This window comes from Nicotiana tomentosiformis, chromosome 6 (genome assembly GCF_000390325.3).
Source record: "Nicotiana tomentosiformis chromosome 6, ASM39032v3, whole genome shotgun sequence".
NCBI classification, from domain to species: domain Eukaryota; kingdom Viridiplantae; phylum Streptophyta; class Magnoliopsida; order Solanales; family Solanaceae; genus Nicotiana; species Nicotiana tomentosiformis.
In genome coordinates this window covers 4,725,486-4,797,574 of record NC_090817.1, presented here as the reverse complement: position 1 = coordinate 4,797,574, position 72,089 = coordinate 4,725,486, and positions in this window count along the sequence as shown.

Here is a 72,089-nt window from a genome sequence, read left to right as displayed (position 1 = left end):
ATAATAATAATAATAATAATAATAATAATAATAATAATAATAATAGCAGGAATGGAGGTAAAACATATAACTCATATCAACAATCGAGGCCTATTCGTCAGTCACAATCAATTAATCCTTTTATTATTCCGTTGCGGCGTGAAACCCATTCCCACAATATAATCTTTCAGTTAAATTTTGTTGTGGCGTGCAACCCGATCCCACAATATAAACTTTCAATTAATTGTGTTGCGGCGTGCAACCCGCTCCTCAATAATATTAATTAACAACACTTATACGTAAGACTACTTCAATAAATGCCACAATTAATATGAAACTATAAGGCAACAAGGTATACAACAATTAAGTTTTATGCAGGAAACAATTAGGGACAAGTAACAAATAAATGTATAATCAGGGAGAAGATAGGCAATTTAATATATGAAATGCTAAATGTCAAGTAGCAACTATGACACAAAAGTCAAATAAGCAGGTAGCAATTAAGGCATGAAATCAAAGTATAATAGTAGGAAATGAAAATAAGAGAATCAATTAATATAATAATAAATTCATGAAATAAGGCAATTAGTGAAATACATAAAAATATGGAAACAAGCAATTTTACGACGTATAGACACCCGTCACCTCGTCTATACGCCACTACACATGAAATTCATGAAACACATAGTTCAAGGGTTCTATTCCCTCAAGGCAAGGTTAACCACGATACTTACCTTGTTCGCAATTCAAGTGATCACTCGACCACGGCCTTTTCTTTCGAGTTAGTCTCCAAATCAATCAAACCTAGCAATGTATTGACCAACACTTCAATTGGAGCTTTAGAAATTATTCACAATTTGAAAGAGACTTAATTTAAGTCATTTTCGGAAAAGTCAACCGAAAGTCAATGTGGGCCCACTTTTTGGAACTCGACAAAAATTCACGGAATCTGAACACCCGTTCTGATACGAGTTCAACCATACAAAAATTATTAAATTCCGACATTGGATCGCCTTTCAAATCTTCATTTTTTATTTTTGAAAGATTTTACAAAAATAATATTTTCTTCCGTTCAATTCACTAATTAATAATATGGAATCATGAAATATAATCAATTTAGGGTAAAGAACAGTTGCCCAATTCAAACTTGTGAAATATCCCTTTGAAATTGCCCAAATCCGAGACTTAAAAGTCAAAAATGAGCAAAAGCGCTGAACTCCCGAATTTTAAGCAATCTACCCAGGCAAGTCACATCTCCAAATGCGACTTGTCTCATTATTTACAGGGAAAAACTACAGTACCAGTCTTCAGTATATCGATCATAACTTTCTGTACAAATGTTCAAATGATGCATGGGTTAATTTTATGGAAACTAGATTCAAAGGGATACAACTTTCATGTTTTGATCATCTCCAAATTCAGTATAGACTACGAGCTATAAGCTTCCTAAGTCAGCCCTGTGTAGCAGAAATTTCTGCGATGCACACTGCTGTAGCCAAAAAACACCAGGAGTTAAAAATTGTCATAGAAATGGTCTGAAACTACTACGAAACACACCGAATCCCCTCAGGACCCCATCTGGACATACCAACATATCTCAAAACATATTACGGACATACTTGAGGTCTCAAATCACACATAACAACGACGAAACTACAAATCGCGCGTCGATTTAGACTTATGAGTTTATGAAATTTTTAATTCTATAACTCGGGCCGAAACATGTCAAATCAATACTGAATGAACTCAAATTTTGCATACAAGTCCCAAATAACATAACAAAGCTACTGAAATTTCCGGAACTATAATCCGAACCCGATATCATCAAAGTCAACTCTCGGTCGAACTTATAAATTCAAGCTTTATAAAATCAAGCCTTTTATTTTTATCAAAAACTAACGGAAAACGTGCCTACGCACCTCGGAATAACTTCAAATTTTTGTAAACAAGTCATAAATATTGTTACAAAGATGATCGAACTCTCAGAATCCAAATCGGGACCCGGTATCAACAAAAATCCAATTATGGCCAATTTAGGAATTCTTTAAACCTTTAAGTTTCTAGTTTCCGTCAAATGGCTATAATTCGAGCTAGGGACATCCGAATCCGATTCCGGGCATACACCTATGTCCCAAATCACGATACAAACCCATCGGGCCCGTCAGAATACTGATCCAAGTCCGTTTGCTCAAATCGTTGACTGAAGTCAACTTAAATGAGTTTTGAAGCACTATTTCACATTTTTATTAATATTTCACATAAACGTTTTCCGGAAAAATATACGGACTGCGCACGCAAGTCGAGAAATTCTGAATGGTGCTATTCGAGTTTTTGGAGCACATAATTGAATGTTAAATTTAAAGATGACCTATCGGGTCATCACAATAGTAGTGCATTTAATAAGAGAAGTATTTTTATCATTAGATTAAAACGCACTTTGTGGAAATCACATGATAGAATTAAAAAGAAATCTTAGCTAGCAGAAATGAATATGTTTATCAACTAAATAAAAGATTGATTGCAAAATTTTAAAGTAAAAACAAAATGTTTTTCAGTTTTTGACTCAGCAGAAAAGGATACCAATAATTACTACCAAGAAGAATACATAAATACTTTAATACCAAATGACCTTTTACCATACATGTTTGTTGTGAAGTTTATTATTTCTTACGTATGTTAGTGTCACCATATATATATATATATATATATATATATATATATATATATATATATATATAAAATAGACTAAGTTAAAATTGATCTTCCATTGTATATAGATTGATATTGAAGAAATGTATGCACGTCATGCTTCTAAAAAACTTAGATACGCCGAATAGCTTGTGTAATAGCACACAAATGGCATATATAAGTTTTGACAATAACGTCATACATGCAAATATTATGATGCTGGTCAATGTGCTTCTAATTATATTCTTATCCCTGATCTTTTAGCGCTCATTTCATAATTAAAGTACTTTAAGAGGTAAAAGGATCAATACAATGTCAATTAAGAACAAAAGGGTGTAGTTTCGTAATGTGGGTGTCAAATAAAAGTCTATAGGCTCAAAAGGGATAACTAGGGATAAATTTTATTTATGGTAGGAAATAAGCACAAAAAGATCAAAGAAAGTCTGTAATGACCCGACTTGTCATTTTAAGAATTAACGCAGAAAATTTTGGAAAGTTCGCCCGAAGGTTGAATTTTTGATAACGATGTCTGAATTCGATTCTGGAAATTGGAATAGCTTCTTCATATCATTTATGACTTGTGTGAAAAAATTTAAAGTCATTCATTCATGATTTGATACGTTTCGGCACAAAATATAGAAGTTGGAAGATTTGAAAACTCATAATTCGATTCGATGTGCGATTCATAATTTCGGCATTGTTTGACGTGGTTTGAAGCCTCGACTAAGTTCGTATTGTATTTGGGGGAATGTTGGTATATTTGGTTAAAGTCTCGAGGGCCTCGAGTGGATTTCGGAAGATTAACGGAGCAATTTGGACTTGAAGGAAGCTGCTGAAAAATAGCAGCAGCTATTGGAATTGCACCTGCGGAATTATGGGCGAAGGTGCAACCATCACAGAAGCGAGATGAAGCTCGCAGAAACAAAATTTAGAAAACGAAGGTTGGGATGGACTGAGGTCACAGGTATGAAGAATTTTCCGCACCTGCGTGATCGCAGAAGCAGGCAGAGGAGGCGCAGAAGCGGAACCCATCGCAGGTGCGCACTGGCCATCGCAGAAGCGATGTGCACAGATGCGGCTTTCTGTCCGCAGGTGAGATGTTGTCCTGGACAGTGTTGATCGCAGAAGTGACGCTTGTGTTGTAGAAGCGACTCCGCATGAGCGCGAATTGTCCACAGAAGAGGAATCTGGGCAGAACATTTAGGACCAAAAATAGACATTTTGCCATTTCGTTTTGGAAAATTTGGAGCTCGGTTCTTGGGCGATTTTGAGAATTTCTTCACGATTTCAACTCAAGTAAATGTTCTATATCCTAAAGTGATTATATTTCAAGAATCTATGGTTATATTCATTGTTTAATTAGGATTCTAAATGGAATAAATTCAAGATTTTTGCAAACTCTTCCAAAAATAAAAATTCAAGATTTGGAGGACGATTTGTTATTGGAATTCGATAAAATTGGTATGGTTGAACTCGTATCAGAATGGGTGTTTGGATTTCATGAAAATTATGTCGGGTTCCGAGAGGCGAGCCCCGAGTTGACTTTTGTTGAAGTTTTAGAATAAATTTTCAAGTCGACGTTTTATTATCCGGAATTATTTCCGATGAATTTTAATGAAGTTATACAATTAATTTGGATAGATTTGAGTTGTCCGGAGGTCAATTAAAGCAAGAAGGAAATTTTGAAATATCAGCATGACTTCAAAAGGTAAGTATTTTGCCTAACCTTGAGTGGGGGAAATACCCATTAGGCATTGAGTCTTATGTGTAAATTGTGTAATTAAAAACCATGTACGCAAGGTGACGAGTACGTACTTGGTTTATATGTGCAAATTACATTGGTTAATATCCTTAGACGCCCTCTAATTGTCATGCCTAGATCCTTGTTTGTTGAAATTAGTTTTATTCAATGATTTGGTGTGATTGCCACCTTGATTTTATGTGAAATATTATTTTGTTGAGTTGTTCACTCCCGGATATTTTTTAACGATTTTTTGTGCACATTATGGTCGAGCCATTGGCTCCTTATTGTGGAAAATAATGTATTGTTGATGTTTTTGTGGCAATTTATAATATTTGAGCACTTGATGTGCAATCTGTGATAAGTTGTAATATTTGAGTACTTGATGTGCAATCTGTGATATGTTATAATATTTTAGCACTTGAGGTTAAATTTATGAGATGTGATATTGGCATGTTATATTTTTGGGTGGTTTGTTCGGGTGTTTGCACGAGGTTTCTGCCTTGCTATTGCTACTATTGATTTATGCACATGCGGCGTGAGAAGGAGGGCTATATATATATATTTGAGTTTGCGCATGTGGCGAGACAAGGTGAGAATATTATTATGCGCGTGTGGCGAGACAAGGCGGGTATTTATTTATTAATGCGCACGTTGCGAGACAAGGTGAGCTGTGTGAGGAATTGAATTGTGATGACTTGTGATGGCCTGGGTGCATTGTTGTTCTTGCATATTTATTTTGGGACTACGAGGCGGTACCTTGGGAGATCCCCCCTATCTTGCATATTTACTTTTGGGACTACGAGGCGGTACCTTGGGAGATCCCTTATTGAGAATTTACTTTTGGGATTACGAGATGGTATCTCGGGAGTGCCGTTTGTTGACATCTCTCTATGGTTGTACTTGCCTTTGATTATTTTATTTTTCCGTAATATGTAAATTACCGTGTTCTCCGTGATTTATTATTTGAATTAATATTAAGTGTCTTGTATTTCTCGTAGTATTATGTTGGCATTGGCTTTTTCGTACGAGAGTGAGGATTTGTATTTCCGGTTTGTACATGTTCTTAATGATGGAGTTGTTTTAAATTAAAGAAATTACTATTATGTTTTAATTTAATAAGTTTTGCATCCAAATCAGTAGATTATCTGATGTTTTAATTAAATTGAAATGTCATTTTTCTTCACTCCAACTATTTCTAAAATAAACTCATTTCTTTGTTGAATTCTTACTCGGTTTAAAAATGGTAACCTTATGTTATTGAAAAAAATTAATCGTGCGAATTTTATGTATAGACATATTTGGCATGAGAGTTATCCGTGTGGTTGTGATAGAGATATGGGCACGAGGTGCCGTGAGAATATGAAAGGGGGTCGAGAATCGTATTTTATGATTATGATATGAGATATTTATTAGAAAGAGTTTTATATTCAAAGGATACTTATTTGAAGAAATATATTTGGAGGGTATTTATTTGAAGAAATTATATGTGAAAGACTTGTTTAATTAGTTGTACTTGTGTTTCTTGTTCGTTTGAGTAATAATTATGGTGTTCTTGCTGCCTTACTGTTTATATTACTAGTGGATTATTGTTTCTATCACTGCTATTTGTTTTCGATTATTTTGTATGGCACGTGTAATTTGACTAGTGAGTGTCTTGACTGTACCTCGTCACTAGCTTACTAAGGTTAGTCTTGATACTTACTGGGTACCGACTGTTATGTACTCATAGTACACTTCTGTACATTTCTGTTCAGAGCTAGATAAATTGGAGTCAGTTGATTGCTAGCTAGCTGTACAGATCTTGCCGTGGAGACTCAAGGTAAATCTATTGTTGCGTTTGCAGGCTTCGGAGTCACCTTCCGATGTTGTTCGTGCACTGGTTTATCTGTACTTCAAAACAGTTGTATTCATAGGTTTTCTAGTAACTCAATAGAGGTTATGACTTGTACAACAAGTTTTGGGATTGTAAGTATCGTGTAGAGATTCCTAGTTCGTATTTGTCAGTAGTTAATTAATATTATTATTATTTCAGTAAATGTTAGGCTTACCTAGTCCGTATGACTAGGTGCCATTACGACATCCTATGGAGGGAGATTTGGCTCGTGACAAAGCCTAAAATCATTTCTCAAACCGAGCATCACCTAAAATTTCGCTTCAATTCACATACCGGGCAAGTTCTAGACACAAGTACAATACATAGACTACATAAAAACCTTACCATACATGACTCACTAAGGGATGGTCCCATTCCGACTCTCAACTAATGCAAGTATTCACAAAGCCACGAGATATTAAGCATTAAGCACAAAGTGAACATAAGTCAAGTAAACGAGAAATAAGCACCACAAAATATGGTATCCAATTTATAAAGGCATCATGATCAATTTTAAAATATAGGGAAGGTACTCAACTGTCACGACCCAAAATCTCACCCGTCGTAATGGTGCCTATCTCAATACTAGGCAAGCTGACAACATCAATAACCCACAATTTCTTTTAAATACTGAAAACATAATAATTAAGTTTAAGAGAAAATCTCACAAATACTGGATAAAAATACACTCCCACAACCTGGTGTCACTGAGTACATGAGCATCTATACATTACAAGTCTGGACAATACGGTCTATAATAGTCTGAGACTAAATACAGTAAACAAGGAGATAAGGAAGGAGAGACAAGGTATGCGAAATACGGCAACTACCTCTGAATGTCCGGAAAATCAACTATGTAAAAGAATCAACACCCACTGTGTCCAGTATAACCTGGATCTGCACACGAAGTGCAGGGTGTAGTATGAGTACAACCAACTCAGTAAGTAACAATAATATATAAGAACTGAAGGTAGTGACGAGCTTCACAACTAAGTCCAAATATAGTAATTTTCAACATAAAAGGGTAGGCATGCTCTCAAGTTCAACATTTAAAATTCCACAGTAATTTCATATCAACTTCGACTGAAACAGAAGATAATGTCTTTTAGAAATTTTCCAAACCAATGATATATATATATATATATATATATATATATATATATATATATATATGTGATAGCTGAAATACAGTAATAATGAAATCAATGCATCCTCTCAGTGTAACAGTTACTCAGTCCTCCTATTCACTCCTACCTCACAATCACTCTTTCCTCACAGTCACTTATTTCGCATAGTCACTCATTCCTCACAATCACTCACCACTCAGCACTCGCACTCAGAAGGTACCTGCACTCACTAAAGGTATGTACAGACTCCGGAGGGGCTCCTTCAGCCTAAGCGCTATAACAAGTCAATCATGGCATAAATCAATAAAATATGCTGTGGCATGCAGCCCGATCCCATAAATATCCTCACAATTAGGCCCTCAGACTCACTCAGTCATTAACCTCTCCAGTTTCTCGGGCTCTCAAAAATCATGATAAGCAGCACAACAACAGTGATAGGATGCATCAATAATGAACAAGAGAGACTGAGATGTAATATGCAAGTAAAACCGTGACTGAGTATAAAATAATAATTTAATAGATAATTCAACATGTACACGACCTCTGTGGGTCCCAACAATGTCAATACATGGTTTAAACATGATTTATAGTTCAATTTTGCTAATACGTGGAAAAATGTATGGGTAACAACAATTTATTCAACTACACGATCCATGGAATTGACCAAGTCACAGTTCATACAGTGCACGCCCACACGCCCGTCACCTAGCATGTGCGTCACCTCAAAACCAATAATATAAAACATAATTCGGAGTTTCATACCCTCAAGACAAAATTTAGAACTGTTACTTACCTCAAACCATGTAATTTCTTACTCCGCTATGCCCTTGCCTCATGAATTGGTCTCCAAACGTCCCGAATCTATCCACAAGAAGTACAATACAATCAATATAGGATAAAGGAATCAATTCCACAAGAAAATACGAAATTATAGCCAAACATCCGAAATCGGCTCAAACCCGGCCCCCAGGCCCACGTCTCGAAATCTGACAAAAGTCACAAAACCTGAAAGCCCATTCACTCACGAGTCTAACCATACCAAATTTACTCAAATCCAATAACAAAATCCCATTCAAAACCTCAACATTCTTGTCCAAGAACTCTTCCTCATTTTCCCCAAGTTTCCATCTAAAAACACTAATTAAATGATAAAAATAATTATATATTCATGTATATTGACCAAATCCGAGTTAGAGTCACTTACCCCGATGTTGTTTCTTGAAAATCTCTCAAAACTCGCCTCTCCCCAAGCTCCAATTTGTCAAAAATAGAAAATTGGACGAAGCACCTATTTTATAACTTAAAGTTTTTGTCCAGGCGCTGACCTCGATTTACATTTCTTGCACTAATATCCGCACTCGCTTGAACTTAGTAGGTACTTGCGCTCACTGGGGGGAGGTGTACAGACTCCGGAGGGGCTCCTTCAGCCCAAGCACTATAACAAGACAATCATGGCATAAATCAATAATACGTGTTGCGGCGTGCAGCCCGATCCCATTAATATCCTCACAATTAGGCCCTCGGCCTCAATTAGTCATCAACCTCTCCAGTTTCTCGGGCTCTCAAAAATCATGATAAGCACCCCAATAATAGTGATATGATGCATCAATAATGAACAAGAGAGACTAAGATGTAATCTGCAAGTACAATCGTGATTGAGTACAAAATAGTAATTTATCAGATAACTCAATATGTACACGACCTCAGTGGGTCCCAACAGTAACAACACATGGTTTAAACATTATTTATAGTTCAATTTCCATGAGACGTGGAAAAATGTATGGATAACAACAATTTATTCAACTACACAGATCCATGGAATTGACCAAGTCACAATTCTTACGGTGCACACCAACCCGCCCGCCACCTAGCATGTGCGTCACCTCAAAACCAATCACATAACACATAATTCGGGGTTTCATACCCTCATAACCAACTTTTGAACTGTTACTTACCTCAAACCGTGTAATTTCTTACTCAGCTATGCATTTGCCTCATGAATTGGTCTCCAAACGTCTCGAATCTAGCCAGAAGCAGTGCAGTACAATCAATATAGGTTAAAGGAATCAATTCCACAAGAAAATATGAAATTATAGCCAACAATCCGAAATCGACTCAAACCTAGCCCCCGGGCCCACGTTTTGAAATCCGACAAAAGTCACAAAAACCAAAAGCCCATTCACTCACGAGTCTAAACATACCAATTTTACTCAAATCTAATAACAAAATCCCATTCAAAACCTCAAAATTCTAGTCCAAGAACTCTTCCTCATTTTCCCCAAGTTTCCATCTTAAAACACTAATTAAATGATGAAAACAATGATATATTCCTGTATATTGACCAAATCCGAGTTAGAATCACTTACCCCGATGTTTTTCCTTGAAAATCTCTCAAACTTCGCCTCTCCCCAAGCTCCAATTTGTGAAAAATAGAAAATGGGATGAAGCCCCCATTTTATAACTTAAAGTTTCTGTACAGGCGCTGCTCTCGATTTCTAGCCTCGATTCTTCCAGCCTCGATTTTTCCAGCTCGATTCTTTTCCAGCCTCGATTTTTTTTTTCAGCCTCGAATTTTTTCCAGCCTCGATTTTCCAGCAGAAATTTCCTACAAAAAAATTCCAGCAGCTGTTTACGTCCAAATTTTGATCCGTTAACCATCAGAAACTCACACGAAGCCCTCAGGACCTCAACCAAATACACCAACAAGTCCTAAGACATCATACGAACTTACTTGAAATCTCAAATCCCATAAAACAACATTAAAATCACAAATCATACCCCAATTCAAGCTTAAAGAACTTAAGAATTTCCAACTTCTACATTCGATGCCGAAACATATCAAATCAATTCTGATTGACCTCAAATTTTGCACACAAGTCATAAATGACATAACAGATCTATAAAAATTTTCAGAACTGGATTCCGACCCCGATATCAAAAAGTTAACTCCCCGGTCAAACTTCCCAAAAATTTAACTTTCGCCATTTCAAGCCAAATTTGCCTACCGACTTTAAAATAATTTTTCGGAGACGCTCCTAAGTCCAAATTCACCATACGGAGCTATTGGAATCATCAAAACTCCATTCCGGGGCCGTTTACATATAAGTCGATAACCGTTCACTATTTAAACTTAAGTTTTAAACCTTGGAACTAAATGTTCCAATACATTCCAAAACCTCCCCGGACCCGAACCAATTACCCCTGCAATTCACACAACAACTGTAAAGCACAAATTGAGCAGTAAATGAGGGAACGAGGCTGAAATACTGAAAACGATCGGCCGGGTTGTTACATACACATGCCAAAGCCTAAATATGCTACTATCAAACAAGTCAAGAGTGCCTATGAATCTCATATTTCTTCTTCCATTTATTTCCTATATTCCAGTCTACTCTAAAAATTGAAAAACTACTACCCGATTCAAACTACATCCCATTGATAAGAAACGAGGCACAAATAAAAATCACGGGGGATTATTACTATGTAAAAAACAAAAAGACATACTTTTGTATTATTTTTTTTAATTTTTCAATTTTTTTGCTAGACTTTAATCACTCAAAAAACTCTCTAGGAGATCCATCGTCAGGAAAAGTCCAATATTTTTCAATGTTTTTGTTTTTTTTTTAATTTTAAAATTAATCACCTAAAATACTACACTACTATAAAAACACAAGAATACAAAACTGAAAAAAATAAGAAATTAACATACTAATATAATACTACCAATGATCTAAAGGAATTCTCCCACCCCACACTTAAAAGAGTGCAGTGTCTCCAATGTACAAATAAAGCAAAAAATAACGAGGGTGGACAAGAAACTCCCTGAAAGGCCAAAGGCCTAAACACTAGCAGCTCACGGGGTACTCAGACTTCTCCCAAGGATGGTCCTTTATGCGGGTACCTCACACTAGTTCCAACCATCTGGCTCGCTTTTGCACACTTCATGTGGCTTTTCTTCCTATGCTCATAATCCTAAAAAATAAAAAAAAATACTACAAATATAATATAATGAAAACAAAATCAACAAAAATAAAAGAAAGCAGTAAAGTGGGTTGCCTCCCAACAAGCGGCTAATTTAACATCGCGGCACGACGTTAACCACTTTTTCCTCCACCTTGAACATATGAATTGTACCCCTAACATGTCATCTAGTCTACCGCTATGCTCCACTGGTAAGGCTACAAAGATAACCAGGCCAAGTAATTAATGTTTCACTATGCACTTCTTGGCCTTTAAATGAGGAATGTATTTTTTGCTTTTTTCCATGACAAATTCAGTAATGTAGGCACTCTCACACTCACTCTTTGACTCACCAATAGGCTCAGATGGCTCGATTACTATCTTACTATCTAAACAGAATGTGGAAAAATAATTGGAATGAGGTCTAATGCTCCTTAACTCATGAATTGTACTACTATTTACATCCCCGTATATACATGTAACTACCTGGCCGGTCGTTTTGAGAGTATTAGCCCTAATTACCTATTAATTTCTCCCTTTATCTCATTTTATGGCTAATTGACTTGTCAGGGTGCTTGGTGTCGGGTTCGGGAGAGTTTCAGAGTGGAAATGGGACACATAGTCCCTAAAGAAAATGGAAGTTAAAGTAATAGGAGTTGATCGTTGTCGGACTTATGTGAAGACGACTACGGAGTAGAGTTTCATCAGCTCCAATAACTCCATATGGTGATTTGGTCTTAGAAGCATGTCTGGATGTTGATTTGGAGGTCCGTAGTTCATTTCAGTGTTAATTGGCGAAAGTTGAAAAGTTGGAAGATTTGACCCGGCGTGGACTTTCAGATATCGGGGTCAGATTTCGATTTCGAAAGTTGGAGTAGGTCCGTAATGTCATTTATGACTTGTGTGCAAAATTTGAGGTCAATCAGATGTGATTTGATAGGTTTCGGCATCGAATGTAGAAGTTACCAGTTCTAAAGTTCATTAGACTTGAATCGGTGCATAATTCTTGGTTTTACCATTTTTTGATGTGAATTGACTGCTCAACTAAGTTCGTATGATGTTTTAGGACTTGTTGGTATATTCGAAGGGGCCCTGGGTGTGACTCAGATTGAATCCAGAACAAATTTTGGACTTGTGCAATTGCTAAAGTTCCAGCCTTCTGTGTCCTCGCACCTGCGGAGGAGTTAGCCGTAGGTGCGGACTCGCGAATGCGGAGAGTTGATCACATAAGCGAATTGTGGCCTACGCTGCTGGGACCGCAGATGCGGTCAGAGTTATGCAGAAGAGGACTCGCACGTGCGATTGAGGAAGCGCAGAAGCGGAAAGGTTAGCCAAGCCTGGGGTCGTAGAAGCGGAGCCCCTTCCACAGGAGCGGCAGTGCAGATGCTTATTTTGGACCGCAGAAGCGGAGTTTGCTGGGCTAAGTGAGAGATGCACCTGCGATGGAATTTCCACAGGTGCGACAGTAAGGTCCGCAGATGCGGATTCACTGGGCAGAAAAAGGGGATCTTCGAGGGTTTGATTTCATAATTCATTTTGGGACCTAGAGAGGTCGGATTTAGGCAAATGTCTGAGGGATTTTCAGATAAAACATTTGGATAAGGATTCTTGACTCGTTTTTGATTAATTCCCATGAATATATTGTTGTCTTCATCATTTAATTAGTAATTTTAGTTGGAAATTTGGGGGGAAATTGAGAAGTACTTCCTAGGCTAAAAATTAGGGATTTGAAAGGCGATTTGGGGTCAGATTTGAGAAATTCTTGTATGGTTGGACTAGATATTGAATGGGTGTTCGGATTTTATGATTTTAGTCGGGTTCTGAGACGTGAGCCTGTGTCGACTTTTTGGAGTGAATTTTTTAATTCTTTGCTAAAGTCATAATTTTGTTATTTAAATTAGTTTCCTATAGTCATATTTATAGTATGAAATTTCTTTAGCTAGATTCGAGCCGATCAGAGTTGGAAAATCGAGGGAAAGGCCTTCTTATAGATAGATTGAGCGAGGTTTGAGGTAAGTGACTTGTCTAACCTTGTGTGGGGAAAATCCCCTTAGGATTTGGTATTGTTGTGACAATTAGTGATATGTGAGGGCCATGTACGCGAGGTGACGAGTGCGTACACATGCTAGAAGTTGAAATTCTAGTTTTATTTAAGTAGTTTCCATTCTATGCCTTAACTGAGTTACTTTAGCATGTATAGTCATCATGTTTAGCCTAATTTCACCTGCCTACTTGTCTTATCTCTTATTTGCAACATGTACTATACATTTAGTTGAATTGACTGCTTTCTTGATTCCATGTTCCTTGTTTAACTGTGGGATTCTTTACTTGAAATTGCTATTCTTGGAATATCATTCTTTCAGTTGTTATGTTCAGTTTTCGTGATTTATTGTTGAGATAATTGTTTGGTTGTTGCACGAGGTTTCTACCGTGCGGTTGTTATTGTTTGCACGAGGTTTCTGTCGTGCCGTTGTGATTATTGATACGCATGCAGTGGTATAAGGTCTGGTATTGAAACACATGCAGTGAGATAAGTTGGGCTTGATACGCGTGGCAAGTAGGGGAACTACTAGAAGTCATGCGGTGTGATAAGGTTGGCTAAAACGCGGGATGCTATTTCAGGAAAATGATTTTTAAAACAAAATATAAAGGCTCCCGCGGTGATATAAGGTAATATTGTGAGATATTTACTTTTGGGACAACGAGGCGGTACCTCGGGAGTGCCACTTGTTGATTTCCTCTATTTTTTGTATTGTTGTTGTTGTTGTTGTTCCTTAACTTGTATGATTTTTTGCTTTCCTTTCATGTTGTATTTTTCTTCCTTTGATTCCGTATTATTACCTTCCGTAAATTTTCATTGTTTCATTTCTCTGTCATTTCATTATATTATTATATCTTCTGCCTTGTTACTTATTATTTCCAGTAGGGCCTGACCTGACCTCGTCACTACTCTACCCATGTTAGGCTTGGCACTTACTGGGTACCGTTGTGGTGTGCTCGTACTACGCTTCTGCATATCTTTTTGTACAGATCCAGGTACTACCTACCTGACTAGGTATCAGTGAGCTAGTCCATACATGGGGACTACAAGGTACATCTGCCAGCATCCACAGACCTCGAAGTCCCCCTCTACCTTTATTATGTTATTTCCTTATCCTCATTAGAATCTGATGTATAGGGATATTTAGCATTTCTCTTTAGAGCTTGTAACATATATCTACCAGGTTTTGGGAGTTGTTCATACTTGAGGTGCAGTTTAATTTATTACAATTGTTGACGTTTTGAGTTTTAACTTAATATTTTAGTTATTTCGCATGCTTGTTAGGCTTACCTAGTCTTAGAGACTAGGTGCTGTCACGACATCCTACAGAGGGAAAATTGAGGTCGTGACAAGTTGGTATCAGAGCACTAGGTTCATATGTGTTATAAGTCACAAGCAGGTTTAGTAGAGTCTCGTGGATCGGTACAGAGACATTTGTGCTTATGTTCGGGAGGCTATGGAACTATTAGGAAAAACTTCACTTCTTTGATTCCTTATCGTGCAAAATTTTTGACTTCGAATTCTAAATTTCTATCTTTGTATTCTCTCACAGATGGTGAGGACACATATAGTTGGATCAGATGACTAGACACCCGCCCCCTGCTAGATTGAGGCCTAGGATGTCAATGTGGTACAGCAATAGCACCTGCACGAGCAGCTACAGAGGAGCCACCAGTAGCTCCAGTTGGAGGGCAGGCACCTGAGACGCCTGTTACTGCACCTGTCGTCCAGGATACTCTCACCCAGTTTTTGAGCATGTTCAACACATTAGCTCAGACATGGTTGATACCACTTGCTCCTGCCACATCTTAGACTGGGGGAGGAGAACAGACTCCCGCTACCCGAACCCCATAGCAGTGGGTCCAGGTCAACCAGGTTCCTGAGTTGATACTAATGTAACCGATAGCCCCAGTTCATCCCGAGATTAGAGTAGCAGTTTCTGAGGAGGAGCAGCTCAGGCTCGAGAGGTACAAGAAGTACCACCCTCTTACTTTCAGTGGCTTGGCATCAGAGGATGCGGAGGGTTTTCATGAGGAGTTCCACCGTATCCTCCGTACTATCGGTGTTGCGGAGTCTAGTGGGGTTTCTTTCACTATGTTCTAGTTTAGAGGAGCGGCGTATCAGTGGTGGCGAGCATATGAGTTGGGTAGTACGACCGAGGCAACTTCACTCACTTGGACTCACTAATAAGATATGTTCTTGTAGGAGTATGTTCCCTAGAGTCTCAAAGATGCATGGCGCACAAAGTTTGAGTAGTTGCACCAGGGTTGTATGACCGTGTCAGAGTATGCAGTTCGATTCAGTGATTTTCCTAGGCATGCACCAGCCTTGGTTGTTACTGTTTGAGAGAGGGTTTGTCGATTTATCGAGGGGCTCAACCTCAGTATCAGACTTAGAATGGCTCGAGTGTTGGAGATGGGCATCGCATACTAGCTGGTAGTGGGGACTGTTGGGAGATTGGAGGGTATGCTGACTCGAGATAGAGAGGAGAGGGAGGCCAAACGGTCTAGAGAGTCTGGCATATACAATAGTACTCGTGCCCCAGTTGCAGCTCGTCATGGTAGGGGCTATGTGAGTCGCCCTGTTCATTCAGCACTTCTAGCTTCCAGCGGTGTTCCGGCCACTCCTAGGCTCCAGGCTCCCTATTATGCACCTCCATTGTCTAGTGCATCTCCTACATGGGGTACTTTCAGTGGTCAGTCAAGCCGATCAGGCCCGAGCCAGCCACATAAGCCACGTCCTTCGAGAGCTTGTTTTGAGTTTGGGACACTCATCATGTGGTGAGGGATTGCCCCAGACTCAAGAGGTGCACCTCTATAGGTTACTCAGGCACCGCGTACCCCACCGAGTCCTCATACCATGGTTACAGCACCAGCTACTATCCCACATGCACAGCCAGCTAGAGGTGGAGATCGAGCAGGTAGAGGTCGCCCTAGGCGCAGGCCAGGCCAGATACTATGCTATTCCTGCTATGACGAAGGCAATTGCATCCAACTCTATCATCATAGGTATTGTTCCAGTCTGTCATAGAGATACATCGGTCTTATTTGATCTGGGATCTAGTTATTCCTATGTGTCATCTTATTTTGCTCCGTATTTGGGTGTATCCCGTGATGAACCGAGTTCTCCTGTCTATGTGTCTACAGCCGTTGGGGATTCTATTGTTGTTGACCGTGTGGATCGGTCGTGTTTCGTTGTTCTTAGTGGTTTTAAGACCAGAGCTTATTTATTATTGCTCAGTTTGGTGGATTTCGATCTTATTTTGGTTATAGACTAGTTGTCGCCCTATCATGCTATCCTTGATTATCACACCAATATTGTGATATTGGCTATGCCCGGTGCACCGTGGTTAGAGTGGAGAGGTACTTTAGACTATGTTCGTGGCAGGGTTGTCTCATTTCTAAAGGCTCATCGGATGGTTGAGAAGGGGTGTGATGCGTATCTCGCATATGTAAGGGATATTAGTGTTGATACTCCTACCATCGAGTCAGTTCCGGTAGTGAGAAATTATCCATATGTATTCCTAGAAGATCTTCCGTGCATGCCGCCTAACAGAGATATCGACTTTGGTATTGATTTGTTACCGGGCACTCTATCCATTTCTATTTCACCCTATCATATGGCCCCAGCCGAGTTGAAATAGTTAAAGGAAAAATTGAAAGATTTGACCGATAAGGGCTTCATTCGGTCCAGTGTGTCGCCTTGGGATGCTCCAGTCTTATTTGTAAAGAATAAGGATGATTCTATGCAAATATGTATTCATTATCGCTAGTTGAACAAGGTTACAGTGATGAACAAGTGTACATTGCCACGTATTGATGAATGTTGCTGGAGTATTCTCTAAGATCGACTTGTGTTAAGGCTATCATCAGTTGAAGATTCGGGAGCCAGATATCCCGAAGACTACTTTCAGGACTCGGTGTGGTCATTACGAGTTCCTTGTGAAGTCTTTTAGGCTGACCAACGCCCCATCAACATTCATGCACTTTATGAAAAGTTTATTTCAGACCTATCTTGAATCTTTCATCATTGTATTTATTGACGACATTTTGGTGTACTCCCGGAGTCGGGAGGGTCATGAGCAGCACCTGAAGACTGTGCTTCAGACCTTGAGAGAAAAGAAGTTATAAGCAAAGTTTTTGAAGTGTGAATTTTGGCTAGATTTAGTGGCATTCTTGGGTCATATAGTATAGAGTGAGTGGATGAAGGTAGATTCGAAGAAGATTGAACCAGTGCAGGGTTGGCCCATACCGTGCTCAGTTACGGAGATCCAGAGTTTTCTTGTTTTGCCGGGGTATTACCGTTGATTTATAGAGGGATTCTAATCAATTGCAGCACCTATGACCAGGCTGACCCAGAAGGGTGCTCCGTTCAGGTGGACCGAGGAGTGTGAGGAGACATTCAAAAGCTCAAGACAACATTGACGACATCCCCAGTGTTGTTATTGTTTACTGGTTCGGGGTCCTATACGGTGTATTGTGATGCGTCGCGTATTGGTCTCAGTGCGGTGTTGATGCAGGACGGTAGGGTGATTGCCTACGCGTCTAGACAACTGAAGGTGCATGAGAAGAACTATCATGTCGACGACCTCGAGTTAGTAGCTATTGTTCATGCCTTGAAGATCTCGCGGCACTATATGTATGGTGTCCCATGTGAGGCCTACATCGATCACTGGAGTCTACAACATCTGTTTAAATAGAAGGATCTTAATTTGCGGCAGCGGAGATTGTTCGAGTTGCTTAAGGATTATGACATCATCATACTCTATCATGCCGGGAAGGCCAATGTGGTGGCCGATACCTTGAGTCGTAAGGCGGAAAGTTTGGAAAGTTTAGCATATCTACCAGTAGTAGAGAGGCCTTTACCCTTGGATGTTCATGCCTTGGCCAACCAGTTTGTTAGATTGGATGTTTTCGAGCCGAGCCGAGTTTTAGATTGTGTGGTTTCTCAGTCTTCTCTTTATGATCGTTTAAGAGAGCATCAGTATGATGACCCCCATCTGCTTGTCCTCAAAGACACGGTTCAGCATGGTGATGACAAGGAGGCCACTATTAGGGATGACGGTGTATTACGGATGCAGGGAAGGCTATGTGTGCCCAATGTAGATGGTTTGCGTGAGTTGATTCTCCAGGAGGCTCACAGTTCGCGGTACTCCATTCATCTAAGTGCCGCCAAGATGTATCACGACTTGAGGCAGCATTATTCGTGAAGGCGAATGAAGAAGGACATAGTGGAGTATGTAGCTCGATGACTAAATAGTCAGCAGGTGAAGTATGAGAATCAACGGCCAGGTGGAGTACTTCGGAAGCTAGAGATTCCGTAGTGGAAATGGGAGCGGATCACTATGGATTTCGTTGTTGGGCTCCCACTGACTCTGAGGAAGTTCGATGCAGTTTGGGTGATTGTGGATAGATTGACCAAGTCAACACACTTCATTCATGTACGTACTATTTACTCTTCGGAGCAGCTGGCTCAGGTTTACATTCGCGAGATTGTCAGGCTTCACAGTGTGTCAGTATCTATCATCTCTGACCGGGGCATGCAATTTACATCGCAGTCCTGGAAAGTCGTAAATCATGATTTGGGTACTCGGGTGGAATTGAATACAACATTTCACCCTTAGACGGACAGACAGTCCAAGCGCACTATTCAGATGTTGGAGGATATGCTTCATGCGTGTGTGATGGATTTTGGGGGTTCGTGTGATCAATTCTTGCCGCTTTCAGAGTTTGCCTATAACAACAGTTATTAGTCGAGCATTTAAATGGCCCCGTATGAGGCTTTGTATTTTAGGTGGTGCAGGTCCCCGATGGGTTGGTTTCGGGTGAGGCTAGGCTATTGGGTACAGACTTGGTTCAGGATGCCTTGGAAAAGGTTAAATTGATTCAGGATCGACTTCGTACCGCCCATTCTAGATTGAAGAGTTATGCGCATCGTAATGTTTGCGACGCTGCATTCATGGTTGGGGACCGGGTTTTGCTTTGGGTTTTGCCTATGAATGGCGCTATGAGGTTCAGAAAGAAGGGCAAGTTGAGCCCTAGGTATATCCGACCTTTTGCGATTCTTGAGAGAGTTTGAGAGGTGGCTTACAAACTTGCACTACCACCTAGTCTCTCTGCAGTTCACCCAGTGTTCTATGTTTCCATGCTCCGGAAGTATCACGGCGATCCGTCTCATGTGTTAGACTTCAGCCTAGTCTAGTTGGACAAGGATCTAACTTATGTTGAGGAGCCGGTGGCCATATTGGACAAGCAGGTGCATAAGTTGAGGTAAAAGAACATCGCTTCAGTGAAGGTTCAGTGTTATCCAGTCGAGGAGGCAACTTGGGAGACCGAGCATGATACGCGCAGCCGTTATCCTCATCTTTTCACCACTTCGGGTACGTCTATATACTCGTTCGAGTACGAACGTTTATTTTAAGAGGGGGAGGTTGTAATGACCCGACCGGTCATTTTGAAAGTATTAGCCCTGATCCCCTATTTATTTCTCCTTCTATCTCATTTTATGGCTACTTGACTTGCCTAGGTACTTGGTGTCAGGTTCGGGAGAGTTTCAGGGTTGAAATGGGACACATAGTCCCTACACAAATAGAAGTTAAACTCATAGGAGTTGACCATAGTCGGATTTGTGTGAAGACGACTCTGTAACGGAGATTCGTCAGTTCCAATAGCTCTGTATGGTGATTTTGGTCTTAAGAGCGTGTCCGAATGTTGATTTGGAGGTCCCTAGTTTATTTTGGCATTAATTGGCGAAACTTAAAAAGTTAGAAGATTTTGGAATGTTTGACAGGGAGTGGACTCTTTGATATAGGGGTCGGATTACGATTCCTGAAGTTAGAGTAGGTCCGTAATGTCATTTATGACTTGTGTGCAAAATGTGAGGTCAAACAGACGTGATTTGATAGGTTTCGGCTTCAAATGTAGAAGTTAGGAGTTCTAAAGTTCATTAGGCTTGAATTGGTGCGCAATTCCTGGATTTAGAATTGTTTGATGTGAACTGAAAGCTCGACTAAGTTCGTATAATATTTGAGGACTTGTTGGTATATTCGATCGGGGTCCCGGGGGCCCCCAACTATGATTCAGATTGAATCCGGAACAAATTTTGGACTTGTGCAATTGTTGAAGTTCCAACCTTTTGGTGTCATCGCACCTGCGGAGGAATTGGCTGCATGTGAGGACTCGCAAATGCGGAGTTCATCGTAGAAGCGAATTGTGGCCTGTCCAACTAGGACCACAGATACAGTCAGAGTTCAGCAGAAGCGGACTCGCACGTGCGATTGAGGAAGCGCAAAAGCGAAAAGGCCAGCGAATCCTGGGGTCATAGAAGCGGAGCCCCTACAGCACGAGCGAGAGTGCAGATGAGCATTTTGGTCCACAGAAGCGGAGTTTGCTAGGCTAAGTAAGAACCGCACCTGCGATGCAATTTTCGCAGATGCGGATTCACTAGGCAGAAAAGGGGATCTTCGAGGATTTGATTACATAATTCATTTTTGGACCTAGAGAGCTTGGATTGAGGCGAAAGTTTGAGGAATTTTTAGAGGAATCATTTAGGTAAGGATTCATGACTCGTTTTTGATTAATTCCCACGCATCTATAGTTGTTTTCATCATTTATTTAGTGTATTTGGGGGGAAAATGAGAAAAAACTTCCTAGGCTAAAAATTGGGGATTTGAAAGGCGATTTGAGGTCGGGCTTGAGTAATTCTTGCTTGGTTGGACTCGATATCGAATGGGTGTTCGAATTTTATGATTTTTGTTTGGTTCCGAGACGTGGGTCAAGGTTGACTATTTGGAGTGATTTTTAAATTCTTTGCTAAAGTTGTAATTTGGTTATTTAAATTAGTTTCCTATAGTTATATTTATTGTATAAAATTGTTTTGGCTAGATTCGAGCCTATCAGAGTTGGAAAATCGAGGAAAGGCCTTCTTATCGATTGATTTAGCGAGGTTTGAGGTAAGTGACTTGTCTAACCTTGGGGGGGGGGGGAGGGGAATCCCCTTAGGATTTGGTATTGTTGTGATTATTTGTGATATGTGAGGGCCGTGTACGCGAGGTGACGAGTGTGTACACAAGCTAAAGGTTGAAATTCTGGTTTTATTTAAGTAGTTTCCATTATATGCCTTAATTGAGTTACTTTAGCATGTATAGTCATCATGTTTAGCCTAATTTCACCTATCTAATTGTCTAATCTCTTATTTGCAACATGTACTATACATTTAGTTGAATTACTTTCTTTCTTGATTCCATGATCCTTGTTTAACTGTGGGATTATTTACTTGAAATTGCTATTCTTGGAATATCGTTGTTCCAGTTGTTATGTTCGGTTACCCTGATTTATTGTTGAAATGACTGTTTGGTTGTTACACGAGGTTTCTGTTGTACGGTTGTTATTATTTGAACGTTATTTCTGCCATGCCATTATGATTATTGATACTCATATGGTGGTATAAGGTCTGGATGTTGAAACACATGCGGTGAGATAAAGTGGGCTTAATACGCGTGGCTAGAAGGGGAACAACTAGAAGTCATGCGGTGTGATAAAGTTGGCTACAACACGGGATGCTATTTTGAGAAAATGATTTTTAAAACAAAATGTAAAGGCTCCCATAGTGATATAAGGAAAGATTGTGAGATATTTACTTTTAGGACTACGAGACGGTATCTCGGGAGTTTCCCCTGTTGATTTCCTTTATGTGTTGTATTGTTGTTGTTGTTCTTGTTCCTTAACTTGTAAGATTTTTGCTTTCCTTTCATGTTATATCTGTCTTCCTTTGATTCCGTGTTATTACCTTCCGTAAATTTTCATTGTTTCATTTCTCTATTATTTCAATATATTATTATATCTTCTGCCTTATTTCTTATTATTTCCAGTAGGGTCTGACCTGACCTAGTCACTACTCTACTGAGGTTAGGCTTGGCACTTACTGAGTACTGTTGTAGTGTGCTTATACTATGCTTCTGCTCATCTTTTTCTGCAGATCTGGGTCCTGCCTACTAGACCAGGTATCAGTGAGCTAGTCTATACGTGGAGACTTCAAGGTATATCTGCCAGCGTCCGCAGACCTCGGAGTCCCCCTCTACCTTTATTATGTTGTTTCCTTATCCTCATTAGGCTCTGATGTTTAGGGATATTTAGCATTTTTCTTTAGAGCTTGTGACTTATATCTACCAGATTTTGGGAATTTTTCATACTTGAGTTGCAGTTTTATTTATTACAGTTGTTGACGTTTTGAGTTTTAACTTAATATTTCAGTTATTCTGCATGCTTGGTAGGCTTACCTAGTCTTAGAGATTTGGTGTCGTCACGACATCCTACGGAGGAAAAATTGGGGTCGTGACAATGCACACACTTAATTCTCCAAAAGTAATGTTATTTACTCTCTCATATGACTCTCGAGCACTCTTCTCAATATTGGCATCATCAAGAAAAACATGGTCTAATGATTGGTATTCTTGTTTTAGCTCCTCAATTTGGTCTAGAAGATTTTTTTAGCTTCACACAACTCATCAATAAATTGTTGGGCGCTACACGCATCAACCTTTGCACTCAAATCTGCATCCAAGTTATGCACAACCAAGCCAAAATTGTCAATTTTATGTGCAAGCTCAACTCTCTCCTTAGACCAATCATTCACAAATGTTGTTAGAAGACAACGTCATTTCGTATATTCCCTTAATCGAGAATATTCGTCTCAATACCAAACCTTACTCCCATATTCAAATTCAGACCTCTCAGAGTTCAGGTCATGACAAGCCCAAAAATACGGGTCATAAAAGTCTTCCGTCAACCAAGCGTCTTCATCAATAATTTTACCTCCGGATATTTCATCCCCATATGTCATGTTGAGAGAACTAGAAATGTACTAAAAGAAATATCAAATTGTTATAAAAATAAAAATATTTACAAAAAGGAAAAAAAAACTTGTAAAGATAAAAGTAAAAGTCTAATCTAGAAAATAAGCTAATTCTAAGTCCCCGGCAACGACGTCAAAAACTTGTTGCGGCCAAGCGCGCCCGCAAATATACGTGGTCGTCAAGTAATAAAGTGATAAGATAGAGTGTTGAACCCGCGAGGACTTGTTAACATTTATTAACTAAATTACGCTATTCTAATTATCTAAACAAGAATTGAACCCAAAAGTAGTGATGCTAAAGTAATTAAACTAAAAAGAAAATAAATAATGAACTCTGAACAAAAGAAGAACAAATTTTTATGTTATCAGTGTAATGAAAACGATCTAGGGTTATGGACTGTCTAACATTCCTATTGTATTCTTCAATTGAATTGTCTAACTAATTCATCTAGTTTATTGGTTAACATGGTTAATATTGGTCATAAGAATCTGTCAAGTTCTTACTCGCCTATTCAAGCTAACCTAACGCCTATATATGTCTATGGAGTTAGAACTAACAAGAACTCATTTATAATTCCTGTACATCAACCAAGCAAGGTAATTAGGTATATATCTATCTTAACCGCGAATTCGTTCTCTGATGCCCGGGTTCAAGAACTTGCTTTACTCAATCCTATATGCAACCTAGAATTCTCACTTTCACGTTCAACTCTAGATTCGTAGATAGTACTTAATTGGAGATCAAACAATCAAATAATTCTGCGCAATATTGAATAAATAAACTAATATGATAAATAATAAATCAAAATCAATATCCGAATAATAACACTCATGAAAGAACCACAACCCTAGAACGTGAAGTTCAGCTCCACATAGATATGGTAGCCAAACGATAAATCATACAAAGAAACATAAAAATTACTAAGTTCGCGCTGGCCCTCGCGCACAAACCAGAAATGTTTGCCTTCAAATTCCTTTAATTCAAATTCCAAAAATAGCACAATCCATGGTTTTGGTACCATTCTCAAACTTTCCCCTATTACGAACTATATAACATAATCCCTTAATTCATGTCTTCCTTTTCTTTCTTATGTTTGGAAGATTTCAAAGCTAAACAATGCCAAAGTAATGAGCTCCAAAACAAAATTGTTAAAATATTTGTTTTTGCTTAAAAAGAAATATTTTAGTTATTACTATTATGATGACCCAAAAAGTCATCTTATATTTTAGAACTCGAATATGCTCTCTTAAGGATTAAAATCTCATTTTTACCCTCCTCGATTTGCGTGCACAGTCCGGACATGTTCCAGGAAAGCTTTTATGTTGAAAATACGAATTTTTGCCTTAAAAGTTGATTTTAGTTGCCTTCGATCAACAATTTTGGTAAACGGGCCCGGATCCGTGTTTTGACGGTCTCGGTTGGTCCGTATCGAATTATGGGACTTGGGCGTATGCTACGAATCGAATTCGGAGGTCCCTAGCTTGAGTTATGAACTTTTAATAAAAATTAAAAGTCTGAAAATTAATTATTTTTAAGAATTAATTGATGTTGGGCATTGTTGGTACCGGGTCTGTATCTTGGTTTCGGAGTCCTGTAGAGGTTCATTATGGTATTTAAGCCTTGTCTGTGAAATTTGGTGAGAAACAGAGTTGATTTGACCTGAGTTGGACGTCTAGTTGAGAAGATTGGAATCTAAATTCGTAGTTCTAGGTGTTATTTTGGCGATTTGATCGTGCGAGCAAGTTCGTATGGTATTTTTAGACTTGTGTGCATATTTGGTTTGGAGTCTCGAGGGCTCGGGTGAGTTTCGGATAGGCCACGGGATGTTTTGGACTTAGAAAATCTGGTGTTTTGCTGCAGCAGGTGTTCTGGGATGTCCTTATTCGCGTTCGCTAAGGTACTCTCGCGAACGCGAAGAGTAAACTAGTGAGGCCAAAATTTCTTCTTCGCGAACGCGAAGGCCTGGTCATGAACGCGAAGTGATGGGGGAATTACCCTTCGGGAATGCGAAGTGATGGGGGAATTACCCTTCGCGAACCAGCTCATCCTGAACGCGAAGCACTTGGGGACCTGGAGGGGGAGGGGTTGGTCGTTCCTTCACCACGAACGCGAACGATGTCTCACGAACGCGAAGTCCGAGGGGTAACCATCGCGAACGCGAAGGCTTGGCAGCCAATGCTCTTCGCGAACGCGATGCACACTGTCGCCCAACACTTAACAGAATCCAAACACGTGATTTAGCCAAGAAATTCATTTTTCTCAAAAACCAACCGGTGAGAGCCGATTTTTCAAGAGCCATTTCTTACCCAAAGTGTTGGTAAGTGATTCTAAACCATTTTCTTTCAATTACCCATTACATTTCATGAATTATCAACATATATTCTAGACTTTACATGGTAGAATTAGGGGTTAGGGTATAAATTAGGGATTTCGGAAATTTGGGGATTTAGGCCTCAATTTGAGGTCGGATTCCAAAACGAATTACATATTCGGGCTCGGGGGTGAATAGGTAAATGGATTTTGGTCAGAACCTCTGGTTTTTACCAAGCGGGCCTGGGTCAATTTTTTGACTTTTTGAAGGAAAATTTGAAAAATTTAATTTATGCAATATAATTGATTCCTTTAGTAATATTTGATATTATTGAGTCATTTTTGAGTAGATACGAGTGGTTTGGAGGTGTATTCTAAAGGAAAAGTTGTGATTGAGAATTAAGTAGCCTTCGGAGCGAGGTAAGTATTGTGTCTAACCCTTACTTGAGGGAATTAGGAACCTTAGACTATTTGTTATGTGAAATGCATGTGAGCGGCGTATATGTGAGGTGACGAGTACTTATGCGCCACTAATTTTCCTATTTTTCCATGTTTCTTCCGTTTTTCTTACATCGTCTCTTCCTATGCCTAATTGTTATGTGTTTATACTAGTATTGTTAAATTAATCGTTCTTATTATGTTTACGTATTTTTTGGTGATAATTGAGTATTTATTTCAAAGTTGAGATTTATATTTGTGGAACCAAATGTTGAAGTAAGGTTTGTACTTGTTATTCTATCTCCCTGTTGTTATTTATGCATTGCGTTATTGTAAGGGAGAGTGTTAATGCACGAAGGGTGATGTCGTGCCATATTGTGAGTGTTAATGCACGAAGTGTGATGTCGTGCCATATTGTGAGTGTAAAAGCACTAAGGGTGATGTTGTACCATATTATGAGTGTTAATGCACGAAGGGTGATATCGTTTTGTTTCTATTGATTTTATGGTGAGATTGAGAGTAAAAGTACGAAGGGTGATGCCGTGCATTTTTCCTTTACTGTATTCGTGTTCCTGTTGATTCATTATATATTGGTTGTTCCAGTTATCATTCTGATGTAGTTCACTATCTCGTATTTCCCCCCGCATGTTTCCCCCTCCCGATATTTCCTGTCTAGCTCTTCATTATTGTTATTTATTTATACACTGTTAAATTGTACAGGTTGATTTGTAGGTGCCTTGCCTTAGCCTCGTCACTACTTCGTCGAGGTTAGGCTCGACACTTACCAGTACATGGGGTCGGTTGTACTGATACTGCACTATGCACTTTCTATGCAGATTTTGGTACCGGCTCGGGTTGATCGAGATTTTAGCTGTTGGACCCACTATCCGGACACTCAAGGTAGATCTGTCGGCGTTCACAGACCTTGAAGTCCCCGTCTATTCTTCTGTTTTACTGTTTCCTTCATTCAAACAGTTATATTTTTTTCAGACTATTACTTGTTGTAAACTCCAGAATGGTCGTGAATTGTGACTCCAGATCTGAGTGGTAGTAATTAATATAGTTTTTATATTATTTCGCACTTATTATATTCATCCTAGCTAATTCTTGTTATTTACTGAGTGGAAACAAGGATTTGGTTTAATGATTCTCTAACGTTGGCTTGCCTAGCAAGTGAAATGTTAGGCGCCATCACGGTCCCGACGGTAAAAAATTCCGGGTCGTGACAACTATATAATATAATATCCGATATTACATTTGCATTCACACAAAATGTGACTGCTTGGATTTTATTGGCGTTAGTGGTAGAATATGAGATCCAAACCCCACACCGTAAGAATATATTGTATATGTTCTTGATATTGTTGGTAGAGTCAGAGGTACACAAAATTATTACTGAAGTTGGAGAGTTGTTTTAGTATATATTGCCTCACGTTTTATAACCAACTTATACCCGGTAAGCACTAGACTGATTAATTCAAATTAACGTTCCGTACGATTCATTAAAAATAAAAGTTTCTCTATTTTGATGGCTCGAACTCAAAACTTCTGATTAAGAGTATAGTATATTCTTGTACTAGCAAACTATCCAAGCAAAAACTTACCCAACCTTATTTTGCTAATGCAATTTTACATCACACTTCTTGAGGTGCAATTCTTTCCCGTGAACACATGATGTCTTATTTGCTCGTTTTATTTGCTGTCTTCTTGGAGTAGGGATGTTAGGAATTGACAAACGAGAGAGGAAATTAATAAATGACATGGATCGAACATTGTACTCTTAAAATGTAACGTATCTATCAGTGCGATATTAATTATGTTAGTTTGAGACTAAGTATTCATTTTGAAAATTCTTTCTCTTTTCTTTAGTTCCCTTTCTTGTTTTTTCTCTCTATCAAATGATGTAGTGTTTTGTAGATGTTTACTCATGTCTGAGACAACAAATACTTCAAAAGATGCTTTATTTTACTCATATGAATGTGACTCAAAAAAATATCACGAGATAATAAAACACATTCAAAAAGATGTTCTTTTATAAGTTCTAGACAGATGTAAGTCATGGAACTAAAATGTACAAAGCTTGGATTGTTATATTAACGTAGTATTTCTATGTTATTAACACCATCAAATCATTTTAGTTAAGACAACAAAAAAGAAAAAAAAATGGGGAAAAAGACAAACATATTAGTCAGGCATGGATTTGGCTTAATTATTGATGTAAAAAAGGCATGATATTTCGTAGATTGTAGTAGTATTTAACAAGGTAAGTGAGGATCAACTACACTCAAATGATAATTAATAACCTAATATCTGTTCTAATAATAACTCCAAAAGCTTTTAAGTATGTAGCTAATTGCAATTTGACTATGACTAACAGGAAACAACAACTTACCGAAGTGGAGTTACATGGTCCAGAGGTTGGGAGTCCAACTGAATACCCTTCAACATAAACTTATGCAAATATAATAATATTTTTATTTTTACATTTTTCAAATTTCTTATTAGAATTTTCTACTTTGCTACAACTTCAATCACCGTATCTATTAAAGCACAACTTTGATTAGATTAATGAAAGTTTATGCTTTATCCATATGGCATTTTCTCTAAATTAAGATTCTTGGGAACTTTCTTTCAAGTAAAAAGCGCGCAAACATAATATAGGATGAGGTTTGAATAGTAATAGAAAAGAAAAAAAGCCACAAAGCATATTCTTTGAAATGGTTTAATTCCCTTTTGGTTCTGTTTTTATTTTTATTTTATTTATTTATTGAGAGCTTACCCCACTAGAGAAAGCAAGAAAGAAGCCAAGTATTGTAAAATAAAGATAGTAGAGTAAATAAATCAAAGACAAGTATAGAGAGAGATTGATATATTATTCAATTTCAAACTGATGTACATAATGAATTCAAAACTCCTCTATTTATAGAAAAAAGTAAGCAGCTGTGAGGCTTTTTAGGCATCAGTTTCAAGGCTTTTCAGGAAGCCGCTGTGAGGCTTTTCTTTAGCTGCTTGTAAGTTGTCTGCATGAGCTGCTCGCAACCTGCCTTTTTAATAAGAAGCTGCTGCAAATCATTTCATTGAGTTGCTTGCAACCTGCCTGCATCAGCTGCTTGTAGATAAACTTTAATAGAGTACTAAACAATTAATCTTCTTCAGGAAGTGATATTTTATATTTCAATGCCACACAGGGGGGGGAGGGGATGATTTGTGTGGTGTCCAATTTTCGCGTGCACTAATTATAGAAGGACATGGTTCTTCTAAGTGTTCCTTATACTACTGTTACGGAAATAGTAAATGCAGAAAGTAAAGAACACAAATATTTTTTACGTGAAAAACACCCGGCTGAAAAGGTAAAAAACTCATGGCATACTACTCAGTGGGAGTTTTTCCAACACTTCACTAAATTACTGATCCAAAATAACATTTATAAAACTCTTGGTAAACCTAAGGATTAACTCTAATCCCGTTGTGGCAACCAGCCTCTAACTGTTGCGACAACTTCAAGTTAACTCAAACTTGAATACTCGAAGTACCTAATACAATTGCTTGTAGATAAAGCTGAAAGATACAACTTGAAAACATCTACTACAATTGAACTAGAATAAAAGACAGGTGATTGCAACTGGTTCTTCTATCTGGTTCATGTAGCTTCAGGTTCACACACTTGATTCACACAAGAATTATTTGCAAAATACCTTGCTATTTTGCTCTCAACTCACGTTTAACTTCAGCGTTTGTGCCTTCCTGTAAAATGAGAACATCGTGCAATACATAGAGTTAGTAGAATAGGAACAACTAGAGTTCTAATGCTATACTCTTCCTTGGTGGAAAAGTTCTAATTATCTTTAACTTCGACCTCCTCCCTTATATCGGATAAAGTTCTCTTCGAGTAAGGAGTCATTCTCCTTATCATTTTTGCTACCTTTTCGATCAGGTGATATCAGATATAATAACTTAATCTTATCTCCTTCACGTGCATCCCTTATACTCGAATTTGCCTGTGTCTGTGTAGACTGTGTATGGACCTGGTTCATGCTGGAGTTCCTTTGTCAATCATCTAAACAAACTTCACTTGGGCCAACAGCTAGAATCTAAACATGTTATTGAGGAGACGTTTGTGACTCTCCCTAGAATCTAGGCACTTATTGTGTTTTGGGACTCTTTTGAATAAAACTGGTTCATTTTGTAATGGATAAGGCTCAAAGAGGTTAGGATTAAATGAGACTCTCCTCTTGATCATAATCCAAATATAATTATTCCAAAATATGCAAAGTAGAGAATATGTACCAAGTAATCTTGATGAACCCAGTTCTTCACTGAGAAATCTCTTGTGTAAGTCTGAATTTTCCAAGAAAATAGAGATATCATTAGAGATTAATGAGTCATTTTAGCACATGGCACAAAAGTATACTAATGAAAGCATGAGACTGAGCAAAATCTAATCTAATTATGTACAAAAATTTACAATTTCTCTAACCAATTTTTTTGAGTTAGAATTTAGAACTGGTTCCTTTTAGGTGATCTTAATCATCCCTAATTCTAACATGTTCCTATAAAAGTGATCTTTACTTAGAGCTTTTGTGAAGATTTCAGCTATTTGCTTGTCAGTAGCACAAAATTCCACAGTGATCAAACCCTTCTCATAGTTACCCCTTAAAAAATGATGCCTAACATATATGTGCTTAGTTCTCTTGTGATGAACCAGGTTCTTGGACATACTAATTGCACTAGTGCTGTCACAAAAGATGGGGATACAACCTACATCAATTTCAAAGTCCATTAATTGCTATTTGATCCACAACAATTGAGCACAATATGACGCAGAAACAACATACTCAGCTTCAGCAGTAGATAAGGCCATAAAAGTTTGCTTTTTTGTGGCCCAAGACACAAGACATGAGCCAAGAAAGTGTACCATACATGAGGTGCTCTTTCTATCCATTAGAAAACCTGCATAATCAGCATCAGCATATCCCACTAAGTTGAAATTACTACCTTTTAGATACCATAGACAAAGGTCAGTGGTTCCTTTTAGGTATCTCAAGATCCTCTTGACAGTAGTCAAGTGAGACTCCTTTGGACTTGCCTGAAATCTAGCACAAAGGCCTACACTGAAAACATTGTCAGGTCTTCTAGCAGTGAGATACAACAAAGAACCAATCATTCCCCTATACAACTTCTGATCAACAGATGAATCAGGTTCATCTACATCCCTATAGGAGTGTCACTTTCTTTGGAATCTTCCATTTTAAACCTTTTAAGCAACTCTTTCACATACTTCTGCTGATGGATCATAGTTCCATTTGAATTTTGTTTAATTTGTAAGCCTAAAAATAAATTAAGCTCACACATTATACTCATTTCAAATTCACCGCCATTAGTTTAGCAAATTCTTTACTTAACTTATCAGTAGTTGCTCCAAAAATTATATCATCGACATATATCTGAACTACCAAGAGATCTTTACCTTTTTCTTTCAGGAATAAAGTATTTTCAATTTTACCTCTCTTGCAGCCATTCTCAAGCAAAAAATTTGATAATGTTTCATACCATGCTCTTGGAGCCTGCTTGAGCCCATAAAGTGTCGTATCAAGCTTGTACACATGATAAGGACATTCCTTGCTTTCAAAGCCCGGAGATTGCTTGACAAATACTTCTTTCTTTAGATAGCCATTGAGGAAGGCACTCTTGACATCCATCTGATGCAGAGTGAATTCCATATAAGCATTAAAGACTATAAGGAGTCTAATTGCCTCCAATCTTGCAACTGGAGAAAAAGTCTCATCATAGTCTACGCCCTCCTCTTGACTATATCCTTGGACAACTAATCTTGCCTTGTTCCATGTAACTTTTCCATCTTCATAAAGTTTGTTTCTAAAGACCTATTTTGTGCCAATTACTGATTTGTCCTTAGGTCTTGGTACCTGATGCCAAACTTGACTTCTCTCAAATTGGTTGAGTTCATCTTGCATTGCATTCACCCAGTCTGCATCCTGCAAAGCTTCAGCAACATTTTTAGGTTCAATAACAGATAAAAAAGCATCAAAAGCACAAAGATTCTTCAACGAAGATCTGGTTTTGATTCCAGAGGTTGGATCAATAATTATGTTCTCAATGGGAAGAGAAATTTGATACTTGTAAGGTTTCACAACCAACTAGTTTCCCCTATATGTTCCTTCAATGTTTTGTTGCCGAGGAACAGGTTCACGGACAGGTTCCCTCAAGATTTGAGGATCACTTCCTCTTTGTTCAGTTCCCCCTGTCAAGTTACCCTGGGTGGAAGGACCTGTTCCATCACCTGTTCCTTCCTCTAGTGTAGCTTTAGTCTGGGTTGTGATTTCATTTGAGTTTCTTACCAGCCCAATTGCTTCATCATTATGTTCCTGCCTCTCAGAAAGAATGTTAGTTTCATAAAAACCCACAATACACTTTCTTCTACACATATAGTTCTTTTGTTATAGATCTTATAAGCTTTACTATGTGAAAAATATCCCAAGAATATGTCACGCCCCGAACCTAGGAGCGAGAAAAGCACCCGGTGCCTCACCTAACCTGGCGTACCAAATTGCGACTAAGGGACTCTGAACATATAATGTCATACTTTGGCCATGGGGCCACCTTGCAAGACAATTTGCGAAGCAAAATATAAAACTGAATGGAAACTAGCGCTAACTAAACATCAATATAAAGCTAGGCCGACAAGGCCATCATAGCTACTACAGCTGACAAACCATCAAATATACATACCAGGCCTACAAACCCAACATACTGCACTAACCAACAGGATATGTCTACAAGCCTCTATTGATAGATATATTGTGATCGGAACAGGGCCCCGACCTACCCATATTATATATATATAAATACATACATAAGATGCACACAAAAACCTAGACCCGATAACTCCGAAGGATGTGGAGCTTACCGATCAGGCTAAACTCTGGAAACACCTACTGAGGAGGTCTACTCGTCTGTCTATCTGAACCTGCATGCATGAAATGCAGCATCCCCGGAAAAGGGACGTCAGTACGAAATAATGTACCGAGTATGTAAGGCAATAACATAACTGAAAATCGAAACTGAACTGATAATATAATAACTGGAAGTAACTGGGAGTCAAAGATGATCTGGAGATATACTTACCTGCTGATAGTGACTAAACTCCTTCAATATAGTAAGTAAAATAAATGTCCGGCCCTATAAGGCTCGGTACGTGTAAATGCTCGGCCGTAGTAGGCTCGCTCATAGGCACTCGGCCATCCTGGGCTCTGTATCTCGGCCATCCTGGGCTCGCTCATAGGCGCTCGGCCACAGTAGGCTCGGTATATATAACTTACCATCTAATCAGAGGTTGCCCAATAGGGGCCTGCCCACCGATTATAGCTCGATGGTGGTGAAAATAGTGTAATACTGTATATATATATATATATATATATATATATACTGTATATATATATATATAGACCCTCTACTCTCTTGACTGAATAAAGACAAAACTAAACTGAATATGAAGTCTCGATAAGGAATAATATTGTAACTTATGAGACTAGAATAATGTGAATAAATTCATGAATACGAACTTCTCTTTATGTCTCATTATTAACACATGTAGCTACGAGATCATGCCAAAATGAAGGAAGGGCTTAGCCTTAACATACCTTATCACAATCTTTCCAATCACCAAGTTGAACTCACCTCTTTGCACCTTAATCTACAAGAACGATAATAATACTATCGTTAAGTTACGAAAGGTACAACTATCGCACAACGAACGACAAACTTATTTTGTATTAAAACGGGCAGCATCTCCCCTATAATCCTTACTTCCTCCAAATTCAAGATAACACCAACAATACAAGAACATAACAATAACAACATATATACATCATTTTCCAGCCCTATATACACCATCAAATACTACAAAACAGCCCAACACACCCCAATCTCTTCGTACACACGGCTTCCGATCACCGTCCCGTGAGTTCTCACAAGTATAGAACGACTTACCATGAATTTATAGAAGAAAAACTAGATGAAAGAGAGCATTAAACTCACCTTATTTGTTGGATAACTCAGCTCCTATCTTGGTTCTTCAAACTCTAGGTTTTACCTCCAATTAGAACTTGAAAGGGAGAGAAAATCAATTAGGGTTTGTGGGAAATTTTTGGGAGGATTCATTGCAGAGCTTATGTCTGGTTATTATGCTCTATTTTAAGTCTAATATATGAAGAAAATAGGCCTTTAAAAGGCCTCTTTGGACGACCCGAAATGGCCCATTTTTGGGCTTTCATTTAAGCAAGTAGGTGACACACCTACTTGTCACCTAGCAGCTTGCGCAGTATCGCAAAAATGCCCATATCTCACTACTCCGATGTCATATTGACAAACGGTTTAATGAATTGGAAAATAGACTCATAGATATTTAATTTGATGGGTGGAACACCCCATAACTCTAAGTATATTGGGAGAAAATTGCAGTTACATTTGACCCAAAGTTTCAGTAAAACTTATGAGTGTAACTTGTGATGACTTTCATCGACTTTTGTTCCACAACTCGCTTGACATTAAAACATAACACACGGATGTCATACGACTAATATAAATCATAACATAATCTCCTTATCATGTTAATCACCCTAGTCTCACCCCAAAGGTACATGTTATAACATTCCCAACTTGTCGACTTTCGACGAAACATTGTTTTATTCAATTGCTTTAGCTTCTGAACTGTCCAACCCTCTTTGTACTTGTTGTTCATGATCTTCAATATTTGTAACCTCATAGGTAACATGATTAACTTACTTTATATACTTTTAAATATTATCTCATTTTTGGTCCTACATTAGTTTGCTTACGACGCATTTTTACGTACAAAAATATAGGGTGTAACATCACTCCCCCCTTGGGAACATTCGTCCTCGAATGTTTACTCTTAGAGACTTTGGAAAATTTTGCCAGAGTATCCTTCGCACACTAGGTTAAAACCAACCTGCACGTAGCCAGAAAACATACTATGCATGCCACACATGGCCAATCTTTATAAATAGCAACAATTTGCCTCACCGACCGTAAATCATAAATATTGAAAGTGAAAAATAAAAGCTTACCTGATGACCTGCTAGCCTGAATAGAGCTGTGTTGTAGCATCCCATCTCGAGCCATATCTTCAGTTTGAAATAGGTGGGGGTATTTAGACTTCATTTCTCCCTCCGATTCCCACGTCATCTCTTCTACATTCTTGCTCCTCCATAAAACCTTCACGGAAGCTACCTCCTTATTTCGTAGCTTGCGGATTGTCGGTCTAGGATGGCAACTGGAATTTCCTCGTATGACAAGTCCTCTGTAATCTGTACATCATCCGTGGGCACCACTCGGGTAGGATTGCCAATGCACTTCCGTAGCATAGATACGTGAAAAACTGGATGGACAGACTCCAATTCTGAGGGCAAATCTAACTCATAAGCTACTTGGCCCACTCTCCGAATGATCCTATAAGGCCCAATATACCGTGGGCTAAGCTTGCCTTTCTTGCCAAACCTCATCACGCCATTCATAGGTGATACCTTTAAGAATACCCAGTCATTAATCCTGAACTCTAAGTCTCATCGCCGCACGTCAGAATATGACTTCTGATGACTCTGAGCTGTCAACAGTCGCTCCCGGATAAGCTTTACTTTCTCTATGGCCTGTTGAACCAGGTCTGGCCCATATAACCCAGATTCTCCAACATCAAACCACCCTATAGGAGATCTGCACTTATGCCCATACAAAGCCTCGTACGGAGCCATCTGGATACTGGAGTGGTAACTGTTATTATATGCAAACTCGATAAGAGGTAGATGTTCATCCCAACTTCTTTTAAAATCCAACACACATACTCGTAACATATCCTCGAGCGTCTGAATTGTGCGCTCGGCTTGTCCATCAGTCTGTGGATGAAAAGCTGTGCTGAGATTCACCTGAGTCCCTAGACCTCTCTGAAATGACCTCCAAAAATGTGCTGTAAACTGAGCCCCACGGTCAGATATAATAGAAACCGGTACTCCGTGTAGCCGCACTATCTCCTTAATATATAACTTTGCATTATCTTCTGTTGTATATGTAAATCTGACCGGTAGGAAGTGAGCTGATTTCGTGAGCCTATCGACTATCACCCATATGAATCGAACGTACGATTAGAACGAGGTAAACCCATGATAAAGTCCATGTTTATCGCCTCCCATTTCCATGTCGGGATCTCTATAGTCTGCATTAGCCCTCCAGGCTTCTGGTGCTCTACCTTCACTTGTTGGCAACTAGTACATTGGGCGACAAACTCAGCAATGTTCTTTTTCATATCGTTCCACCAGTACACATCCTTAATGTCATGATACATCTTCGTCGATCCAGGATGGATGGAATACCATGAATAATGTGCCTCTGACATAATCCTGTCTCATAGCCCTGCTACATCTGGAACACACAAACGACCCCTGTATCTGAGAACCCCATCTCCCTTGAGCTCTAACAATGGCTTCTTCTGCTGCGGAACTTGCTCTCTCAACTCGACCAACTCTGGGTCCTCGTACTGCCTTTCCTTGACTTCAGCTATGAGGGATGATTTTGCAGTGTTTTGGAGTACAACTCCACCATCCTCAGAATCTACTAACCGAACCCCCAATGAAGCCAATTGATGAATCTCTCTAGCTAATTGTCTTTTCTCGGGCTCTACATGTGCTAAGCTACCCATAGATCGGCGACTTAAGGCATCTGCTACAACATTAGCTTTCCCTGGATGGTAGAGAATGTTAACATCGTAATCTTTCAATAACTCAAGCCATCGCCTCTGTCGCAAATTCAACTCTTTCTGCTTGAAGATATATTGTAGGCTTTTATGATCAGTAAATACATCAACATGAACACCATATAAATAATGCCGCCATATCTTAAGTGCATGGACAACCGCAGCTAACTCGAGGTCGTGGGTCGGATAATTCCTCTCGTGCTTCCTCAACTGCCTTGAAGCATACGCAATTACCTTCCCATGTTGCATCAGGACACATCCTAACCCAACACCTGATGCATCACAATACACGGCATAACCCTCTAGACCCTCTGGAAGTGTTAGAACTGGAGCTGAGGTCAACCTGTTCTTAAGCTCTTGGAAACTCCGCTCACAAGCCTCTGTCCATTGAAACTTAGTTTCTTTCTGTGTCAACTTCGTCAATGGTGCCGAAAGGGAAGAAAAACCCTCTACGAACCTCCGATAGTATCCTGCTAAGCCTAGAAAGCTACGAACCTCTGTCGGAGTGGTAGGTCTAGGCCAAGATTTCACGGCCTCAATCTTCTGAGTGTCCACCTTTATCCCTTCATCTGATACAATATGCCCCAAGAATGCTACAGACTTCAACCAGAACTCACATTTAGAAAACTTAGCATACAACTTACGATCACGGAGGGTTTGGAGTACCGCTCGCAGGTGGTCCGCATGCTCATCCTCTGAACGGGAATAAACCAGAATATCATCAATAAATACTATCACGAACAGATCTAAAAATGGTCGGAATAGGCTATTCATCAAGTCCATAAATACAGCGGGTGCATTAGTCAACCCGAAGGACATGACAAGGAACTCGAAGTGGCCATATCGGGTCCTGAAGGCTGTCTTCGGAATATCTTTTTCCCGAACTCTGACTTGGTGGTACCCCGACCTCAAATCTATCTTTGAAAAGCATCTAGCCCCCTGCAACTGATCAAACAAGTCATCGATCCTTGGAAGTGGATACTTATTCTTAATAGTTACCTTGTTCAGCTGCCTATAATCGATACACATCCTCAGCGAGCCGTCTTTCTTCCGCACAAATAGTACTGGTGCACCCCAAGGTGAGGTACTAGGCCTGATGTAACCTTTCTCCAACAAATCTTTTAACTGCTCCTTCAACTCCTTCAATTCGCCAGGTGCCATTCTATACGGAGGGACGGATATTGGTTGAGTTCCTGGAAGCAAATCGATGCTAAAATCAATCTCTCGCTCTGGAGGAATACCTGGAAGCTCATCTGGAAACACATCTGCATACTCTTTGACTACAGGAATAGACTGAAGTGTAGGTATCTCAGCATCTGCATCTCTAACTCGCACAATATGATAAATGCACCCTTTTGCGATCATTTTCCTTGCCTTCAGATAGGAAATAAACCTACCTCTGGGTGTTGGTGTATTACCTACCCATTCAAGGACTGGCTCACCCCGAAAATGAAATCTGGCTGCCTTTGCTGGCAATCAACTGTGGCATAGCAAGCTGCCAACTAGTCCATGCCCATGATAGCATCAAAATCCATCATCTCTAGCTCAACTAGGTCAGCTGAGGTCTGACGACTACAAATTGTCACCGTACAACCTCGGTAAACCCGTCTAGCAATAATCGATTCTCCGATCGGTGTAGATACCGCAAAAGGATCACTTAGTATTTTAGGCACTATACCAAACTTCCTCGCGACAAATGGGGTAATATACGATAAAGTCGATCCTGGGTCTATCAAAGCATAAGCATCGTGAGAGCAAATGGTTAATATACCTGTCGCAACGTCTGGTGAAGACTCCTCGTCCTGTCGACTTGCTAAAGCATAGATACGGTTCTGATTACCACTTGAACTTGAACCTCTACCTCTGCCCCGATCTCTACCACCCGAAGACTGAGACTCGCGCCCTGAAGGATGCACGGACATAGATGATCCTGTTGCTGAACTCACTGGTTGTGCCATTCCCCCCGAATCTCTATTTGGGCAATCTCGCATCATATGCCCCGGATGCCCACATATATAACAAGCATCAGAACCTGCTCGGCATTGGCCCAAGTGTCCTCTACCACAGATGTCACACCGTGGAGGAAATGACCATGTCTGCGCAGATCCTCACTGTCGCTACAAACCCAATGCCCGTGAGCTCTCACCTGGTCCTGACTGAGTATAGCGGTCATACCTGTAACCCTGTAACCGAGGTGGCGGAGGCCTAGGTGGCTGTCCGAAGTACTGGGTCCTATAACTACCCTGATATTGCTCCTGAGACCCGGGAAATCTCATCCTCTTACGTTGCCCTTGCTCAGCCCTTTCTGTACCCTGTTGCCGATGCCTACCCCTTTCTATATTCTGGGCGAATGCCTGAATCCGGGAGATATCCATACTATCCTGCAATGCAGCGGTGGCACATGCCTCGGTTAACTCTGGGGCTAACCCTGCTATAAACCTGTGAATCCTGTCCCGCATAGTAGCAACTATGGATGGTGCATATCTGGCCAATGAGTCAAAACGGAGACTATACTCTCGAACACTCATATTACCCTGCTTGAGGGCTAGAAACTGATCGACTCGAGCCTGTCGGATCTCCCGTGGTAAGTACTGGTCAAGGAAGGCATCTGAAAAATTCTCCCAAATAGCTGGAGGTGCATCACGTCCCTGGACCTCTCCCATCCCTCATACCAAAGGATGGCTATATCTCGGAGTCGAAAAGCTACTAGCTCAACTGCCTCTTTCTCCGTGGCATGCATAACACGAAAGATCCTGTGAAGTTGATCTATGAAATCCTGCGGGTCCTCCCTCTGATCTGTCCCCGTGAACTCTGGGGGATTCAAAGCAATAAACTCTCGGACCCTTGAACTCCCAGACCCCTCAGAAGTTCCTGCACTAGCTGATGCCCTAGCTGTTGCTGGGTAGCTACCAACTGTGTCAACAAATGCACCGCACTCCTCAAGTCCTGATCTGATGGAAGTGGAGGGGGAACTGGATGTGCGGTTTCCCTAGGAATCTCCGTAGTTGGTGGAGGAGCCGGTAATGGCTGAGTAGGGGTCTCACCTTGAGCCTCAGACTGGGCCCCATCTACTGGGGGTACCCTGCTGGTCCCCTCACCTACTGCTGTATCTCTCCTCTGGCTAGCCGTAGTCTTCCTAGTCACCGTCATCTGTGCATGCAAACACCAACACATAAGTTTAATTCAAATTTCCTATAACTCAGTTCTGTAGCACGATTTAGATTTCAAAGAAGGGTAACCAACTCCTAAATGCCCTGTAGTGCCCTGCTTATATAATGTGGTGCACAACACATCTTTAAACAAGACCCTACTAGACACGGCTTGTAGACTCCCTAGGACAGAACTGCTCTGATACCAAATTTGTCACGCCCCGAACCTAGGAGCGAGACAAGCACCTGGTGCCTCACCTAACCTGGCGTACCAAATTGCGACTAAGGGACTCTGAACATATAATGTCATACTTTGGCCATGGGGCCACCTTGCAAGACAATTTGCGAAGCAAAATATAAAACTGAATGGAAACTAGCGCTAACTAAACATCAATATAAAGCTAGGCCGACAAGGCCATCATAGCTACTACAGCTGACAAACCATCAAATATACATACCAGGCCTACAAACCCAACATACTGCACTAACCAACAGGATATGTCTACAAGCCTCTACTGATAGATATATTGTGATCGGAACAGGGCCCCGACCTACCCATATTATATATATATATAAATACATACATAAGATGCACACAAAAACCTAGACCCGATAACTCCGAAGGATGTGGAGCTTACCGATCAGGCTAAACTCTGGAAACACCTACTGAGGAGGTCTACTCGTCTGTCTATCTGAACCTGCATGCATGAAATGCAGTATCCCCGAAAAAGGGACGTCAGTACGAAATAATGTACCGAGTATGTAAGGCAATAACATAACTAAAAATCGAAACTGAACTGATAATATAATAACTGGAAGTAACTGGGAGTCAAAGATGATCTGGAGATATACTTACCTGCTGATAGTGACTAAACTCCTTCAATATAGTAAGTAAAATAAATGTCCGGCCCTATAAGGCTCGGTACGTGTAAATGCTCGGCCGTAGTAGGCTCGCTCATAGGCGCTCGGCCATACTGGGCTCTGTATCTCGGCCATCCTGGGCTCGCTCATAGGCGCTCGGCCACAGTAGGCTCGGTATATATAACTTACCATCTGATCAGAGGTTGCCCAATAGGGGCCTGCCCACCGATTATAGCTCGATGGTGGTGAAAATAGTGTAATACTGTATATATATATAGACCCTCTGCTCTCTTGACTGAATAAAGACAAAACTAAACTGAATATGAAGTCTCGATAAGGAATAATATTGTAACTTATGAGACTAGAATAATGTGAATAAATTCATGAATACGAACTTCTCTTTATGTCTCATTATTAACACATGTAGCTACGAGATCATGCCAAAATGAAGGAAGGGCTTAGCCTTAACATACCTTATCACAATCTTTCCAATTACCAAGTTGAACTCACCTCTTTGCACCTTAATCTACAAGAACGATAATAATACTATCGTTAAGTTACGAAAGGTACAACTATCGCACAACGAACGGCAAACTTATTTTGTATTAAAACGGGCAGCATCTCCCCTATAATCCTTACTTCCTCCAAATTCAAGATAACACCAACAATACAAGAACAGAACAATAACAACATATATACATCATTTTCCAGCCCTATATACACCATCAAATACTACAAAACAGCCCAACACACCCCAATCTCTTCGTACACAAAACGACCACCGTAGTAGTGTCAAATGACCCGAAAATGTTATGACGAACGACCAGCCACCCACCCTACATTTATATGGTGTTTCTACACTCCCTTCCTCCTCCAAAACTCCACAAAACAGTAGTAAAACACGCAGCCCAACAACAGTCCACAAAACAGTCCGCTACAAGTGAATAACTCGAACTCACGGCTTCCGATCACCGTCCCGTGAGTTCTCACAAGTATAGAACGACTTACCATGAATTTATAGAAGAAAAACTGGATGAAAGAGAGCAGTAAACTCACCTTATTTGTTGGATAACTCAGCTCCTATCTTGGTTCTTCAAACTCTAGGTTTTACCTCCAATTAGAACTTGAAAGGGAGAGAAAATCAATTAGGGTTTGTGGGAAATTTTTGGGAGGATTCTTTGCAGAGCTTATGTCTGGTTATTATGCTCTATTTTAAGTCTAATATATGAAGAAAATAGGCCCTTAAAAGGCCTCTTTGGACGACCCGAAATGGCCCATTTTTGGGCTTTCATTTAAGCAAGTAGGTGACACACCTACTTGTCACCTAGCAGCTTGCGCAGTATCGCAAAAATGCCCATATCTCATTACTCCGATGTCATATTGACAAACGGTTTAATGCATTGGAAAATAGACTCATATATCTTTAATTTGATGGGTAGAACACCCCATAACTCTAAGTATATTGGGATAAAATTGCAGTTACATTTGACCCAAAGTTTCAGTAAAACTTATGAGTGTAACTTGTGATGACTTTCATCGACTTTTGTTTCACAACTCGCTTGACATTAAAACATAACACACGGATGTCATACGACTAATATAAATCATAACATAATCTCCTTATCGTGTTAATCACCCTAGTCTCACCCCAAAGGTACATGTTATAACATTCCCAACTTGTCGACTTTCGACGAAATATTGTTTTATTCAATTGCTTTAGCTTCTGAACTGTCCAACCCTCTTTGTACTTGTTGTTCATGATCTTCAATATTTGTAACCTCATAGGTAACATGATTAACTTACTTTATATACTTTTAAATATTATCTTATTTTTGGTCCTACATTAGTTTGCTTACGACGCATTTTTACGTACAAAAATATAGGGTGTAACAGAATACTCCCTCAACACTTCTAGGATCAAACTTACCTAGGGAGTCTTTACCATTATTATGCACAAAGCACTTGCATCCAAATGCCCTAAGATGGGATATGTTTGGCTTTCTCCCTTTAAGTAACTCATAGGGAGTCTTCTCAACAAGAGCTCTAGTCATACACCTATTTATGTTTTAACATGCAGTGTTCACAGCTTCTGCCCAAAAACTATGGGGCAGTTTACAAGAAAGAAGCATAGTCCTAGCAATTTGTTCCAATGTCCTATTCTTTCTTTCAGCTATTCCATTTTGTTGTGAAGTCCTAGGAGCAAAAAAATTATGATTTATGCCATGCTCATCACAAAATTCAGCAAATTTAGCATTCTCAAATTCAGTACCATGATCAGACCTAATTGATGCAAGTTGATTACCTAGTTGTTTCTGAGTTTTCCTAAGAAAATAAGTGAACATGTCAAATGCTTCATCTTTAGATGTTATAAACAATGTTGTCACGACCCAAAACCAACCGCCGTGATGGTGCATATCATGAAAATAGGCAAGCCAACTCCTCAACCAGTTCAACCAAATAAAAACCTTGAAAATATATACGAAAGTAATTTATATTAAAGAAAATCCTTTTTGAAACGTAAATAAATACGCAACACAATACAATCTATCCCAAAACTGGGGTGTCACCTAGTACATGAGCATCTATACCAGGATACAACCTACTATAATATCTGAGGAATAAAAACTGAAATACGAATACAAATAATGAAGGAGAGTCAAGGCCTGCGAACGCCATGCAGCTACCTCGATAGTCTCCGAGATCTCGACTCCTTACTCAGCAGTCGCCGTAACCGGAAGCACCCGGATCTTCACATAAGGTGAAGGGTGTAGCGTGAGTACAACCAACTCAATAAGTAACACATCCAAACTTTGGACTGAAAGTAGTGACGAACTCAACCAGCACAGTTCAATATAGAAAATAACAGTTCAGAAATGTAGACATGCTTTCAAGTTCAATAGATAACACACATCAGTAAAATAGATCAAATCTGAATGGTATAACTCCTCTACTTCTACATGCCAATGCACATGTTATATGTGATGCACCATGCTGACATCCTCATATGCTCACACTCTCAATTGCTCAATCATTCGGTATTGTATATGGCCCATACGGCCCATGGAATATCCATCCCAAAATATATACATCACTGACATCAGTCACCCAGTACCGAGTAGGGCCAATCCAGCCCATGGAAAATATCCATCTCCAGGTATATAATGCTTTGGACAAGATCCATGACCAGGGAAGCTCCATCCCTCAATATAATCAACCGCGCTCACTGGGATATGTGTAGACTCTGGAGGGGCTCCTTCAGCCCAAGCGCTATCATAAATCAATATAACCGCTGCGGCTTGCAGCCCGATCCCATAAATGTCACTCATAATTAGGTTATCGTCCTCACTCAGTCATCAATCTCTCCAGTCTCTCTTTCACGGGCTCACAATGTCATGATACTAGCCCGAAAACAATGATATGACGTATCAATAAACAATAACAGAGACTGAGATCTGATATGAAATAAATGAATATGACTGAGTACGAAATATCAATGAAATAAGTAAGACAACAGCAAGAAACGACCACTATGGGCCCCAACAGTACCGGCATAAATCCTAAACATGTTATCTAGCATGAGTAACAGCCAGGGGTGTTCATATAAACCTGAAAAACGGAACCAAACCGACCAAAAAAATCGATACTTTTTAGGTTTGGTTTGGTTTTGGTTTTGAATTATAAAACCAATCAAATTTGGTTTGGTTTTGGTATTAATCAAAACATAACCGAAAAAATCGAAACAAACTGACCATAGAAGTATTTACTTAAATTTATTATTACACCTATATATATGTATATTTTTATATAAAGTTTCTAAAATTTTATGGTACATATTAGTCGTTTATATTTTTAGTCTAGTTTTTTGTTGTTATAATAATCTAATTTTCCCTCACATTCTAGTTTGATTGGTAGTTTTCTTTTGCTAAGTACAAGAATTTATTTCATGTTAAAAATACTCGATTTTTAATGGAGTACTTAAATTATTCATCACTAGTTGATTCAATTATCATCAATATATCTTGGTAAATGATAGGTTTCTCAAAGAGCAATTGGTTTGATAGTGTTACATTGAAAGTCTAGTATCCAGAATATGTGTTTGGTAGTGTATGTATCATATTTAAGAAAAACAATCAATAATTAACCGAAAAAACCGAACAACGGACCAAAACCGAATCTATAAAAAACTGACTTTATTGGTTTGGTTTGGTTTCAATATTTGAAGAACTGACTTACTTGGTTTGGTTTCAATAGTTGAAGAACTGACTTACTTAGTTTGGTTTCATTTTAGGGAAAAACCGATCCAAACCGAACCATGAACACCCCTAGTGACAACTCAATTACTTTATCAGATGATGAAAACACGGATATCAACAAGATAGAACCACTATACAGTGCCATGGAATCGACCAGGTCACAATTCTCATGGTGCATGCCCGTACGCCCATCACTTGGCATGTGTGTCACCTTAATACCAATCACATAACATATAATTCGGGGTTTCAAACCCTCAAAACCAAGTTTAGAAGTATTACTTACCTCAATCCGAGCAAATCCCTAATCCAATACGCCTTTGCCTTGCAAATCGGCCTCCAAATAACCCAAATCTAGCCACAAAAAGTACAATAGAATCAATACAGGCTAAAGGAATCTATTATACAAGAAATTACAAAGTTATAACTCAAAATCCCAAATTGGGTCAAAACCGCCCCCCGAGCATGTTACGACCCAACTCCATGTCAGGTCGTGATGGCGTCCAGCACCGTTGCTGGACAAGCCAACAGTGAATAACTTGTGATTTCCTATTTTTGTTTATTAAGCAATTCCAACATTTAGCTTTACTCACATTTGAATCATTTTATACATGAATTATTTTAAGGCAAACAAACGGAAACATCTAAAAGCATGTATAACTATTGAATTACAACCCAAAAATCAAGTCTACTAATACGTGCCAAGATCTGGTGGCACAAGTGTGTGGGAAATTAGTAGAATATACAAAAGAGGACTATCCTACTATCTAAAACAGAATAAAAAGATAAAAACAAAAGAGAAACTCTGGCAAGCTGCTGAACGGCTCAGAAGGGGCAGCTCACCGTGATGTCTCGGTCCAAGACCAGGTATGCGTGCCGGGAGGGTAACTGGACGCACCAACCTCAAATCATGTACAATTAAGTACAGAAGCGTAGTATGAGTACATAAACAATATGTACCTAGTAAGTATCCTGCCTAACCTCGAAGAAGTAGTGACGAGTGGTTAACTGGACACTTAGTAGGGCCAATAATAATGTAATTAAAGTGTTATGCTAAGTATAGATATCATGAATAATTCTGACAGTTCAATAACAGGAAGAGATAAGTACTTCTTTCATAAATTTAAAAATTCAATTTCGGTCATATCATTTAACCACTTACATTTCATGGCATTAAAGCAGTATAAATCATAGAGAGTTAAAAATAATTAACATGTGCAATTATGTCGAGGTCGTACGTCCCGATCCAATAAGGTATTTAAACTGTGCACTGCTAGAGGGTCGAACGGTGTGAACCATAGATGCATTTATTTACTGCCGAGGTGCTCGGCCCGATCCATAAATAAATATTATTTTCAAGAAAACACAAGTTTCTCATTTACGGTCACGTATCTCATACAAACATTCAAGTAAGTGAATCTAACCTTATAAAATTATTTTATCAATTTCTATCATGACTAAGTGGTTATATTAGTATGTAAGGGCACAAACATTTTAAGTATAGCATGCGGGTCCTAAACTACTCGGACAATAGCATAATAGAAGCTACGTACGGACTCTCATCAGCTCGTACGTACGTAGTCCCCACAATTAGGTACAAACATTTATTTAATTCACCTATGGGGTTAATTCCCTCTTACAAGGTTATAAAGGAGACTTACATCGTCTCAAAGCCTACTTCCCAATTCAAGAACGCGCTCAAACCTCCAAATTTGATGTCAAACGACTAGAAACTAGTCAAACATTACATAAACTAAATAATCTATGCTCAAAAGTTCATAATTCCACCATTTAAGTGATTACCCAACCTAAATTGCAAGATTTTTAAAATTCACCCATGGGCCCACATGCTCGGATTCCGAAAATATTTAAAGAAAGTTGTTACCCATAACCTTAGGAACATTAATATATGATTTTTACTAAATTCCATAACAAATTTTATGGTAAAATCTCTTTTTTTTTTTTATCAAAACCCTAGGTTTTCCATCTAACCCATGAATTCTATAAATTTACATGTTAAAATATACCCATAATATATGTATTAAACTCACATTGGGTAGGAATTACTTACCCTTAACAGCTAGGTCGAAATCTCCCTTTTTAAAGCTCTAAAATAGCCCAAGTGTGTGAAAAATGGGAGAAAAATGCCTAAGTCCCGTATTTAAAACAAGCTTCTGCCCAGCTGTGACACCCTTTTTCACGAACGCGGAAGAAGCCTCGCGTTCGTGACGGCCTATGCTTACTTAGCATCGCGATCGCGACAAATCTTTCGCGAACGCGAAGAGCAAAGTTCACTAGCCCTCCCTGGCCCCATTTCCCCTACGCGAACGCGAGTGGGGCTTCGCGAAGGCCTAGGCAGACATGGCTTCGCGAACGCGAAAGGAAATTTTCCCACTGGCCCACATCCTTCTTCGCTAACGCGAAGAAGGAAACTAGAACTGGAAAATATGGTTTCTCAAATTTAGCTCCGGGCGGTACGAAAGACACCCGAGCCCCTCGGGACCTCGTCCAAAGGCACCAACAAGTCTGCAATCATAATACGGACATATTCGAACTCTCGAAACGAGTAAAATAACAACAAATTCAAGAATCACACCCCAAAACCAAATTGGATCAAACTTTGAACTTCAAGTATCCAAATCGATCCGAACGCGTCGAATCATACTTAGACTACTCGGATTGATGTCAAATTTTACGTGCAAGTCTTAAATGACATTACGGAACCATTTGGATCCCGATATCACCAAAACCCTCTCCAAGCCAAATTTAAAGAACCTTTTAAAACATTCAAGAACCAACTTTCACTATTTGGCGCCAAAACGCTCCCGGGTCATCCAAAATCCAATTCGAACATACGCCTAAGTCAGAAATCATCATACAAACCTATTAGAACCGTCAAATTCCGATTCCGAGGTCATTTACTAAAGATGTTGACCGGAGTCATACTTGGACATTTAAACGAACCTTAAGGAACCAAGGGTTCTGATTCCAACCTAAACTCTTCCAAATCCCAAACCAACCATCCCCACAAGTCATGAAACAGTAAAAACATGTACGGGAAGTCTTATTTACGTCAACGGGGTTCTAGAAAGCAAAACGAATGGTCGGGTCATTACATTCTCCACCTCTTAAACAAACGTTCGTCCTGGAACAGGTTTAGATTCATACATGAAGTGCTGAATAAGTGTGGATATCTGCTCCGCATGTCCTCCCCAGACTCCCAGGTCGCCTCCTCGACTGGTTGGCCCCTCCACTGAACCTTTACCGCAGAATTCCTCTTGGATCTCAACTGACGATCCTGTCTAGCAACAATGGCAACTGGCTCCTTCTCATAACCCAAGCTCTCATCAAGCTGAATAGTGCTAAAGTCTAACACATGTGCCATGTTGGCATGATATCTCCGGAGCATAGACACGTGAAAAACTAGATGATCCCCTAATAGGCTGGGAGATAAAGCAAGCTCATAAGCAACCTCCCCAACCCGCCTCAACACCTCAAATGGGCCTATAAACCTTGGTCTCAACTTGCCCTTCTTTTCGAATCTCATAATACCCTTCATCTGCGAGACTTTCAAGAGAACCTTCTCGCCTACCATAAATGATACATCACACGCCTTCTGATCCGGGTAACTCTTTTGTCTGGACTGTGCTGTGCGAAGTAGCTCCTGAATCAACTTTACCTTTTCCATGGCATCCTTCACTAGGTCAGTACCATATAACCTAGCCTCGCCGGGCTCAAACCATTCGATGGGAGAACGAAATCGCCAACCATATAAAGCCTAAAATGGGGCCATCTTGAGGCTAGACTGATAATTGTTGTTGTAAGCAAACTCAACCTAAGGTAAAAACTGATCCCACTGCCCCCCAAAGTGAATCACACATGCTCTCAGCATATCCTCCAATATCTAAACTGTCTGCTCTGACTGCCCGTCAGTCTGTGGATGAAATGTTGTGCTGAGCTATACACGGGTCCATAACTCACTCTGTACGGCTCTCCAGAAATGTGAAGTGAACTGAGGGCCTCTATATGATATGATGGAAACAGGCACACCGTGCAACTGAACTATCTCCCTAATATAAATCTAGGCCAATTTTTCTGAAGTATATGTAGTCACAACCGGAATGAAGTGTGCCGACTTGGTCAATATGTCAACAATGACCCAAACAACATCAAACTTCAGCAAGGTTCGCGACAATCCAACTACGAAGTCCATAGTGATGCGCTCCCATTTCCACTCATGTATGATCATCTGCTGAAGTAGGCCACCTGGCCTTTGGTGCTCATACTAGACCTGCTGGAAATTTAGACACCTAGCTACATACTCCACTATGTCTTTCTATATCCGCTGACACCAATAATGCTGTCTCAGGTCACGATACATCTTCATAGCACCTGGATGAATAGAATACCAAGAACTATGTGCCTCCTCTAGAATCCTCTTCCTCAAAACATCGATATTAGGAACACATAGATGACCTTGGAGTCGCAGAACACCATCCCCGCCAATAGAAACTTCTTTGGCACCACCCTGTAGTACCATCTCTATAAGAACTGCCAAGTGTTGATCATCAAACTTTCGGGCCTTGATCTGCCCCTATAATGAAGAATGAGCAACAAAACATGCAAGAACTAGACTTGGCTCTGAAATATCCCACCTCACAAGTCTGCTAGCCAAGGGCTGAATGTCCCAAGCTAGTGGCCTCTCCTCCGCCGAAATAAATGCCAAGCTACCTATACTCTCTGCCTTCCTACTTAAGGCATCCACGACCACATTTGCCTTGCCCGTATGGTAAAGAAAGGTGATGTCAAAATCCTTCCGTAACTCGAACCATCTACGCTGCCTCAATTTAAGATCCCTTTGCTTGAACAAATGCTGTAAGCTGCAATGATCTGTATAAACCTCACGTGACACCCCATATAGATAATGCCTCCATATCTTAAGAGCATGAATAATCGCAGCTAACTCCAAATTGTGCACAGGATAGTTCTTCTCATAGGGCTTCAGCTGATGTGAAGCATATGAAATAAATCGCCCCTCCTGCATCAATACGCAACCCAAGCCAACGCGTGAAGCATCGCAATACACAGTATACATCCCCGAACCGGAAGGCAACACTAAAACTAGTGTTGTAGTCAAGGCTGTCTTGAGCTTCTGAAAGCTCGCCTCACAATCATCAGACCAATGAAACGAGGCACCCTTCTGGGTAAATCTAGTCAAAGGTGCTGCAATGGATGAAAAGCCCTCCACGAACTGGTGGTAATAGCCTGCTAATCCCAAGAAACTCCTGATCTCAGTCGCCGAAGTGGGGCGTGTCCAACTCTAAACTGCCGCAATCTTCTTGGGATCCACTTTAATACCCTCTCATGATACAACATGACCCAAAAATGCCACAGACTCTAGCCAAAACTCACATTTGGAGAACTTAGCATATAGCTCATGTTCTCGCAATGTCTAAAGTACCACTCACAAATGCTGCTCGTGCTCCCCCAAGCTACGTGAGTAAATCAAGATGTCATCAATGAAGACAATAACAAAGGAATCAATATAAGGCCTAAACACTCTGTTCATCAAATATATGAATGTCGCTGGGGCATTAGTCAAGCCGAAGGACATTACTAAAAACTCATAATGAACATATCTGGTACGGAAGGCAATCTTCGGAACATCTGAGTCCCGAATCTTCAACTGATGGTACCCCGATCTCAAGTCGATCTTAGAAAACACCCTAGCACCCTGCAACCGGTCAAACAAATCATCGATACGCGGCATCAGGTACTTGTTCTTGATGGTAACCTTGTTCAACTGGCGGTAATCAATGCACATCCTCATAGTCCCATCTTTTCTCTTTACAAATAACACTGGTGCACCCCAAGGTGATACACTTGGTCTGACAAATCCCTTTGCTAATAACTCCTCAAGCTTCTCCATCAGCTCCTTCAACTCTTTCGGAGCCATAAAGTACGGTGGGATAGATATAGGCTGGGTACCTGGAGCTAAATCAATACAGAAATTAGTATCACGATCTGGTGGCATGCTTGGAAGGTCAGAAGGAAACACATCGGCAAACTCCCAGACTACTGGCACTGAATCAATTGTCGGAGACTCTGCGGTGGTGTCCCAAATATAAGCTAGCTAAGCCAAACAACCCTTCTCAACCATATGTCGAGCCTTCAGAAAAACAAAGATGACCCGACTAGCTGTACTAACCGAGGAACCCTTCCCCTCTAATCTCGGTAATTCTAGCATCACTAAGGTAATAGTCTTAGCATGACAATCAAGCATGGCGTGATATGGGGATAACCTGTCCATGCCTAGGATGACCTCAAAGTCGATCATATCAAGTAACAGAAGGTCCGCCCTAGCCTCATAACCATAGAATGTGACCACACAGGATCGGTAGTTACAATCCACAACCATAGAATCGCCTACAAGAGTGGACACATAAACAAGAGTACCCAAGGACTCACGAGGAATATCCAGAAAATGAGCAAACAGAGATAACACATAAGAATAGGTAGACCCTGATCAAATAATGCTGAAGCATACCTACCGCATACAGAAATAATACATGTGATCACGGTATCTGAGACCAATGCATCTGGTCTGGCCGGAAAAGCCTAGAATCTAGCTGGAGCACCGGCAGGCTGGCCCCCGCCTGACTGAACAATAGCTGACTGGCCTCCCCTGCCTGGCCTCAACCTCTAGGACGACCCCTACCAGCCTGCCCTCCGCCTCTAGGCGGCCGGACAGCCGGTGCTGAAATCATGGGCTACTGGCTCTGTTGTACTGCCTTGCCCCGAAGCCTGGGGAAGAATCTCCTCATGTAACCGAGATCTCCACACTCGAAATAACCCCTCGGTGTGGCAATCTGCTGCCCTGATATCGGACCCTGATGGCATGTTGACCCACTAGAAGTAGCCTGAATAGCCGGTGGGCGTTATGAACTCTCTGGCATGGCACTAAATAGGAGCTGGAAGAACCCTGGAGGGCTGGTGGTCGGTAAGAACTCTCTGGCATGGCGCTGAAATAGGGGCGCACGGGATCACCTTGAAGAGGTGGTGGTGATGAATATGGGGGACTACTAGGCTGACCCCTCCCAAACTGACCTTTAACCCTAGCCGGGGCACCTCTAAACTCTCCAAAGAAATGTGCCCTTTTGTCTTGCCGCATCTGCTCTCTCCCCCTCTGATGGTAGCCCTCAATCCTCTAAGCAATCTCCACTACCAGCTGATAAGAAGTCCCCATCTCAACATCTCGGGCCATATTGGCCCTAATACCGAAGTGCAGCCCTACAACAACCTCCGCACTCTCTCTGCGTCCGTAGGAAGTATCATAAGTGCATGGTGAGACAACTCAGAAAACCTCGCCTTATAGTTGGTCACTGACATCTGACCCTATTCAAACTGCTCAAACTGATACCGCAACTCTTCCCTCTCGGATGGTGGAATATACCTATCTAGGAAAAGCTGTGTGAACTGGCTCCATGTTATGGGCAGAGAACCCGTTGGTCTGCCAAGAAGATAAGATTGCCACCATCTACGGGCCATGCCCTCCAGCTGAAAAGTGGTGAAGTCAACCCTATGAGACTCCAGTATCCTCATGTTGTGCAGTATGTCCCTGTACCTATCAATGAAATCCTGGGCGTCCTCATGACGCTCGCCTCCATCTCTCCAATAACATATGCGGATTGCCATCCGCAACCGGTCTATACTAGGGTTCAGCCATCGCAACTGGCTGAGCTCCGCCCACGGGTAGTGCACTCGGAGTTTGATATACCGAAGTTACATGCCTAGGAGCCTGAGCAGTAGGGGTCTGTGCTCCCCCTCCTACCTGAGATGTGGTTGGGTCCGCTGGAAATAAACCATCCTGAGCCACGGTGTCCATGAACCGCATCATATGGCCCATGACCTCCTGAAAGCCTTGTGCAGTCATGAAATCTACCGTGGCTGGCTCTGCGGAAGGCACCTCACCCTGCTCCTCAATAATGGGGTCCTCCACTGGATCTGCTGGTGGTGTTACTGGGACAACTCTCGGACACCCTCATCCCCTCCCTCGGGTCTGTGCCCTCTCCAGGCCTCTACCTCGGCCTCTAGCAACGGGGGGAGTAGCTCCTCCCGGGTCTGGAACGTCCACTGTATGCATCCTCACCATCTGTGAGAGAATAGAAGAAGGAAATTTAGTATACGACCAATTTCACGATAGGAGATGAATAATGAGTAATTTCCTAACACCCCATAGATTCTCGAAGATAAGTATGGACGTCTGCGAACCGATCCTCAAGACTTTACCAGGCCTGCCCATAACTTGTGAGACTCATGTGAACCTAGTGCTCTGATACTATGTTGTCACGACCCAACTCCATGTCAGGCCGTGATGGCATCCAGCACCATTATCGGACAAGCCAATAGTGAATAACTTGTGATTTTCCATTTTTGTTTATTAAGCAATTCCAACATTTAGATTTACTCACATTTGAAACATTTGATAGATGAAGGATTTTAAGGCAAACAAACGGAAACATCTAAAAGCAGGTATAACTATTGAATTACAACCTAAAAATCAAGTCTACTAATACGTGCCAAGATCTGGTGTCACAAGTGTGTGGACAACTAGTAGAATATACAAAAGATGACTATCCTACTGTCTAAAACAGAATAGACTGATAAAAACAAAAGAGGAACTCCGGCATGCTGTTGAACGGCTCAGAAGGGGCAGCTCACCGTGAAATCTCGGTCCAAGATCAGGTATGCATGCCTGGCGGGTAATTGGATGCATCAGCCTCAGATCTTGTACGATTAAGTACAGAAGCGTAGTATGAGTACATAAACAATATGTACCCAGTAAGTATCCTGCCTAAACTCGAAGAAGTAGTGACGAGGGGTCGACTGGATGCTTACTAGGGCCAATAATAATGTAATTAAAGTGTTATGCTAAGTATAGATATCATGAATAATTCAGACAGTTCAATAACAGGAAGAGATAAGTACTTCTTTCATATATTTAAAAATTCAATTTCTGTCATATAATTTAACCACTTACATTTCAAGGCATTAAAGCAGTATAAATCACAGAGAGTTCAAAATAATTAACATGCGCAATTATGCCGAGGTTGTACGACCCGATCCAACAAAGTATTTAAACAGTGCACTGCCGGAGGGTTGAATGGCGCGAACCATAGATGCATCTATTTACGGCCGAGGCGCTCGGCCCAATCCACAAATAACGATTATTTTCAAGAAAACACAAGTTTCTCATTTAAGGTCAAGTATTTCATACAAACCTTCAAGTAAGTGAATTTAACCTTATAAAATTCTTTTATCAATTTCTATCATGACTAAGTGGTTATATTATCAAGTAAGGGCACAAACATTCTAAGTATAGCATGATACGGGTCCTAAACTACCCTGACAATAGCATAATAGTAGCTACGTACGGACTCTCGTCACCTCGTACGTACGTAACTCCCACAATTAGGTACAAACATTTATTTAATTCACCTATGGGTTAATTACCTCTTACAACGTTAGAAAAGAGACTTACCTCGTCTCAAAGCCTACTTGCCAATTCAAGCACGTGCTCAAACCTCCAAATTTGATGCCAAATGACTTGAAACTAGTCAAACATTACATAAACTAATCAATCTATTCTCAAAAGTTCATAATTCCACCATTTAAGTGATTACCCAACCTAAATTGCAAGATTCCTAAAATTCACCCCCAGGCCCACATGCTCGGATTCTGGAAATGTTTAAAGAAAGTTGTTACCCATAACCTTAGGAACATGAATATATGATTTTTACTAAATTCCATAACATATTTTGTGGTTAAATATCATTTTTTTAATAAAAAACCTAGGTTTTCCATCTAACCCATGAATTCTAAAAATGTACATGTTAAACTCTACCCATAATCTATGTATTAAACTCACATTAGGTAGGAATTACTTACCCTCAATAGCTAGGTTGAAATCTCCCTTTTTGAAGCTCGACAATTACCCAAGTGTGTGAAAAATGGGAGAAAAATGCCTAAGTCCCATATTTAAAACAAGCTTCTACCCAGCTGTGACACCCTTCTTCGCGAATGCGGAAGAAGCCTCGCATTCGCGAAGGCCTATGCTGATTGAGAATCGCGAATGCCACAGCTCTTTCGCGAATGCGAAGTGCAAAGTTCATTGCCCTCCCTGGCCCCATTTCCCCTACGCGAACGCGAGTGGTGGTTCGCGAATGCTAAGGCCTAGGAACACATGGCTTTGCGAACGCATGAGCCTCTCCGCGAACGCGAAGGGCAGTTTACCCACTGCCCCACATCCTTCTTCGCAAACGCGGAGAAGGAAACCAGAACTGGAAAGTCTGATTTCTCAAATTTAGCTCCGGGCGGTCTGAAACACACCCGAGCCCCTCGATACCCCGTCCAAAGGCACAAACAAGTCTGTAATCATAATACAGACTTACTCAAACTCTCGAAAAGCGTGAAATAACAACAAATTCAAGAATCACACCCCAAATCCAAATTGGATCAAACTTTGAACTTCAAGTTACCAAATCGATCCGTACGCGTCGAATCATACTTAGACTACTCGATTGACGTCAAATTTTACGTGCAAGTCTTAAATGACATTACAAAACAATTCCCGGTCTCGGAATTCCATTTGGACCCCGATATCACCATAACCCGCTCCAAGCCAAATTTAAAGAACGTTTTAAAATGTTTCGAGAACCAACTTTCACTATTTGGCACTGAAACGCTCTCGGGTCATCCAAAATCCGATTCGAACATACGCCCTAGTCCGAAATCATCATACGAACCTATTGGAACCGTCAAATCCCGATTCCGAGGTCATTTACTAAAGATATTGACCGAAGTCAAACTTGGCCTTTTAAGCCAACCTTAAGGAACCAAGGGTTCCGATTCCAACTTAGACTCTTCCAAATCCCGAACCAACTATCCTTGCAAGTCATGAAACAGTAAAAGCATGTACGGGTAGTATTATTTAGGGGAACGGGGTTCTAGAAAGCAAAACGACCGATCGGGTTATTTTAGTGCCCATGTCTCGGATTCCAACAAAACTCACAAAATCTGAAAGCCCAAACACTCATGAGTCTAGTCATACCAAATTCATCAAAATCCAACACCAATTGGTCATTCAAATCCCCAAAATCAACTCTCCAAATCCCTAGCCTCAAACTTATAAATTACACCTCAAAAACACCAAAAGTAGGTGGGAAAATCAATGGGGATACAAGATTATTGATCAAAAACAAGCACAAGGGACTTACGTCAAGAATCCCCTCGAAAACCCTTTCACAAATCGCCTTAGTCCGAGCTCAAAATGTTTGAAAATGAAGAAAATTGTGAACCCTTATTTTTATATGTTCTGCCCAGCAAAACCGCTTTTGCATTTCACTTGACCGCATCTGCGGCCTTTCACGCTTCTGCGGTGCCCAGTCCACTTCTGCGGACACGCTTCTGTGAAGGGCCATCCGCTTCTGCGAAGCTTCCTCACCAAATGGCCATGCGCTTCTGCGATCCAACACCAGCATCTGCGGATACGCAGGTGGGGAAAGGACCTTGCACCTGCGACCTCTGCCAGCTTCCTTCTTGACCGCTTCTGCGGCCCCTTCCTCGCTTCTGTGAGCTCGCATCTACAGTTCCCAATCTGCAGGTGCGATTACACCTGCAGTTGCAAATCTTCAACAATTCTTCAACTTCAAACCTTGGTCCATTAACCATCCAAAATCAACCCGAGGTCACCGGGACCTCAACCAAACATACCAATAAGTCTTAAAACATCATACGAACTTAATCGAGTCCTCAAATCACCTCAAACAACATCAAAAACATGAATCGCACCCCAATTCAAGCCTAATGAACTTTGAAATTTCCAAAATCAACACTCGACGCCGAAACTTATCAAACACGTCCGATTGACCTCGAATTTTGCACACAGGTCATAAATGAGACCGCATACCTACTCCAACTTCCGGATTCAGAATCAGAATCCGACCTCAATATCAAATAGTGCACTCCCGGTCAAATTTTTTAAAAATTCAACTTTTGCCATTTTAAGCCTAATTCTACTACAAACCTCCAAATCATAATCTGGACACGCTTCTTAGTCCAAAATCACTCAACGAAGCCCTCAAGACACGGATCCGGGGTCGTTTACACATGTCAACATCCGGTCAACATTTCCAACTTAAGCTTTCCATTATGAGACCTAGTGTCTCAATTCACTCTGAAATCTCTCTTGACCCAAACCAACCAACCCAGTAAGTCATATAACATCTATAATGCACATAAGGAGAAAAAATGGGGGAATGGGGCTACAACTCTCAAATCTACCGACCGAGTCTTAACATCCTTCCCCTCTTAAACAAACGTTCGTCCTCGAACGGGTATAGAAACATACCTAAAGTCACAAATAGGCGTGGATATCTGCTCTGTATCTCCCGCTCGATCTCACAAGTAGCGTCCTCAATGGGCTAACCTCTCCACTACTCCTTCACTGAAGATATATCCTTTGATCTCAACTTTCGAACCTGCTGATCCATAATGGCCACCGGCTCCACATCATATGTTAAATCACTATCCAGCTGAACCGTTCTGAAATCCAAAACATGAGACGAATTGCCAATGTACTTCTGGAGCATAGAAACATGAAATACTGGATGCACACTCGACAAACTAGGTGGCAAGGCAAGCTTGTAAGCTAACTCTCCAATCTTCTGAAGTACCTCAAAAGGCCCAATGAATCGAGGGCTCAACTTGACCTTCTTCACAAATCTCATAACACCCTTCACGGGTGAAGCCTTCAGCAAAACCTTCTCCCTAACCATGTAAGACACATCACGGAGCTTCCTGTCGGCATAGCTCTTCTGTCTAGACTGCGTCGTGCGAAGCCGCTCTTGAATCAATTTAACATTGTCCAAAGCATCGTGAACCAAGTCAGTACCCAATAGCCTAGCCTCACCCAGCTTAAACCAACCCACCAGAGATCTACACTGCCTCCCACACACAACCACATATGGAGCCATCTAAATGGTCGAGAGGTAACTATTGCTGTAGGCAAACTCCACGAGCGGCAGAAACTGGTCCCATGAACCCCTGAAATCATTGACACAAGTTCGTATCATGTCCTCCAATATCTAAATAGTGCACTCGGACTGTCCATCCATCTGAGGGTAAAATGTTGTGCTCAACTCAACCCGAGTGCCTAACTCTCGCTGCACGGCTCTCCAAAACTATAATGTAAATTGTGTGCCTCTATCTGAAATGATGGAAACTGGCACACCATGAAGGCGTATAATCTCTGGGATGTAAATGTCAGCCACCCGCTCTAAAGAATAGGTAGTACCAATTAGAATGAAAAGTGCAGACTTGGTCAGCCGATCCACAATCACCCAAATAGCATCAAACTTCCTCGAAGTTCGTGGGAGCCTAACTACGAAATCCATGGTGATCCGCTCCCACTTCTAGTCTGGAATCTCTAACCTCTGAAGAAATACACCCGGTCTTTGATGCTCATACTTTACCTGCTAAAAGTTAAGGCACCAAGCTAAAAATTCCACTATATCCTTTTTCATTCTTCTCCACCAATAGTGCTGCCTCAAGTTCTTATACATCTTCGTAGCACCCGGATGGATGGAATACCGCGAACTGTGGGCTTCCTCAAGAATCAACTCATGTAGCCCATCCACATTGGGTACACAAATCCGATCCTGCATCCTCAATACCCCATCATCCCCAATAGTCAAATCTTTGGTATCAGCATGCTGAACCCTGACCTTGAGGATAAGAAAAAAAGGATCATCATACTGGCGCTCTCTGATGTGATCAAATAAGGAAGACCGAGAAACCACACAAGCTAGGACCCGACTTGGCTCTGAAATATACAATCTCACAAACCGGTTGGACAAGTCCTGAACATCAACTGAAATAGGTCTCTCACCAACGGGAATGAATGCAAGGCTACCCATACTCACCGCTTTTCTGCTCAAGGCATCGGCCACTACATTGGCCTTCCCGGGGTGATACAGAATGGTGATATCATAATCGTCTAGCAGCTCCAACCATCTTCGCTACCTCAAATTTAGATCTTTCTATTTGAACAAGTGTTGGAGGCTCCGATGATCCATAAACACCTCACAAGACGCACCGTAGAGATAATGCCTCCAAATATTCAATGCATGAATGATGGCAGCTAACTCCAAATCATGAACAGAGTAGTTCTTCTCATGAGGCCTCAACTAGCACGAAGCATAAGCAATCACTCTACCCTCATGTATCAAGATACACCCAATACCGATCTGAGAAGCATCACAATATACTGTGTAAAAACCTGATGCTGAAGGAAAAACTAGAACTGGAGTCGTGGTCAGGGTAGTCTTGAGCTTCTAAAAGCTCTCCTCACACTCATCCGACCACCTGAAAGGAGCACCCTTTTGGGTTAATTTGGTCAAGGGCGATGCAATAGACGAGAATCCCTCCACGAAGTGACGATAATAACCGGCCAAGCCAAGAAAGCTCTAAATGTCCTTAGCTGAGGACGATCTGTGCCAAATCTGAACCGCCTCTATCTTTTTTGCATCCACCTGAATACCCTCACCGGACACCATGTGCCCCAAGAATGCCACTAAGCTGAACCAAAACTCACACTTGGAGAACTTGGCATAAAGCTTCTCCTCCCTCAACTGCTGTAACATAATCCTCAAATGATGGGCTTGTTCCTTAGGCTACGAGAGTACACCAGGATATCATCAATGAATACTATAACAAACAAGTCGAGATATGGCTGAAACACATTGTTCATCAGATGCATAAACGTTGTTGGGGCATTGGTCAGCCCAAACGACATCACAAGGAACTCATAATGACCATAACGGGTCCTGAATGTTGTCTTTAGAATATCCGAGTCCCGAATCTTCAACTGGTGATACCCAGACCTCAAATAAATCTTGGAGAACACCCTCGTTCCCTAAAGCTGGTAAAACAGATCATCAATACGCGGCAAAGGATACTTGTTATTTATTGTAAAATTTTTCAGCTACCTATAATCAATGCACATCCTCATAGTACCATCATTCTTCTTCACAAACAAAACTGGTGCACCCCAAGGTGACATGCTAGGTCAAATAAACCCCTTATCAAGGAGTTCTGGAAGCTGCTCCTTCAATTCCTTTAACTCATCCAGTGCCATAAGGTACGGAGAAATAGAAATTGGATGAGTGTCTGGCACCAAGTCAATCCTAAAGTCAATATCCCTGTCGGGTGACATGCCCAGCAAGTCTGCAGGAAACACGTCCGGAAACTCCCGCACCATCAGAACAGAATCAATAGTGGGAGTATCAGCACTAACATCCCTCACAAAGGCCAAATAAGATAAACAACCCTTCCCAACCATCCGTTGGGCCTTCAATTATGAAATCATTCTACTGGGAACATAGTCTAGAGAACCTCTCCACACAATCCGTGGCAACCCCGACATCGCCAACGTCACGGTCTTAGCGTGACAATCCAAAAGAGCATGACATGGAGACAACCAATCCATACCCAAGAATACGTCAAAAATGACCATACTAAGAAGCAAGAGATCAACTCTAGTCTCCAATCCCCCAATAGTCACTACACATGACCGGAACACATGGTCCATAATAATATTACCGCCCACCGGCGTAAATACATGAACATATGAAGCTAAAGACAAAATACGATGATACATACGAATAGGTGGAACCAGGGTCAAACAATTCAGAAGTATCTAGGTGACATACTGAGACATTACCTGTGATCACTGTGTCTGAAGCAATAGAATCTGGTATGGCAGGGAGTGCATAGAATTGGGCTTGGCCGCCACCTAATCGGCTTCCCCCTCTAGGGCGACCCCTAGCTGACTGAGTTCTAGCTCGAGCTGGCTGGGCGGGTGCTGAAGTCGTAGATTGACTCCTCTGCTGAGCTGAACCTCCCGAAAGGCGATAACAATGCCTCTTGATATGACCCAAATCTCCACACTCAAAGGAACCTCTCCCTGTGAATGGTGGTGGGGACTGAAGGCAGCCTCGAGCACCGGGATAACTACTAGAAGGACCCGACAAAGATGAACCCTGAGCTGATGGTGCATGGGACGAACTTTGAGCTGGAAGGGCACTGAGAGATGAATGACACCGATGTGTATTGTATGAACCATGGCCAGATGATGCACCACGGTGAATTGGACGAGCTGTTTGAGCATGCCTATAAGGATGAGCTATGTCATGCTATAGCTGACATCCAGAAGGGACTCAACTAAAACCACCTGATCCTCGAGGCCTCTTAGCCTCCCTCTCACCCCGCTCCTGACTGTGGACCATCTCTATCTACCGAGCAATGTCAACTACCTCATCAAAAGTAGCACCAGATACCCTCTTTCTAGTCATAAGCAACCACAACTGATATGTGAGGCCATCGATGAACCTCATAATCCTCTCCCTATCAGTGGGAACCAGCCACACCGCATGACAAGCCAACTCAGAGAACCTCATCTCGTACTGTATCACAGACATCCCATCCTGACGAAGCTACTCAAACTGTCTACGCAGCTCTTCTCTGCGAGAATGTAGCACGAACTTCATCAAGAAGATAACAGAGAACTCCTACCAAGTAAGTGGTGCTGCACCAACCGGTCTGCGCCTCTCATAAGCCTCCCACGATCTGAAGGCAGCCCCAGAAAACTGAAAAGCAATGAACGAAACCCCACTAGTCTCTAGAATACCTGTTGGATGGAGAATCCTCTGACACTTATCCAAGAAACCATGGGCATTATCCGCCTCTGTACCACTGAAATATGGAAGCTGGAGTATCCCAAACCAATCTAGTCTTTGATGCTCATCATCACTCATAGTAGGAACCCCATGGGCCTAAGCTGCTTCCACCGGCAGGGCTGGTAGTGCCCCCGGTGAGTGGAGTCCCTGCATCACCTGCTCTAGTGTAAGGGCGGCGGGAGTATGTGTACCTCCCCCGGCATGAGAAGTGGCTGATGTGGCTGGAACAGAGACCACCTGAGCAAGACTGGTGCACACGGTCAGAATCTGGGCTAAAGCCTCCTGAAGGCCTGGAATCACAATAGGCATAGCTGGTGCTTGAGATGGCCCCACTGGTTCATCAACAACTGGAACCTACTCCCGGACTGGGGCAACTGGTGGGTCTGCAGGTGCTGCCCTAGCTGCTATACGAGCTGCACCTCTACCCCTATCGCGACCTCAGCCTATCGCAGCACTAGTAGGTGGTACTAGTGGCTGACCGTCATGTCCGGTTGTTTGTGTCCTCACCATCGGTGAAAGAATAGAATAACAAAAGTTTAGTTACCGAAATCATTAGATTCGCACGACAAGAATTCAAGAATGTGAAGTTTCCTAAAGGTTCGGTAGCCTCTCGAAGATAAGTATAGACGTCTTCATACTGATCCGCAAGACTCTACTAAACCTGCTCATGACTCGTGAGACCTATGTAACCTAAGATCTGATACCAACTTGTCACGACCCAAAACCAACCGCCGTGATGGTACCTATCATGGAACTAGGCAAGCCAACTCCTCAACCAGTTCAACTAAATAAAAACTTTGAAAATATATACGGAAGCAATTTATATTAAAGAAAATCCTTTTTGAAACATAAATAAATCCACAATACAATACAATCTATCCCAAAACCGGGGTGTCACCGAGTACATGAGCATCTATACAAGGATACAGCCTACTACAATGTCTGAGGAATAAGAACAGAAATACAAATACAAATAATGAAGGAGAGTTAAGGCCTCTAAACGCCATGCAGCTACCTCGATAGTCTCTGAGATCTTGACTCCTCACTCAGCAGATGCCATAACCGGAAGCACGTGGATCTGCACATGATGTACAAGCTGTAGCGTGAGTACAACTAATTCAATATGTAACAAATCCAAACTTTGGACTGAAAGTAGTGATGAACCAAACCGGCACAGTTCAATATAGAAAATAACAATGCAGAAACGTAGAAATGCTTTCAAGTTCAATAGATAACTCAAATTAGTAAAATAGATCAACTCTGAATGATATGAATAATATAACTCATCCACTTCTACATGTCAATGCACATGTTGTATGTGATGTACCATGTTGACAGCCTCGTGTGCTCACACTCTCAACTGCCCAATCACTCGGTATTGTATATGGCTCATACGAACCAGGGAAGATCCATCCTAGAATATATATATCACTGACCATCAGTCACCCAGTACCGAGTAGGCCCAATCTAGCCCGTGGAAAAGATCCATCTCCAGGTATATAATGGTTGGGACAAGATCCATGTCTAGGGAAGATCCATCCCTCAATATAATCAACCGCGCTCACTGGGGGTATGTGCAGACTCTGGAGGGGGTCCTTCAGCCCAAGCGCTATAACAAGCCAATCATGACATAAATCAATAAAACATGTTGCGGCGTGCAATGCTGTCCCATAAATATCCTCACAACTAGGCCCTCGACCTCACTCTATCATCAACATATCCATTCTCTCGGGCTCTCAGAAATCATGATAAGCAACCCAACAACAATGATATGATGCATCAGTAATGAACAAGAGAGACTGAGATGTAATATACAAGTAAAATCATGACTGAGTACAAAATAGTAATTTAACAGATAATTCAATATGTACACGACCTTTGTGGGTCCCAACACTGTCAACACATGGTTTAAGCATGGTTTATAGTTTAATTTCCCTAATACATGGAAAAATGTACGGGTAGCAACAATTTATTCAATAACACATATCTATGGAATTGACCAAGTCACAATTCGTACGGTGCACGCCAACACGCCTTTCACCTAGCATGCGCGTCACCTCAAAACCAATCACATAACACATAATCCGGGGTTTCGTACCCTCAAAACCAAATTTAGAACTGTTACTTACCTTAAACCGTGTAATTCTTTATTCCAATATGCCCTTGCCACGAGAATTGGCCTCCAAACGCCTCGAATCTAGTCACAAATAATTTGATTCAATCAATATAAATTATTGGCATTAATTCAATAAGAAAATATGAATTTTCCAACAAAATCCGAAATTTAGCTTAAATATCGCTTGTGGGGACCACGTCTCGGAATCCGACAAAACTCACAAAATCCGACAACCCATTCAATTACGAGTCCAACCATACTAGTTTCACTCAAATCCGACTCCGAATCGACATCGAAGTATCAAAAATTTGTTTAGGAAATTTTTACAAATTTCCCCAAATTTCTATCTCAAAACAAATTTAATGATGAAAACAATGATATATTCGTGTATATTGACCAAATCCGAGTTAAGAACACTTATCCCAATATTTTCCTTGCAAAATCTCCTGGCAATCGCCTCACCCGAGCTCTTAAAATCCAAAAATGGGTAAAAATGGCCAACCCCCAAATTTATATGTTCTGTCCAGGGGTTTTCGCACCTGCGACTAACTTAGCCATTTCTGCGGTGGAGCAGTAGCTTATGCGACCTCGGCCTCAACCCATGTCTGGTCGCTTGTGCAACTATGACCTTGGCCCATGCTTGGTCACTTCCTCCACCTCGGCCCATGGATGGTCGTGACCTCGGCCTCAACTGGTCGCTTCTTAGACCTCGGCCTCAACTGCTCGCTTCTTAGGCCTCAACTGCGATTGTACCAAAAGACTAAAATTTCCAGCCGCTGTTTAAGTCCAAATTTCGATCCGTTAACCTTCTGAAACTCACCCGAGGCCCTCGGGATCTCAACCAAATACACCAACAAGTACTAAAACAACATACGAACTTAGTCGAAACCTTAAATCACATCACACAACGCCAAAACCACGAATTATACACCAATTCAACTTAATGAAACTAGGATTTTTCAACTTCTACATTAGATGCCGAAACCTATCAAATAAATTCCGATGGACCTCAAATTTTGCACACAAGTCATAAATGACATAACGGAGCTATGTTCAGAACTGGATTCCGACCCCGATATCAAAAAGTCAACTCCCCGGTCAAACTTCCCAAAAATTAAACTTTTGCCATTTCAAGCCATAAATACCACTACAGGTTTCCAAATAATTTTGCGGACACGCTCCTAAGTCCAAAATCACCATACGGAGCTATTAGAATCATCAAAAGTCTATTCCGGGGTCGTTTACACATAAGTCGACATCCAGTCACTATTTTAACTTAAACTTTAAACCTTGGAACTAAGTGTTCCAATTCATTCCAAAAACCTCACCGGACCCAATCTAATCACCCCGGTAAGTCGCATAACAACTTCAAAGCATAAATTAAGCAGTAAATGGGGGAACGGGGCTATAATACTCAAAATGATAGGTTGAGTCATTACATTCTTCCCTTTTTAAACAAACGTTCGTCCCCGAACGGGTTTAGAATCATACCTGGAGTCTCAAAGAGGTGTGGATATTTGCTCCGCATCTCCTTCTCAATCTCCCAAGTAACTTCTCCGACTGGCTGGCCTCTCCACTATACCTTCACTGATGCTATGTTCTTTGACCTCAGCTTTCAAACCTGCCGGTCTAAAATAGCCACCGGCTCCACATCATAAGTCAGTTACCGTCTAGCTGCACTGCACAGAAATCCAATATATGAGACGGATCGCCGACATAATTTCAGAGCATGGATACGTGGAACACTGAATGAACACCTGATATACTAGGTGGCAAAGCAAGTTCACTCTTCAATCTTCTTATGTTCCTCAAAAGGCCCAATATACCGAGGGCTTAACTTGACCTTCTTCCCGAACCTCAACATACCTTTCATGGGTGAAATCTTGAGCAGAAACTTCTCCCCAATCATGTAAGCAACATCGCGGACCTTCCTCCTCAATCATGTAAGCAACATCGCGGACCTTCCTACCGGCATAACTCTTCTGTCTAGACTGCACCGTGCGAAGCAACTCCTGAATTAATTTAACCAAGTTAGTACCCAATAGCCTAGCCTCACTTAGATCAAACCAACCCACCGGAGATCGACACCGTCTCCCATATAAAGCCTCATACGGAGCCATCTGAATGCTCGATTGGTAATTGTTATTGTAAGCAAACTCCGCGAGTGGTAGAAATTGATCCTAAGAACCCCCAAAATCAATAACACAAGCACGTAGCATATCCTCCAATATCTGAATATTGCGCTCGAACTGTCCGTCCGTCTGAGGGTGAAATGATGTACTCAACTGAACTTGTGTACCCAATTCTCGATGCACTGCTCTCCAAAATTGTGATATAAAATGTGTTCCTCAATCTGAAATGATGTACACTAGTACACCGTGTAGGCGAACAATCTCGTGGATATAAATCTCAGCCAACCACTCCGAAGAATAATTAGTACCAACTGGAATAAAATTAACGGATTTGGTCAACTGATCTATAATCACCCAAACAGCATCAAACTTCGTCAAAGTCTGTGGAAGCCCTACTACGAAATCCATGGTGATACGTGTTACATACCGTACTTTAATATTAGGATGAGTCATAGTAATCCATATGAGCTTAAAGGGATTAAGGCCATTCATGAGATTATAGAGGATTTGTGACTATGTTATTGTAAGACCCCGTAAGTTTAACAACCTTGACACCGTTATATACATTTGATATGGTATTTTGAGTGGAACATTTTTGCAAAAAAAAAAAAAAAATTACAGAGTGGTTCGCTCAGGCCAGTACGACACCGGGTTCCAGTCACACCTCCCCAGGTTTGGGGCGTGACAATACACTCCCATTTCCACTGCGGAATTTCAAATCTCTCAAGAAATCCTCCCGGTCTCTGATGCTCGTACTTTACCTGTTGGAAATTTAAACACCGAGCTACAAACCCAACTATATCTTTCTTCATTTGTCTCCACCAATAGTGCTGCCTCAAATCCTGATACATTTTCGCGGCACCTGGATGAATGTAGTACCGCAAACTGTGAGCTTCCTGGAGAATTAACTCACGTAACCCATCTACATTAGGCATACATAGCCTGCCCTGCATCCGTAATACGCCGTCATCCCAAATAGTGACTTCCTTGGCATCACTATGATGAACGTGTCCTTAAGAACAAGAAAATGGGGGTCATCTTCTATGATACGATCATAAAGAGAAGACTGAGAAACCACACAAGCCAAAACTCGATTCAGCTCTGAAACATCCAATCTAACAAACTGGATAGCCAAGGCCTGAACATCTAAGGCTAAAGGCCTCTCTGCTACCGGTAAGTAGGCTAAGCTGCCCAAACTCTCCGCCTAACGACTCAAGGCATCGGCCACCACATTGGACTTTTGGGGATGATAGAGAATGGTGATGTCATAATCCTTAAGTAACTCCAACCACCACTGCTGCCGCAAAATAATATCCTTCTATTTAAACAATGCTGTAGACTCCGGTGATCGGTCTAAACCTCACAATGGACATCGTACAAATAATGCCACCAAATATTCAAGGCATGAACAATAGCTTCTAACTCAAGGTCATGTACCGGATAATTCTTCTTATGTACCTTTAACTGTCTGGACGCATAGGAAATCACCCTACCGTCTTACATCAGCACTATGCCGAGACCAATACGTGATGACGTATCACAATACATAGTATAAAACTCTGAACCTGTAGGCAACAACAATATCGGGGTTGTAGTCAAAACTATCTGACCACCTGAACGGAGCACCTTTCTGGGTCAATTTAGTTAAAGGCGATGCAATAGATGAGAAACCATCCATAAAGCGACGATAATAACCTCCCAAGACGAGAAAACTTCGAATATTAGCAGCTGAAGATGGCCTGGGCCAACTCTGAACTGCTTCTATTTTCTTCGGATCCACTTTAATTCCTTCCCTGGACACTATGTGTCCCAAGAATTCCACTGAACTAAGCCAGAACTCACACATAGAGAATTTGGGATAAAGTCTCTCCTCTCTCTCAGCCCCTGTAATACAATACCCAAGTATTGTGCATGCGCCTCCTGGTGTACTATGGCTGGAATACACTATTCATTAAGTGCATAAATGTTGTTGGGGCATTGGTTAGCCCAAAAGACATCACAACAAATTCATAGTGGTCATAACGAGTCCTGAATGTCATTTTTAGAATATCCGAATCCCGAACTTTCAACTGGTGATACCCAGATCTCAAATCAATTTTGGAGAACACCCTCGCTCCTTGAAGCTGGTCAAATAAGTCATCAATATGCGGCAAAGGATATTTATTCTTGATTGTAACTTTGTGCAATTGCCTGTAATCGATGCACATCCGCATAGTACCATCTTTCTTTTTGACGGATGCACCCCAAGGTGACACACTAGGCCTAATAAACCACTTTTCAAGGAGTTCCTGAAGTTGCTCTTTCAATTCTTTCAACTCAGCTGGTGCCATACGATACGGAGGAATAGAAATGGGCTGAGTGCCTGGCACCAAGTCAATACCGAAATCAATATCCCTGTCGGGTGGCATACCCAGCAAGTCTGTAGGAAAAATATTTGGAAAGTCTCGCACTACCAGTACTGCATCAATAGGAGGAGTACCTACATCAACATCTCTCACAAAGGCTAAATATGGCAAACATCCCTTCCCAACCATACGTTGGGCCTTCAAATAAGAAATTACCCTGCTAGGAACATAATCTAAAGAACCTCTCCATTCAACCTTTGGCAACCCCGGCATCGTCAATGTCAATATTTTTGCGTGATAGTCCAGAATAGCATAACATGGAGACAACCAATCCATACCAAGAATTACATCAAATTAAACCATATTGAGCGATAAAAGATCAACTCTAGTCTCCAGTCCCCCAATAGTACCACACACGACCGGTACACACGGTCCACAATAATAGTATCGCCCACTAGCATAAATACATGAACAAGTGAAACTAAGGACCCACGAGGCATATCCAGATAATGAGTAAATTACGATGATACATATGAATAAGCGGAACCAGGGTCAAATAATATAGAAGCTTCCTTATGGCACACTGAGACAATACATGTGATCACTACATCTGACGCAGCAATATCTGGCCTGGCCGAAAAAGCATAGAATCGGTCCTGGCCGCCACCTGATCGGCCTCTCCCTCTTGGGCGACCCCTAACTGACTGACCCCCACCCCGAGCTGGCTGGGCGGGTGGCGAAGTAACTGGTGCTGAAGTCGTAGTTTAACTCCTCTACTGCATTGGACCTTCCGAGCAACGAGGACACTATCTCCACATATACCCAAATTCCCTGCACTCAAAGAAGCTCCCTGTTACTGGTGGTGGTGCGGACTGAATCGGGCCCCGAGAACCAGAATAATTGCTAGAAGCACCCGGTGCAAATAAACCCTAAACTGAAGGGGCACGGGATGAACTCTGGGTTGGAAAGGCACTAAGAGATTACTCGCCCTGATGAGAACTATATGAACCATGGACGGATGACGCACCACGGTGAACTGGACGACCCGTCTGAGTGTGTCTGTAAGAACGACCTCTACCATGGTAAAACGGACCCCCTAAAGGAACACTGCTGAAATCACCTGGACCATGAGGCCTCTTGTCCTCCCTCTCGCCAAGCTCTAGGCTACGAACCATCTCTATCTGCCGAGGAATGTCAACTACCTCATCAAAGGTAGTACCAGATACCCTCTCCCGAGTCATAAGTAACCGTAGATGATTTGTGAGCCCATCAATGAACCTCCCAATCCTCTCCCTATCAGTAGGAACCAACCAAATTGCATGACGAGCCAACTTAGAAAATCTCATCTCGTACTGTGTCCCATACATACCATCCTGACGTAACTGCTCAAACTGTCTGCACAGCTCCTCTCTGCGAGACTGCGACACAAACTTCTCCACAGATAGAATGGAGAATGTCTGCCAGGTAGTTGCACCGATTGGCCTGTACCTCTCATAAGCCTCCCACCATCTGAAGCTAGCCCCAAAAAACTAAAGAAAAGTGGTAAACGAGACCCCATTGGTCTCAGGAATACCCGTTGTTCGAAGCATCCGCTGGCACTTATCCAGAAAACCTTGACCATCCTCTGACTCAACACTGCTAAATGATGGATGTCGAATCCTCCCAAATCTCTCAAGTCTCTTATGCTAATCATCTTCGATAACAGGGACTACCGGGGCCAGAGCAGCTACAACTGGACGGGATGGTAGTGCCCTCGGTATTTGAAGTCCCTGTCTACCTAATCTGGAGTACGGGCAACAGTGGTATGAGTACCTCCCCCGGCCTGAGAAGTGGCAGGTGCGGCCTGAGACGAAACCACCTGAGCAAGGCCAGTACAAACTATCAATATCTGGGCCAAAGCCTCCTAAAGGCCTGGAATAACAATGGGCACAGGTGGTGTCTGAGCTGGTCTTGTCTGCTCATCTATATCTGGAACCTGCTCCGGAGTTGGAGCAACAGGTGGTGTTATAGGTGTTGCTCTAACTATTGTACGAGCTACACCTCGACCTCTACCTCAGCCTCTACCGCGGCCCCAGCCTCTCGCCGCCCTAACTGGTGGCACTGGTGGCTAATCGTCCGATCTGGTAGTACGTGTCCTCACCATTTGTGAGAGAATAGAATAATAGAAATTTAGTTTCCGGAATCAACAGAAAATGTCCTAAGGGTTTGGCAGCCTCTCGAGTATAAGTACAGACGTTTCCGTACCAATTCGCAACACTCTACTAAACCTGCTCATGACTAGTGAGACCTATGTAACATAGGATATGATACCATCTTGTCACAACACAAAATCCTAACCTGTCGTGATAGCACCATCTAGGCAAGCCGACTTTCACAAATATTTCCAACACTTTTAACAAGATTGAATTAAAACATATGTAATAGCAAAAGTTCTCATAAACGGAATATATAACCCAAAATATAACGCAGAATTCCCAACTATCAGGGTGTCACAGAGTACATGAGCATCTAAATTCACAAGTCTAGAAAACATGGTTTATAATAGTATGAGACCAAATACAGTAAATAAGAAGATAGGGAAGGAGAGACAAGGTCTGCGAAACACCGGCACCTACCTCGGAATCTCCGAAAAATAAAATGTGCGAAGGAATCAACACCCACTGTGTCCGGGAACACCTGGATTTGCACATGAAGTGCAGGGTGTAGTATGAGTACAACTAACTCAGTAAGTAACAATAATAAATAAAGAACTGAAAGTAGTGACGAGCTTCACGTCTAAGTCCAAATACAGTAATTTTCAACATAAAAGGGTAGGCATACTCTCAAGTACAACATTTAAAATTCCACAGTAATTTCATATCAACTTCGACTGAAACAGAATATAATGTCTTTAAGAAATTTTCCAAAAACAATGATATATGACAATTGAAATGCAGAAATAATGAAATTAGTGCATCCTCTCAGACTAACAGTCACCCAGTCCTCCCATTCACTCCAACCGCACAGTCACTCATTCCTCACAGTCACTCATTCTTAACAGTCACTCATTCCTCACAATCACTCATACATCACATTCACTCATTCGTCACAATCACTAAGCACTCAGCTCTCAGAACTCGACATTCGCACTCAGTAGATACATGCGCTCACTGGGGGGGTGTACAAACTCCGGAGGGGCTCCTTCAGTCCAAGCGCAAAAACAAGCCAATCATGGCATAAATCAATAAAATATGTTGCGGCGTGGAGCTCGGTCCTATACATATCTTCAAAACTAGGCCCTAGGCCTCACTCAGTCATCAACCTCTACATTCTCTCGGGCTCTCAGAAATCATTATAAGCAGCCCAACAACATTGATATGATGCATCAATAACGAACAAAAGAGACTAAGATGTTACATGTAAGTAAAACCGTGACTAAGTGCAAAATAGTAATTTAACAGATAATTCAACATGTACATGCCCTCTGTGGGTCCCAACAGTGTCAACCCATGGTTTAAACATGATTTATAGTTCAATTTCCCTAATACATGGAAAAATGTATGGGTAGCAACAATTTATTCAACAACACAGATCCATGAAATTGACCAAGTCACAATTCCTACGGTGCACGCCTACACGCCTGTCACCTAGCATGTGCGTCACCT